Below are 66,451 nucleotides of genomic sequence, written 5' to 3'. Positions count from 1 at the left end.
TCAGCCAAAGTTGCTATTTCTAATTTGAAGATTTGATTCAAAGAAGCCCTACAAGGATGGTGGAAGGTATCTTTCCTGTCCCTTCTCCCCTTAAAACCATTTTAGAAATCTATCTTGAAGGGTAGGATGGGTTGTGGTGAAAGAGGAAGGGGAATTTGCCAAAAACAGGGTAGAGGAACTAAGGATTGAGTGACCCTGCTTCCATTCTCTCCGTCTTCTGCAGCTCGATCAGGAGACAATTGAAGGAGGGGAATTCTGATAGGGTTGGTCTCTCAGCAGAGCCAACTTAATGGCCCAGCTTCTCGGCTCCCATTTTGCTTTAGATGCATAGAGGACATATCCCACTCTCCTCCTACTCACTTTGGTCCTTAAAGAAACTGAACAAATATTCTACAACTGGGCTTGCAAATTTTGTTGTCATTCATGCAAGCTGAATATTTATATTCTGATTCTATTAACCTTTACATTTTATAGCTTTTGCACAAGCTAGGAAAAATAAATGACTGTGAGATATATAGATATATCTCTCATACACAGAGACATTAATATGTAGTGTTAAATACTGGTCATAATATACATTCTGGAAGGTAATGTAAAAGAAGCAACCCCTGGTATTGTACCCATTGCAAGGACAGAACTGAAATACAAACTGAACTGGAATGGATCATTGTGGTACAGCATTAAGAGCAAGGGTGTGCCTCAAGATGTTGTTGGACAACAACTCCCATCAGCCCCAGCCAGTGTGGTCAGTCGTCAGGGATGATGGGAGTTGTAGTCCAGCAACATCTAGAGGGACAGAGATTCCCCATTCCTGGATTAGAGCGTTGAGCTTAGTTTGAAGTCCTGGTGTGGCCACAAAGGCCAGTCATTTTCTCTCAATTTCATGTACTACACTGGAATGTTGCACAGATAAAAGGAGGAACCCCCCTTCAACATGAACTGACCTCATTGGAGAAAGGATGGAATTAAAATGTGAAATAAATTAAGAATAAAAACAGATTTCTCCAAAAGGCCCTTGCTCTCTTGTTTTCCTTGGCACCTGTTCTGTTAAATTGTCACTTTCATGGACTACTAACCCTGTTTATATCAAGTGATATTATACACCACCCTTCTGAGATTTTCCATTCTGTTGCTAGCACAGACAATCCATGCTTAGGAAAAACCCATGGGACTACAAGAGTCACGTGGATTTTGCACAGAAGAACATCAGAGGGAATAGAATTGGTCTTAGCCCTCTTCAGATATTGGACCTCAAGACAAGCTGATAATTAAAGCATCATCAATCCCTCATGTAGGACCCACACTATGAAGCAGAAACTCCATCTCTGCCTCTTGCTTCTATCATTCCCACGTTTCCTTTTGCTCTAGCATTGGCATAAACCACTAACCTCCAGTGAGCTGGTCAGAATTAGATGCTGTGTGTAGGTGTGGTTTTTCTTTCATGCTTGCAAGCTGCCTTGCAGGTTTCCACAGTGGGGAAAGCAGGATACAGTGGTACCTCGAGTTACAAACGCCTCAGGTTACAAACGCTTCAGGTTACAAACTCTGCTAACCTGGAAGAGTTACCTCAAGTTGAGAACTTTGCCCCAGGATGAGAACGGAAACCGTGTGCCGGCGGCGCAGCGGCAGCAAGAGGCCCCATTAGCGAAAGCACGTCTCTAGTTAAGAGGTACCACTGTATACCTTTAAAAGTAAAACATGCCTCAGAGATCACAGTGGTGCTTCCCCATGACATCAGTGTTCTGAGTCCCAGCTGCTTTTCATTTCTAACAGTGGTGGCAGAGTTGGGGAGTGTCTTGGATTGCAGAGAACAGGGTTCGGTTCATAGCTGGTTTAGCTATGCATGGTATTCAAAGACAGGGTTAATGAGTGTTTCTTTAATGTATATCCAGTGCATTATTTCATTGTCCAGCTACAAGTAACTTAGGGAGTTATTGATTTTGGGTTTTTTGCGCAGATGGCAAGTAAACGCATTTTGGGAAAACCTAGAATGGCAAACATAGCTTGCAGGGCAGAGAATTTCCATCAGGAGCACAGCAGGGGTTAAACTCAGCCATGGTCCACATCTGAATCATACCTCTCTCACTGCTTATATTTAAAACAAGATGTGGGGGGGGGGAGTCTTGGATTGACTTGGATCCTCACAAAAGCAGTTGCATCTGGCTCTCCTGTCATAGATGCTTGGTCATCAATGTAGTGAATAATATGTGTACAGAAAACTAGGATCCTGCCTGGACTCAAAAGGCAGATAGATACACCAGGATATGATGCCAAGGGCTGCATGTGAAGCTTTTATTCCATAAAGAAATTCTAAAGATGGCATTGAGAACCTAACGCAGCCACCCAAAGCTTTCTGCTTGATGACTTTTTTCTGGGGTGCATCTCTGTACATAGTGGCTGTCAGCTTGCTGGGCTTTGCTACTCGCTCTCAGGAATCAGAACATGTCTCTGTCTGCTTGGGTAGAATCAGAAAGGAACTCCATGGAAACAAGCAGCAACAGAAGAAAGATTTCACTCTTGAACCTGATTGACAAATCATGGATCACCTCGAGACTGTCAGAACTTTGCAGGAGGGATTCCAGATCATACTGGAAATGGCATCCAGTGCAATTAAAGCATATTAAAGGGTCTGCCTCAACAAATAATCCACTTTATTTTAAAAAAAGAAACCTTTTGCAGCTAGGAAAGTGACATGAAAATGCACTAAAAACTGTAGGAAAGTAGTTGGTGAAGAGCAGGAGAGGTTGGACCACTGGTTGCAAATGTGGAACTGCCCCACCAAACCTCAGTCCGCCGCCAGCTTGCTTGCTTTACATAGTGCCTGTCAGTTTCCTCCTCCTTAGTTTCCCACCACCCCCAGCCAGTCTGGCCAATAATTGAGGCTGATGGGAATTGGAGTCCAACAGCATCTGGAGGGCAAAGTTTCCCCATTGCTGGTGCAGACCACCCTGAGCTAGACAGACTAATGGCCGGAGTCAGTATAAGGCAGCTCCCTATGTTCCTATGGATCGCCACTGATAATGGCAAGACTGACCCTCTGAAGGAAATGTTGCGGAATTAATCTTCACCCCAACTTTCCTTTCCAACTACATTGTTACCCCGGGTTAAGCACTTAATTTGTTCTGGAGGTCCGTTCTTAACCTGAAACTGTTCTTAACCTGAGGCACCACTTTAGCTAATGGGGCCTCCTGCTGCCACTGCACAATTTCTGTTCTCATCCTGAAGCAAAGTTCTTAACCCGAGGTACTATTTCTGAGTTAGCGGAGTCTGTAACCTGAAGCGTCTGTAACCTGAGGTACCACTGTACTCTGTCTGCAATTAGCATTAAGAATTCCAAGAGACCATTTGTTCTGGTTGGAGCCATTATAATTGCTGGTATATATACTATCAGAAGCAATACCTGAATCCAGACTAATGAGCTGCAGCTTGTCTTCTTTCTTCTATCCTTGTGCGAAGAAGGTGTTTCAATAAAAGAGTGGGAAGGAGGAATCAAAACATTACCCCCAGGCTGCAATCTCTCCGGTTTCTGTACACAGCCGCTTGCTTGCTCTCCCCGCTCCCCCAATCCCAGCCTCGGGATCTCTGTATGATCCTAGGAGAACCCTCCCTGTGGGATGCGTGTCGTCATGGTGACGAGGCATCACCACCTGCATGTCCCTGCAATGGAGGCGGCAAGCTGGAATAAAATGCCTTTGTTTTGCTGTTCCTCGGAGCATGCTTTTTGATCCTGATACATTTTGCATCCAGCATGTGACCTGAAGGGGGAAGAAATATTAAATGGAGAGAATTGGAAAAGGATAAGCAATGGGGGTGGGGAGGAAGAAGAAGAAGAAGGGGGAGGAATTTCAGGCAGGCAAATCTGAACAAGCCAATAAATGGAACAGCAGAGTACATTTGCATGAATTCCTTTTGTGGCATGTTCATTTAAAAGCATTTTAAAAGCAGGCGGGGATGCAGACAAGTGGATGCCACAGACAGGCTTCTTTCACTGTGACAAGAACTGGTGGAGATTTAAAGGAAACATGCTGCTTTCCAGGGTAGAACAGAAGGTATGAGAAATAACCATGAAAACTGCTGCACTCTTCTTGAAAATTCAGCAGAAAAGAGAGAACAGAAAACCCTAGGGGTATTTCAGCATTGCACAACCCCTTTGATGATGCTTCTTTTTAGCTTCCATTACATAGGTATCTGTTATTTGTATGTCAGTTCCTTCCAGGTTGGATTACCTGTTTGTAGAATGCTGGTTGGCCTGCACAAAGCTTATGTGATGATTAGACTTCTTCCTATTTTTACTGAGCATTTGTTGTCATTTGTTTGCAGGATGGGTTATATGGCAGTGAGTATTCATCCTGATTTTCTTGACACATCTTCCTGCTAATCATTCGCCATCGCCCCCCCCCCTTTCTATGCATTTCCCCTTCCTGTTCCAAACAGCAAAAAGACTGCTGGATGCATTATGTTCTTGTATTGAGTGGCTTTGTTGCACTAGGGTATCAGAGCGCTTTAATCCATTTTAAATCTGCAAGGCTAAACTTTCAGCATGCCCTTGAATCCCTCCCACAAATACCTCCAGCCTGGAAGCATGCTGAATCTGTGTAAAGTTTGTCCTCAGCAATAACACATGGTGCCTTGTGGGTGTGGTTTGGTTTCTATGACCCTTGTAGGTCATCTGCACAGTGAAGGGAGAACACAGCAGCCCTGAAATTGTTTCATCCTCTTATAAAGCCATCCAAGGTGGTGGCCATCCCTGCCTCTTGTAGGAATTAATTCCACAGTTTAACTCTGTACTGTGTGGGGGAACAGTTCTTCCTTTTTTCCCTGCCCTGATTCTTCCCTCCTTTCCCAGTTCAGAGGCTGCTCAAGCTTCCCTCCCACTGCTATTAACATAACAGCAACAAAAATGTGAGCTGCTGATTAATTGCATCCCCACAATTAACCTCACAGCTAGTTGGGCCCTCAGTAGCTGATCTAAATAACGAAATGTGGGACCGCCTGTATCTCCAAGTGGGCACCCCAGTTTCCGGCAGTCCCACAACTGCATTCGTAAGTCGCTGGTGATAACTGTATGTACAACTAAATCCTGCCACCTTGTGGGTATCTGCTGATATAAAAGAATCTAACCAAGCTGCACGCTGCTATAATACAAGGCTTCACCCACCTTTCCTGAACAGTCTTTTGTTGTTTTACACTGCTTCTGCAACATCAGCTTTATACAACGCCTAGTAAACCCATCCAAAGTGGACATGTGTGGTGCACTTTGCTAAGTAAACTGGATGGATTGACAAGTTCTTTCTGTTGGTGAGAGGGAGGGATTTCATCAGCACCATCTACTCCCATAACTGATGTACACTGTCCAAAGCGATCCTATCAATATTTGGAGGGCGTTAACTGATGAAAACTTACTAAGCCATGAGGCAGAAATATTACTCCAGATACTTAGTGTGGCAGAAGACTCTGCATGAACAGCTAACCATAGGGTCTTTGTAGGATCAACTCCAAAGATTCTCACCCAACCATACTTCTAAATGGGACCAGCCCAGAAGACAGGAGACAAAGATATCAAGGAGACAGAGTGGGTTACTTTAGAATTAGAGGCTGAATGGGACCCTGGTTCTCTAGGTGTGACCTTATTTCTATAATCATTATCGCAATGGAGCCTTCAAGGACTAGCGTAGTCAGCAGAGCATGAGACTCTTAATCTCAGGGCTCTGGGTTCAAGCAAAAGAATCCTATATTGCAGGCAGTTGAGTTAAATGAAATCATGATCCCTTACAACTCTACATTTCTATGGTTCTATGAACACTAAACGCTGGTGTTGGGGTGGAGATTGAAACTGGGGAGGGGGGATGCAGAATACTAATTCCCCTGCCTTAAAGTTTCAAACCCTTTACTTGTATATATGCTAACCCTCCTTCTGAATTTAGGCATGGGTTTAGGCATGGGTTAGAATGGCATTAGGGATGCGGGTGGCGCTGTTGGTTAAACCAGAGAGCCTAGGACTTGCCGATCAGAAGGTCAGCCGTTCGAATCCCCACGACAGGGTGAGCTCCTGTTGCTCGGTCCCTGCTCCTGCCATCCTAGCAGTTTGAAAGCACCTCAAAGTGCAAGTAGATAAATAGGTACCGCTCCGGCTCCGGCGGGAAGGTAAACGGTGTTTCCATGTGCTGCTCTGGTTCGCCAGAAACAGCTTAGTCATGCCGGCCACATGACCCAGAAGCTGTACGCCAGCTCCCTCAGCCAATAAAGCGAGATGAGCGCCGCAACCCCAGAGTCGGCCACGACTGGACCTAATGGTCAGGGGTCCCTTTACCTTTACCTAGAATGGCATTGCCCCCTGAAATCCCTGCCATCTACCGTCACTTCCTTGCCACTTTTGGGCTTATCTTGACTACCAAGATGGAGCTGGCAAAGCTTCTGGAACAATTCATATTTGGCTCAGCACAAGCACACGTACAAATTCTGGACAGGCAAGAGTGGCCAAAATACAACTGATCTCTCCTGCAGAGCATCAAGTATTGCGTTCCTGAAATGGCTGCTGTGCCGGTGGGCTATCTTAAAGCCCTCTTTACTTTCCCAAGCATATGCTATCTTCTGCACCATCATAAAATATATTGTATTGTAAAATATATTGTATTGATTGGAAAGGGTGAGGAAGGCATTCAAGCACATGCCCAAACTCCAACTTTGCACATTTAAAATGGATTAAATTGCTCTCTCACCCTAGCTCAACAGATTCACTTAAAAAAGAAAATATGTCCATGGTTTGGAAAGCGATGGAGATGGGCACAGGAAGAAATGTGAACAGCCCACAAGCCAATCGTGATGAATGCTCATGGTCATATAGGTAAAAAGGTAATGGAGCCCTGGACAGTTAAGTCCAGTCCAAGGCGACTCTGGGGTTGCGGTGCTCATCTTGCTTTTCAGGCCAAGGGAGCCGGCGTTTGTCTGCAGACAGCTATCTGGGTCATGTGGCCAGCATGACTAAACCGCTTCTGGCACATGGAGGACTGTGGCGAGTGCCAGAGCACACAGAAACACCTTTTACCTTCCTGCCACAGCGGTGTCTGTTTATCTACTTGCGCTGGTGTGCTTTTGAACTGCTAGGTTAGCAGTTCATGGTCATATAACCATTCCACAAACAAATAAGAACAAATGCTCGATAAAGACCAGATATGGTCAACCCACCGCGTAAGGTATGCGCAAGTGAATCAGGATGAATGCTGAATAAGCAGCTTGTCTGAAAGAACCCTAAGTGAGTGCTAACATGAGAGCCGCCAAATCATGCTCTTAGGAAGAGCTTAGGAGAACTTCATGGGATGGAATCAATTATACAGTGGTGCCTCGCAAGACGAAAAGAATCCGTTCTGTGATTCTCTTCGTCTAGCGGTTTTTTCGTCTTGCGAAGCAAGCCCATTGACGGATTAGCGGAATAGCGCTATTAGTGGCTTTTAGCGGCTTATCTGCTGATCGGATCAGCTGATAAGTGGCTTAGAGGCTTAGAAAAAGGGTGGGAAGGGAAAAAAACCAGCAGGAACTCGCAAGACATTGTCGTCTTGCAAAGCAAGCCCATAGGGAATTCGTTTTGCGAAGCACCTCCAAAACAGAAAACTCTTTCGTCTAGCGAGTTTTCCGTCTTGCGAGGCATTCATCTTGCGGGGCACCACTGTATTGGAATATAAATATTGGAAAGAGCAATGTCTTGGCTGTTTGCCTGCCTGAGTTTCTCACAAGCACCTTTCTAATCAGACTGTGTAACTTTCCTGCCTATTTATGGCTGGAATTTTTTGGTAGCTCTTTCTGCTGTTTCCATGCCGCTAGGAGGAAAAGATGCAGCAGAAAGAATGTGGAACTGTCTGGAGTGACTCACAAAAAGATAGAGCCACAATTTCCCCAAGATACAGTTGCTATGACAAACAGGTAGATGCATCTATGTCTGTGCCAAAGCAGTCTTACACCATCTACTTTGGATTTCATTTTGCAAGTTTTATTCTGCCGTTGCTCAGTAGTCACAGCTATTTCAGTGAAGAATTGGCGGAGTTTCTCATTCAGCCTGATACTAGTCACTTCAGTTGCAGCTGTGTAAGTGGAGAAACCTGCAACCAAAGTGGTAAAAGGGGTTACCTATTCATTCCTAACCTTCTCTCCCCTTCTCTTCTGGTCCTATGTTGGCAATAAATTATATAGACATCATCAGATTGGGACAAGCCGCATCGATGGGCAGCTGAATTACATAAGGACACTTTCACCAAACTCCCATCAACCCTAGTCAGTGCTAGCTGGTGCTGATTTCAGTTGTAGTCCAAAATATCTGGAAGACACCAGCTTGGTGAAGGCTGACATAAAGGCCACTGGAGGCACAGCCCAACAGGTGAACCATTCTAAAAATGACACAAAGTTGAAATCAAAGTATTCCCAGAGTGTGCTTTTCCCCATGAAATAAATCCTTTCAAGAGCTTTTGCAAGAAAAGAATAAAATAAAACCATTTTGTTAGTTTCCACGAGAAGCACAGAGTTAAGAATATGGTTTCTTTGCTTTAAAATCCCATCTGTGCATGCATAATTTTCCTAACGTTTGCAGCAACAAATGTCAGATTTTGCTTATTTGTTTAAAAGACTTCTGAACTGCTTTTCAGGCTGCCTCTCAAAGTGATTTACAATCAGATAAACAGTATAATGGTAATACATTTTAAACGCTTAAAATATCTCATAAATATGAAACCAGCACAAGACGGTAAATAGACAATTTAACAACTGATTAGTTGGTTTGGCTGCATTTTACCTCTCTCTAGATACTGGAACAGGGACATGGGTGTATTGGGACTGTGGTGTAAACCACTGAGCCTTGGGCTTGCCGATTGGAAGGTTGCCGGTTTGAATCCCCATGACGGGGTGAGCTCCTGTTGCTCAGTCCCAGCTTCTGTCAACCTAGCAGTTCGAAAGCACATCAAAGTGCAAGTAGATAAATAGGTACCACTTCGGCGGGAAGGTAAATGGCATTTCACCAGAAGCGGCTTAGTCATGCTGGCCACATGACCCAGAAAAACTGCGGATAAACGCTGGCTCCCTTGGCCTGTAAAGCGAGATGAGTGCCACAACCCCAGAGTTGTTCGTGACTGGACTTAACTGTCAGGGTCCTTTACCTTTCTTTCTTTTTTTTTTTTAGACACTTGAATGGTTAGCAAACTAACTAGTTGGGTGAATGGTCATGATGCTGGGGGGTGGGGGGAAGCACAACCCAATTAATAGACTTACATTCTACAGATAGCAGTGGATAGCACCTTAAATTATACTGCCTGAAAGGTCTGACGTTTTAATCCTGAGACTCCCACACTCAGATATCACAAAGCAGTTACAACCACTCGCTAGCTAGTTAACATAAATCCAAGAACATATGCAGCAAAAGAAATGTGGACAGTTTGCTTACACAACCCATAAAAAACCCGACGACAGGTGACCTGCTGGTGTGCAGCAAAGGTCTGCAAAGTCCCCTCCCCACTTGTTAAACATGAGAAAAATCTTCCTAATTCGTTTATTGCAAACCATCAGTTGTACAGTATGAAACACACACTATGTATAAACAAGATGACCTAGTTTTCAACATCTGCAAGTCTTTGCTCAAAGCTTGTTTGTTACTTGAAAAGGCAATTAAAATTTAAACAAGTGCTAGAGAATAATCCATTTGATATGCTTTGGATTTTGGGGGTGGGGGGAGAGATGGTTAGGCATTTAGTTATCTTAAACTCAGAGCCTAAAGTCCTCTGTTATCAGAATGCGCCAAACAGTGTGCATGGACCACACAAGTCCATATCAGGCCAGAGACTGAGAGGGGGTCATGAGGCAAATATATAACAGAGGCAGGTTTAGAACATGTGCTAGCCTCAAATTATAATAGCTATAAGCCATTAAAGGCTAAAGGACACACCCTTGTTAAGAAGTAAAATGGGATTTGCATTGAGGAATGTGGTAGCATGAACACTGCTGTACTGCATTCCTCCAAAATCCTGGATGGTTATCTGAGGCATAGAATCATTCCGAAAAAATTACGGAATTAAATTAACTACAGTTATTATACAAGATTGCATAGAACTGATCAGCTGTGGTGTAAATATTGTATTTTTATTTCGTTTACCAATCACTTCCTATGAAAATACGCACACACCATCATCCACAATACAAACATATACAGTGGTACCTCGGGTTACATACGCTTCAGGTTACATACACTTCAGGTTACAGACTCTGCTAACCCAGAAATAGTACCTCCGGTTAAGAACTTTGCTTCAGGATGAGAACAGAAATCGTGCGGGGGCCACCAGGTGGCGCGTTGGAAGATGGCCGACAATAACATCTCTCTGACCCATACGAGGTACTAAGGGGCTGCTATGGGAAGTATGCAGCCTTCCTAAACTCCCCCAGGATGTGGGGGAGTACTGTCCTGCCAGCGGTGTTCACAATGCACCCCCTGAAACGAGTGATGGGGGTGCTGAACACTTGGCACAGGCCCTCGGTGAAGTCAGATCTTCCTGACGCCGATTCCAATCAGCGTGTGCTGGTTGCTGCAGCTTGGAATTATAATTGGAAACATACGTTTGGAAATGAAGCTGAAAGCACATACATCAAGTAAAGCTCGACGATAAGACTGCTGATTAATGGGTCTCTGCGACCAGGAGTGATGGACGGATAAATAAATCTTCTGATGGGACTTCCGGTCGGTGCCAGCGCTTAATGGCGGTCCTAGCTCCGAGCTCCGGAGAAGGACTGCTTCGCAAGTTCGGGTCTTACCCGCTACGGCAAGCGGGGGACCCCTAAAATCCCAGGCGCTGAAGCCTGAGAACAAGGAGACTCGGTGGGCACCTTCGCGCCCCCCGGTACCGTGAAAGAGCCTTTTTAAAGGCTACGGATCGACATCGGGAGTGAGCGCGGTGCTGAGAGTCGCTACCCAGCCTGCGAAGTGAAGCCGCGTCGCCATAAGCGGAGAGCGCCGATTCCTTCCTGAAAAGAAATTCGGACTGATTCCCCGTGAGTAAGAACTGAAAAATAACCGGGACTCTTTCATTTTTAAAAATTGGGCTAAAAACGGGGGAGATTTAAACAAAGGAAGTCTGCCTCCCCCCGACTGCATGAAAGCGAAAGCAACGGAACTTTAAACCTGCATCCGTTTAAATCTGTCCTTTGATCAGCTAAACCGGACATTTAAACCTTTGATCTCCCCTCTAGCAAGCAGGGCAGAGGGGAGGCGAATCTGACCATTAACTGCATGACTTATTTGGAGGAAAAAAACATCTGCTGTCTCATCTGTTTGAATGTACGAAACGGTCTGCCTTCTTAGTACACTGAACTGACTTTTCCCTGTGAAGTGATACTTTGATACAAAGTTTCTACACTGCCTGACTATTGTATATCACAAGAAGAAACAGTATAAATTGGGCAACTGTGGCAATCTGAAGTTATAAGTATTTAGTAACATTGGCTTGGACTGTGTTAATTTCCCTTTTTCTCACTTTTTGGACTGTCTCCTTTGTTTTGGTACTTGGAAATTTTGCTCTATAGCCATTTTGATTTGCTCCCTCTAGAGGATAAAGTAAAGTTCGGCACGGCTTAAGACAGTGGAATTTTCCAAGGGAGAACAAATCCCGTGGGAATTGACCTTGACATGAGTGGCCCACAAGAAGAGATAGTCACAAGAGCCAAGATCAAGCAACAACAGCAACAACAACAGCTGCAGCTGCAACAGGCAAAGAAAAGAGGTTCAATCTCAGGCGCAACAGCCGGATCAGCAGGAACAACAGGTCAAGACAAAGGAGCAGCCGTCTCTATGGAAGCTGTGACAGAGGCCTTGCTCAAGATAAACCAAACCCTGGAGTCGTTGACAAAACAGACTTCAGAGAACACACAAAAATTAACAGAAATATCAGCAAGATTAAATCAGAATACAGAATCTATAAATAGATTGGTAGAGGAGAACGCCACCACGCGCCAAATTGCCGAGGAGGCCAAAGCCACTGCCGGAGAGACACAGGAGAAGCTAGAGCCCCTTGCCAAGAAGGTCTATGAGCATGATGCAACATTGGCCTTGTGGGAGTTACAGAGGAAAGAGAGAAATTTAAAATTAAGACTGATTCCGGAGAACGAAAGAGACAGCCTTGTGGAATACTTGACACGGGAGTTTGTGGATTGTTGGGACCTTGAGGAAGACGAATTTAAAATCACGACTGCCTTCAGATTGGGTAAAAAGCAAGATAGAAAGACACCGAGAGACTGTTTGATTACACTCAGATCCAAGGAGGAAAGAGACAAAATATTAGGATTACACTTCGAAAAGGCCCTGCAAATTGGAAATTCAGCTGTACAGATCTTTAAAGACATCCCAAAATACATTTTGGACTTAAGAAACTTTTACAAGGACTTGGTTCTCTTGCTAAAGAAGAACACTATTCGCTTTAGGTGGGAGTTCCCACAAGGACTGTCATTTGACTACAAGGCAAAGAAAGTGAAAATAAAGACAATTCAAGACAAAGACAAATTTTTGGCAAGATACCAGGAGGATTTACAGAAGGGGACTGTGGACGTACTTGCAGAACAGAGGAGAGCATTGGACATCTTGAATCTCTTGCCTGGACAAAAATCATTACCATCAGAAGAAGAGCAACAACTTGGAGCTGTTGGAGGAGTCTTAAGAAAATAACAAGATGGCTCTGCAATTCCTTAGTTGGAATTGTAATGGGCTCAATGGGCCTTTGAAGAGAAGACAAGTATTTCATATATTGAATAAAGAACAATTGGACTTGATATGCTTACAAGAAACTCATATAACCAGAGCCCATAGGAGATTACTTTCAAATAAAAGGCTAGGACAAGAATTTATTTCATCAGATAAAGTTAAGAAGAGAGGAGTTGTAATATATGTGAAGGAGAAATGGGCTCCAAAAATGATATTCAAAGATGAACAAGGGAGATATCTGGCTGTGGAGATACAAGTACATGGAGAAAAATTCTTAGTTGTTGGAATTTATGCACCAAATGAAGGCAAATCTGACTTCTTTAAGAGACTTCATGAAACCTTGACGGACTATTTGGATTATAATATGATAATCATGGGAGACATGAATGGCGTGGTCTCCACTAATATGGACAAGGCACAAAGACTAACAGTCACTAAAGAAGGGAGACTCCCTAAGACTTTTTTCGAAATGACAGAAAATATGGACTTGATAGACATTTGGAGAACAAGGAACCCTCTGGAGAGAGAGGGAACCTTTTTCTCCCAAGCAATGATGACCTGGACCAGAATTGACCAAATCTGGGTTACTAGTGGACTGGCTCCAAAGATTAAGAAAGTGGAAATCTGCCCAAAAACTTGCTCCGACCATAACGCCGTGAAGATGGAGATGAAACCCACAATAACTGGTCAATTTAGATGGAGAATGAATGACACCCTCTTTCGAGATAAGGAGATTCTCACGAAGGCCCAAAAGACCCTAAAAGACTATTTTGAAATAAATTTGAGGACCGACGTGGAGAAAAGAGTGATCTGGGATGCAAGTAAAGCGGTTATGAGAGGATTTTTGATTCAACAAAATTCAATAAAGAGGAAAAAACAAAATGAGAAAAAAGAGAAGATCTTGGAAATGATAAAGGAAGGAGAGAGGAAATTAAGAACAAAACCAAAGTCTCAGGACATTTTAAGAGAGATCAAGTTATATCAAACCCAATATATGGAATTGATGAACCAAGAGATTGAATGGAAGATAAAGCAAATGAAGCAAAAAACTTTTGAATCAGCAAATAAATGTGGTAAACTTTTGGCATGGCAATTGAAGAAAAGGCAGAAACTAAATACAGTTACAAGTCTAGAGGTGGATGGAAAGAACATATCTAAACCCAATGAAATTAGAAATTGCTTTTTAAGTTATTTCAAAAAACTCTATATTCAAGGCCCGCAAAATGAAGAAGATATAGACAAATTCCTTGGAAGATATGGATTACAAAACATCTCTCAGCAAAGTAAGATGGACTTGAACCAGAGAATCTCAGAACAAGAGATAGAGGCTGCCATTCAGAATATGCAACTGGGCAAATCTCCGGGACCAGATGGATTGACTTCTAGATACTACAAATCGCTGAAGGAATGGTTGATTCAACCATTAAGAGAAGTTTGTAATGAGATCCTTGAAGGAAAAAGGGCACCTGAATCGTGGAAAGAGGCATACATTTCACTCATACCAAAGTCAGAGACTGAAAAGACCCAACTCAAGAACTACCGCCCAATATCATTGCTCAACGTGGATTACAAAATTTTTGCAGACATTTTGGCAAAAAGACTCAAAAGAGTTTTGATGGAGATGATTCATAAGGACCAAGCAGGCTTTCTCCCTAAAAGACACCTGGCGGACAATGTAAGGAATGTTATAGACATTCTGGAAAAGCTAGAGGTGAATATAAACACTAAAGCAGTATTGATATTTGTGGACGCGGAGAAAGCCTTTGACAATATTTCTTGGAGTTTTATGAAGAAGAATCTGCATAGGATGGGGGTAGGCCGGGGCTTTGAGAATGGTATGGCTGCAATATACTCTGAACAAAAGGCCAAACTGATTGTAAATAATGTGGTGACTGAGGAGCTTAAGATAGAAAAAGGAACACGACAGGGGTGCCCGATTTCCCCATTACTCTTTATTACAGTTCTGGAGGTCTTGCTGAATATGATAAGAAATGACCAGCAGGTTAAAGGTGTGCAGGTCGGAGCTAAACATTACAAGTTAAGAGCGTTCGCAGATGACTTAGTATTGACTTTGCAAGAGCCAAACACTAGTACGAAAAAGGTATTAGAAATAATACAACAGTTTGGCCAGGTAGCTGGATTTAAGTTGAACAAGCTAAAAACCAAAGTTTTAGGGAAAAACCTAACAGATATGGAAAAGGAGAAATTTCAAGAGGAAACAGGTTTGACTGTGGTCAAAAAGGTCAAATATCTAGGGGTTTATCTAACATCCAAGAATCAGAATTTGTATAAGGACAACTATGAGAAATGTTGGTCAGAAATTAAAAAAGACTTAGAAATATGGTCAAATTTGAAACTGTCAATGTTAGGCCGAATTGCAGTAATTAAAATGAATGTATTGCCTAGAATGCTATTTTTGTTTCAGACCTTGCAGATTATTGACAAGATGGAATGTTTTAAGAGGTGGCACAAAGATATTTCGAAATTTGTCTGGCAGGGCAAAAAGCCCCGAATTAAATTTAAAATACTGACAGATGCTAAAGAAAGAGGGGGTTTTGCCCTGCCGGACCTAAAATTGTATTATGAGGCAGCAGCTTTTTGCTGGCTCAAAGAATGGATGCTCCTCGAGAATACAGACATCTTGGATCTGGAAGGTTTCAATAACGCTTTTGGTTGGCATGCATATCTTTGGTATGATAAAGTTAACAGTGCCTTCAAAAATCACATTGTCAGAAAAGCATTGTTTAATGTTTGGATAAGATATAAAGATCTATTGGAAAATAAAACCCCTAGATGGGTGTCACCAGTGGAGGCTAATGCTGTGAAAAAACTCAATATGGAGGTCGGATGGCCGAAGTATTGGGAAATCTTAGAACAGGATGGAGATAAGTTCAAATTACAAAGCCAGGAGAAATTGAAACATAAAGTGGAAAATTGGTTTCAATACCGTCAAATAATGGAATTTTTTAAACAGGACAGGAAAGTCGGCTAACCATTTTGTTAGTTTCCACGAGAAGCACAGAGTTAAGAATATGGTTTCTTTGCTTTAAAATCCCATCTGTGCATGCATAATTTTCCTAACGTTTGCAGCAACAAATGTCAGATTTTGCTTATTTGTTTAAAAGACTTCTGAACTGCTTTTCAGGCTGCCTCTCAAAGTGATTTACAATCAGATAAACAGTATAATGGTAATACATTTTAAACGCTTAAAATATCTCATAAATATGAAACCAGCACAAGACGGTAAATAGACAATTTAACAACTGATTAGTTGGTTTGGCTGCATTTTACCTCTCTCTAGATACTGGAACAGGGACATGGGTGTATTGGGACTGTGGTGTAAACCACTGAGCCTTGGGCTTGCCGATTGGAAGGTTGCCGGTTTGAATCCCCATGACGGGGTGAGCTCCTGTTGCTCAGTCCCAGCTTCTGTCAACCTAGCAGTTCGAAAGCACATCAAAGTGCAAGTAGATAAATAGGTACCACTTCGGCGGGAAGGTAAATGGCATTTCACCAGAAGCGGCTTAGTCATGCTGGCCACATGACCCAGAAAAACTGCGGATAAACGCTGGCTCCCTTGGCCTGTAAAGCGAGATGAGTGCCACAACCCCAGAGTTGTTCGTGACTGGACTTAACTGTCAGGGTCCTTTACCTTTCTTTCTTTTTTTTTAGACACTTGAATGGTTAGCAAACTAACTAGTTGGGTGAATGGTCATGATGCTGGGGGGTGGGGGGAAGCACAACCCAATTAATAGACTTACATTCTACAGATAGCAGTGGATAGCACCTTAAATTATACTGCCTGAAAGGTCTGACGTTTTAATCCTGAGACTCCCACACTCAGATATCACAAAGCAGTTACAACCACTCGCTAGCTAGTTAACATAAATCCAAGAACATATGCAGCAAAAGAAATGTGGACAGTTTGCTTACACAACCCATAAAAAACCCGACGACAGGTGACCTGCTGGTGTGCAGCAAAGGTCTGCAAAGTCCCCTCCCCACTTGTTAAACATGAGAAAAATCTTCCTAATTCGTTTATTGCAAACCATCAGTTGTACAGTATGAAACACACACTATGTATAAACAAGATGACCTAGTTTTCAACATCTGCAAGTCTTTGCTCAAAGCTTGTTTGTTACTTGAAAAGGCAATTAAAATTTAAACAAGTGCTAGAGAATAATCCATTTGATATGCTTTGGATTTTGGGGGTGGGGGGAGAGATGGTTAGGCATTTAGTTATCTTAAACTCAGAGCCTAAAGTCCTCTGTTATCAGAATGCGCCAAACAGTGTGCATGGACCACACAAGTCCATATCAGGCCAGAGACTGAGAGGGGGTCATGAGGCAAATATATAACAGAGGCAGGTTTAGAACATGTGCTAGCCTCAAATTATAATAGCTATAAGCCATTAAAGGCTAAAGGACACACCCTTGTTAAGAAGTAAAATGGGATTTGCATTGAGGAATGTGGTAGCATGAACACTGCTGTACTGCATTCCTCCAAAATCCTGGATGGTTATCTGAGGCATAGAATCATTCCGAAAAAATTACGGAATTAAATTAACTACAGTTATTATACAAGATTGCATAGAACTGATCAGCTGTGGTGTAAATATTGTATTTTTATTTCGTTTACCAATCACTTCCTATGAAAATACGCACACACCATCATCCACAATACAAACATATACAGTGGTACCTCGGGTTACATACGCTTCAGGTTACATACACTTCAGGTTACAGACTCTGCTAACCCAGAAATAGTACCTCCGGTTAAGAACTTTGCTTCAGGATGAGAACAGAAATCGTGCGGGGGCCACCAGGTGGCGCGTTGGAAGATGGCCGACAATAACATCTCTCTGACCCATACGAGGTACTAAGGGGCTGCTATGGGAAGTATGCAGCCTTCCTAAACTCCCCCAGGATGTGGGGGAGTACTGTCCTGCCAGCGGTGTTCACAATGCACCCCCTGAAACGAGTGATGGGGGTGCTGAACACTTGGCACAGGCCCTCGGTGAAGTCAGATCTTCCTGACGCCGATTCCAATCAGCGTGTGCTGGTTGCTGCAGCTTGGAATTATAATTGGAAACATACGTTTGGAAATGAAGCTGAAAGCACATACATCAAGTAAAGCTCGACGATAAGACTGCTGATTAATGGGTCTCTGCGACCAGGAGTGATGGACGGATAAATAAATCTTCTGATGAATTACCATAAGGAGACTGTATGTTTGGAACGAAGGGGGGGTGGAGGAAAAAACTCTTTTTTTCTCTGGTTGATGTGACATTAATAACCCTTCACCCCAGATAGAAACAAGATTGTCGCGTTTCTATGAATCACAGGCAGGACTTTAAGAACTATGTGGGATGGAGTATAACAGGAAAGAAGACTGGAGAACGGTGAGAAAAGAGGAAATTTTTTATGACGCAATTAAAAAATGGCGTCTCGCCATGACAGGTTTGCCAGAGGAAGAAGGACTGGGGGAGGAGAATCAGGATTGTTTGAATGAGAAGGAATGCTGGAATGTAAGTTTGACCTGTCAGAACCCCCAGACTCATTTGATTTATTTGGTAAGCCTGAGAAAAATAAAGGACAGACCGGAGATTAATTTTGTTTATGGAAGTGTTGTACAGAGGCTGTCCCAGACCGATATGATTTTTGGAAGAGTACAAAATCCACATAGAATGCCAGCTTTTAACCTGCTTGTGAAAATCATCAGAGATCGCAAAGAAAGGAATTTATGATAACAACAAGAAGAGAAAGGAAGTAATAAAGGACTATCCAGATCAAACTGGACAGAACTGTCTAATTAATGCAGTAAGATAAGTGATGCTGTTTTGGACTCGAGCTGAGCTTGATGTATGGGTACCCCCAACAAAATTTAAAATTTGGCTGTATAATTGGAATCAATGTGATATGGATAATGTGATGTGATTGGCCTGTTAATAAAAATTATTTTTTTTAAAAAAGAGAACAGAAATCGTGCGGCGGAGGCATGGCAGCAGCAGGAGGCCCCATTAGCTAAAGTGGTGCTTCAGGTTAAGAACAGTTTCAGGTTAAGAATGGACCTCCGGAACGAATTAAGTACTTAACCTGAGGTACCACTGTATATCTTTTTTTTAAAAAAAAAAATCAGATCCAAAACAGGTACATAGGATAAAAATCTCTACATCATAAGGCTTATGGAAAGAGGAAGTTTTTTGAAATGCACCCGGGGAGAAACAACAGATGTGGAAGACTTGGCTGAGAGCCAGTGTTGTGTAGCTGTTAGAGTGTTGTACTAAGACCTGGGAGACCAGGGTTCAAATCCCCACTCAGCCATGAAGCTCATTGGATGCTCTTGGGTCAGTTACTACCTCCAAGCCTAACGCAGGATTCTTGTGAGATCCTTGGAAGCTCCACCCTGAGCTCCTTGGAAGAAAAGTGAGATACGAACATATTAGTAATAACAAAAGACGTAGCAATGCATGCAAACAATACTTTGGAAACAGGGCAGAATTCACCGCTTCCCAGCCGACCTACCACACACTCATATGCTTGACTACATGCGGTTTGTGCAAAGTTTGTCTTTGGTGACAAAAGGGCCAGGAAGAGCCCTGTTCCCCAAGCAACATGTAGGTCTGTTCACAAAATATGCCTGTGCCACAGGAAGAAAGTGAGGGAGGGATGCAAGCATCCGCACAGCAAGGATGGCGGCTTCCAGCAATGGGCCTCGGTCCAATCATCTCCCCGCTCTGCGCTGAGACCCTTATGCCTCTCCTCAGAGCTTTCCATCTCCGTGCTTCACAGCTTCTCACTTTTTTAAAAAAAATAAAAATGGAAACCTGCAAGCAATCAATAAACGGTTGATTTCTTTAAGGCAGGCAAGCAGCCAATGATAAAATCCCACAGCTCTTAAAAAAAAATCTTAGGCTAACTGGTCTCTGCATCTCCCGAAGGAGCATTTCATAAACTTGGCAGCTGTGTAGGGCTTGGCAAAGGAGCCCTGGCATGCCTGTTCGACAACTCTGACATTTCAAGAGGATGGCATTAGTTAAAATAAATGGCTATGCTGCACGGAAGCCTGGCAGAGTAATTAAAAGGCTACTTTCACCTGTTGCCTAGCCATGTGCACATAACACGTGGCTAGCTGCTCGATCCATCATGCCGTTTTTAAATCCTGCTGTTCTTTAATAGAGTATTACAAAAGTGCATGGAACTCCCTGTGCTTCCGATAAAACTGTGCCTTTGAAGGATAAGGACAATGCTTGGCATGAGGGGCAAATGCCATTGTTCCTGCCCAGTCCTTTCTCTAAATGGTCAGACTTTAGAGGGTGCCTGATGATAGACAACTTGCAGCCAGCCAGCAAGCACCTATCCATCAGCAGATGGCTTCCCTGAGGTTGCTCCCCCTTGGGAAGATGAATCAAGCAAGCTGGTCTTCTCCAGGCTGTCTTCCTCTGGGTGGGAACTGGTGACTTGCCCCTGCAGGCGACCAAGTGCCTGACATGTCCTTTTGACTTCGACTCTTTCCACAACTGGATTGAGCTGACGGCTTGCTAGAACAGACGTCCTGTTGTGACAGCTTCGCACGTCTCTGTTCAGAGCTGTAGCTTTCCAGTGGTGAAAGCCAGCCTTTTCTCTCCCAAAGGTGTTCTTTATAGCAGGGCTGGCTCTACCGTTAGGCAGGATGAGGAAACTGCCTCAGGCAGCGGATGCCATGCCAGGGAATGGGGAGTGGCAGTGAGGAACTGGAAGGCAGAGATGTCTATGATCCGTATGCCCACCTTGCCCATCCTGCAAGCTGTCCTGCTGTCCTCAGGTGGAGCGAAGATCACTGCCCCATTTCCAGCACTGAAGTCACACACTCCATACATTGAAAGCACTCTTATTCCACTTCAACATGGAGAATCCTGGGAACTGTAACTCTCTGAGGTCAGCACTCTTAACAAGCCAGAGTTCCTAAGATTCTTTTGGGGGGATGATCCATGACTGTTGAGGCTCATCCCCCCTTTCGCTTGACCTGTATTTTGACTGTATTGCATACCAGTTAATTCCCACATGTCCAAGAGCTTCTCATCTTGTTCTGCAGATCTGCCTTGTGAAAATCCCATCTTACCTGTTGAATCAGATCTTAACAGATGTGTGGGAAATGGCAGAATGCATGAAGATTGGAAGAAATTTAAAATTTATCTTAAGAAACATTGTAAAACGAATGAAAGTTAAAATGTTGAGGTTTTCAGGGGGGGAAAGGGGTTTGCAGCTGTAAAAGATTAAGTAAAAGGAAAGAATAAGGGATAAATCTGATAAAATTAAGTGTTAGGATTTGCTGAAATAATTTTGGGAATTGGGATGTAGAAAGGGGAGGTTTGGGGGAGTCGACGAAGTAAGGTTTATGGAAAAAAGTATATGAAATTATACATGTTTGTTTGTTCCTTTTATTTGTTTGTGTTGTCTATAAAAAATTTTTGTAAAACCAATAAAAAATTTTATATATAAAAAAAGAAATGGCAGAATGCAGTGTTGCCGCCAGTTACCAAGAAGGAGAGGGGGGCACAGGGTGGTGTGGGTGTGGAGGTGGAGCATGTTTTTAATGTTCCTTCCACTGTGCCCCCAGTGCCTCACACCTTTCCCTCTCCCTCTTGGTAACTGGCAGCAATGCTCTGCATTGGGAAGCCATGTGAGCCATGCCACAATCTGTCTGCATCACCCCTTTGATTGCTACCTTTGAGGATCAGTGGTGGACTTTGGGCTCTCTGATTTCAGTGCTGCCCTGTGTGACGCTAACATTTGGCACCCCGACCTCCTGTACTCTGCTCTACAGCATTGTTGTGGAGCCCCTTGCAGCATGGCAGTGTAGCAGTCACACTACTCTAAAACCATCTCTGTGAGGATATGTCTCAGATGGATAGAAAACTGGACTGGTGGAGTGCTCTCGACTGTATGAGCTTTTTGGGTGCAGCCAATGAAGCTTGTGTGGTGCAACCAGCTGTCAGGGGCTATGCAGAGGAGGTGGAATGGTGGAGACCACCTCCTCATCCTGACCCAGGGAGGAGGGAGAGGAAGACAGTATAGATTTACAACAGGGGTTTGCGGGAGGTCACGTCTCAGAGGCAGATGAGGGGGAAAGTTGAGAAATAATGGAAGAGGAGAAGCAGGCAGAGCCGGAACAGCAGCTGGCTGACACGTTGACGCTAGAAAGCAGTCCAGACCCTCCATCTCCCAGAACCTGGCAAGCCTTAAAAGTAGGAGAGCAAAGAGCTCGAAGACAGCAGGCACGTTGCAGCACCCGTAGAGAAGATGATGCTGATGACGAATGAGGAAGTGGGAGAGACAGGGCGGGTGGAGATTCACTCGGGACAACGACATTATCCAAGAGGCTGGGTTCTACAGCCTCTCTCTGTAAAGTTTGAAATAAAAAAGGACTGTAAGAGACTTTTCCTTGTCTTTATACTTTCCTGGGCAACCAGCCGGTGGCCGCTGACAGCATCCTGACACCAGCGTTCCTTTGGGCAACAGGCAAGGACTGAGACATAGAGAAGGCTAATAGGCAGGATATATCATTTCTAAAATCCAACAGTCATCTCAAAGTCTCTGTGCTGGTGGCAACTTGCACACCTAGAAAGGGTAGAAGCCGCATATCTAGGGGAATGCTCAAAAGCAACACATACAGATCTGTGTCTGGATTCACTCACATTTTATTTATTTTTCTGGAAACTGGGCTTGAGCCTCAAGAGACATATGGCAATTGGACTGCTTTGCTTATATTAATATATGCTTAATGAAGTTGCAGTTTGTTGACTACCCACCCTCTTTGTGAGTTTGCCTCTTCTCCATCTGCTTGGTTTCCTCTTATATTATGATAGCAGGAGAAAATTTTAAGGGTTATAACAATAGAGTTAATAAAGGGATTTTTTTAAAGCAAAGTTGATAGCTAGCATAATGATCTGGAAGACAATAATAATTATAAGGTGTACAGTGATCACACACATTCCCTAACACATGGTCTTGATTAGTAACAAGAGCCCATACATGTCTGCATCCATCCATATAATTGATACACATTCGAGGAACAAGCTGCGCACATTTTGCAAAATGTGCTGCTGTTGTTAGATTTTCCACCCACCATTCACCACGAGATCCCAGGAAAGGTTACAACAGCATGAATGAGGTTCCCCACCCCAAGCAAACGATGTTGTTTGCTTTGGGGCAGTTTCTGTAATATGTGAGCACACTCAAACTGATGTATTCACATACTTGTACTGTATGCGATTGTAGCCTTGAGTACCCCTAGGATGGTGTTGGGGAGATCTGAAGGATGACCTCCACTCACATGAACCTGCCTGTTCAGATCTTCATCAGAGGCCCTCCCCCAGGTACCTTCAGAAGTGAAGCAGTGGGCCATTAGAGATGGTATCTTCTCAGTGGTGGCACCCCAGTGGGAGTAAGCCCCAGCTGATATTAGTTGGTTTGCTTCCAAGTAGAAATGGTTTGGATTGTGCCATATTAATGCTGCTTTCACTGCTGTTTGGGTCATTCTATATTTTTATTCTTGTTTAATGTTATCAACGGTATTTGGGGTTGTCAGTTATCTGCCTTGGATATATTTATATTGAAGGGTATTAATCTATGAAATGAAGAGATGACATTTAAAATGTAATTGAACATGGTTTTAATCTGGCCAGAGCAATGAAATATTGCCTGGCTGGCAGTGTTAGGGTGATTCCAGATGGTCTATTTATTGGGCATTTGTTCTCATTAGTTTTCAGGGAGGTTAGATGTCAAAGCAAGTGTGGTCCCACACTTCCCCATCACAAAAGTCTGAGCTTTTGGGGAAGCAGGTTTGTTGCTCGATACGACCTAGTCAACTTCTGCAACTTGAATCTGCCAGTATGTGATTGAAAATAGTGACAGTCTGGAAGTGCCCTTAGTGCAGATTCTAGTTCAGGCCACTTACAATTCACCACTTACCGTATTTTTCGTCCCATAGGATGCTCCGTCCCATAGGACGCACCTAGTTTTTTGGGGGGGAAATAAAGGAAAAAATTTTTCCCTTTATTTCCCCCCCCCCAAAGCAGGTCAGGGAAACTGAACCAGGTCGAGGAACAGCGGGATGGCGGCACTGCGCCTCCCTGCTGTCCCCCGAGCTTGTGGGGCTGGCCGATGTCTGCCCGGCGCGAGGGGCGCTCTGCATCAGGGCGCCCCGCCCGCCGGGCGGCAGGCTGCTATCCGCAGCGTGGGGAGCCCTGCGGGGAACTCCTGCAAGGCTCCCCATGCTGCGGATGTCTGCCCTGCACGAGGGGCACTCTGCTTCAGGGCGCCCCTTGCACCAGGTGGCAGGCTGCTATCCGCAGTGTGGGGAGCCCTGCGGGGAACTCCTGCAGGGCTCCAACACACTGCGGATGTCTGCCTGGCGCGGGGGGCGCTCTGCTTCAGGGTGCCCCTCGCGCTGGGCAGCAGGCTGCTATCCGCAGCCTAGACATCCCTGCGGGACCTCCCGCAAGGTTGCCTAGGCTGCGGATGTGTTCCCGAAGCGCCGGGCACTCTGCTTTCAGGGCGCCCGACGCTCCGGGAAGCAGGCTGCTATCCGCAGCCTAGACATCCCTGCGGGACCTCCCGCAGGGTTGCCTAGGCTGCGGATGTGTTCCCGAAGCGCCGGGCACTCTGCTTTCAGGGCGCCCGACGCTCCGGGAAGCAGGCTGCTATCCGCAGCCTAGACAGCCCTGCGGGACCTCCTGCAGGGTTGCCTAGGCTGTGGATGTGTTCCCGAAGCGCCGGGCACTCTGCTTTCAGGGCGCCCGACGCTCCGGGAAGCAGGCTGCTATCTGCAGCCTAGACAGCCCTGCGGGACCTCCCACAGGGCTGCCTAGGCTGCGGATGTGTTCCTGAAGCCTGGAGAGAGAGAGGGGTTGGTGCGCACTGACCCCTCTCACTCTCCAAGCTTCAGCAAAAGCCTGCATTCGCCCCATAGGACGCACCCAGATTTCCCCTTCATTTTTGGAGGGGAAAAAGTGCGTCCTATAGGGCAAAAAATACGGTGAGCAGGTGTGGTTGGACTCTGTCCCATGGGATGCTGGGAGTTGTAGTTTACCTACATTTGGAGAGCAACATGTTATATCCACTTACTGTGGACTAAGCCCCACTGAACTCAGGGCCTTACTTCTGAGTAGTCACATGCAGAATTGCACTGTTCAATGAATGCAGAATTTAGCATTACATTTCTCTGTCTTGCTAACATCCTGACACATTTATGATGAGACTTAATTGCCATTTTCACTGCGGAATGATTTTTTATTTTTAATTCAGAGACTGAAAGCTCAGTGCTAAATCAGCTTGAGGCTGCAGCTTGTCACAAAACACAAGTGTTCCACTTGAAAGCAGTTTTTCTACAGCTTAATTTTTTTTAAAAAAGGTTGCATTTGAAAGATCTTTTTTTTTAAAAAAACACCTGTTTTTCATGAGGACTTTTGCCACCATCATCAACAACAACAAGGAGAAATACTGAATCTGGCAGACATCAGATGCCTTTTGATATTCTGTCTCTAAAAAGAGAGAGTTCTGCAAGTGAATTCAATGCATGGTCCAAACAGATACAATATTTTCTCAGAATGAACGAGTGTATGTCTGGTAGGATAGTTGGAAGTGATTGTGAAATGTGCTCACTGATGCAGATGCTGAAACCATTATCCAGAGCCAGTGGCTGCACCACTGGCAGCCGATTACAAGGGCAGAAAATTTCTAGCCACTGTTGCAGAAAACTGATGTATTATACATACTTACCACTAGGCAGAAAAGGCCCAATTTAATAAGTACGCTGTAATGAACATAATAATAAAAGGAGAACGTACAGATTTATCCTATTTAAGCTTTCAGTGGCTTTGACTGGAGAAGAGGCTCTCTTGCATACCTTTGTGGTAAAGCGTCATTCCTTGATGTTTATGGCGCATTCCTATTAAATGTTTTTTAAATAGGTTATCATTAGCTGCGTCTGCCAATCTTCCAAGGTGGGTAGGTCTTGTGTCTTCCAATGCTTTGCGATGAGAATTCTTGCTGCTGCTGTAGCATACATGAAAATAGTTCTATCCTTTTTTAACACCGATTGGCCAACTATGCCCAGGAGGAAGGCCTCTGGTTTCCCACCTTTGTGGTGGGAGCAGCTCATCTATCTCTTTCTTTATTTTCGACAGAACTGGGTCTCCCATTCACAAGCAGGACTTTCCGAACACGTTTGAGCTTTTCTTTCCTTCTTTGAAATTTCACAAAGCTGTTTGAAGGATCGGAACATTCTATCTGTGAGGCAGAAATCGCCTAAGAGCCTTCCCCGTTGGCTAAATACCACTTTATATTACCGCAGACATCAGAAGTGGCTGATTCAGGGTAGTTAGCCCGAAATCACAAACCCTTATTAACACCAGCAGGAAATTCCATGGCATTAAGCATGTTCCTCTTGCACTATCTGGGAACACAGTCAAATAACTGTGCAGCGATATCTGAAATCAGCATACCTGTGATAATTATGATAGGCATTACAAAAAACAACAACACCTTGTTGCTTAACCTATAGCTAGCAGCCTTGCCACTGAGGCAGGAAAGTCATCTTCACAGACTGTGAAGCCTGGATTATGTAGCAAAGATGGAAGTCTCCCCTGGCCCCTGAGTGCTGTACCTGACCAGTTAAAGAGCCAGTGCCTTTCCAACCTGTTGGCTTCTTCTAGATAGCAGGGTTTCATACAATACTTGGGAATCTATCCAACATATTCCTAGTTCTCTAACAAGCCTGTGTTGAATGATGGGAGTACTGTGGCAGCGCTTATCTCCTTGGAGTTCATGATACAAGATTTGGGCTGTGGCTCCCCATAGGATGGACTCCTTCTTCTCAGAGCTCCTGTTCCAGGAGGACCAGGGAGTGAACCCAACTCCTGCTACTCAGAGCTACCTTTCTAGGAGGACTCTGCATCTGAGGCTCTCTGGTTCAGGGCCATGACTGTATGAGTGAGAGCAACGAGGAGAAGGGTGTGTGTCTCTGTGTGTCTGAAACGGAGATGGGGGAAGGTTCTTTGTCGGTGAGAGATACAGGGGGAAGCTTAGCCAGCATGTCAACCCTTAACCCATTAACCAGCATACCCACCACACAGAGCCCTTGGGGGCAAAAAGACGGTCTTTAGAGAATTGTGACCCAGCCCCCAAGGACCACCTCTCCCCATATAAACCGTCTTGGCTTCTGCATCCTTCTTCATATGCTGCCTCCATGTGAGGTCTGGAGGGGGGACAACACAAGAACAGGGCCTTCTCAGTAGTGGCTCCCTGATGGTGGAATGCTCTCCCCAGGTCAGTTCGCCTGGTGCCGTCATTATATATTTTTAGGTGCCAGGGACATTCATCTTCAGCCAGGCCTTCAGCTGATTAATATTCTACAGCCTTTTAAATGTGTCTTAATTATTTCCTTGTGTCTTTATCTTGTCTCTTGTATTTTGTTCTGTGAACTGCCCTGGAATCTTATGGGTTGTATGTAGACTTTAATAATCATTATCATCATCCAAGCTTAGCCATCAAGTCACTGGGGGCATATCTACACCATATGTTTTAAGCACATTTAATATACAATTAAAGCACAGGGTTTCTTGCACATAATCCTGGGAATTATAGTTTGCTGAGGGTGCTGGGGATCATAGTTTTAAAGTTCCCAGGATTCTATGGGGAAAACCCTGTGCTTTAAATGTGTGCTAAATGTGTGGTGTGGAAGTGACCCTGAGGGGGGTCTTGGAGAGTTAGCATCTCCTCTTCCAGTCCCTTCAGCTACATAACCGTAATGCAGGAATGACACCTTCATAGAGCTCTTAAAGAGAATAATTGTGCCAAGGGAATTCTGAAGCTCTGCATGAAATGAAATGGCGGTATTGTTATAGATCCTGCTATGGCCTTGTCAGTGCATAAAGAACTCAGATCAATGGATAGCTTGGTGCACAGGAGAACACAGCTAACTGATGAAAAGATTTCAGGGCTGGTGTGCTTAGGAGGGCTTTGCCTTCTCATAAACAATTCCGAGAAACAAATCTTTCGAAACAGACTTCAGAAGAAAAGATTAAAGGAGATGTGTCAGGCTGCATGCGCATTTGAAACTCTCTTCAATAGGCGCAGCAAATGCTTTGCCATTATAAAAGTAGGGCTGGTTAGTATTTTGCACTGTTCTCACCCCAAATATGCTGATTTATTGGAAATCCTTTGGGGCAGGGAAACATACTTTGCCAAAAAGCACAGAGTTCTTTGAAAATAATGTACCTGTTATTGGAGTGTACTACCTTTCTGGACGAAGGATACAGGTGGCACTGTGGTCTAAACCACTGAGCCTAGGGCTTGCCGATCAGAAGGCCAGCGGTTTGAATCCCCGTGATGGGGTGAGCTCCCATTGCTTGGTCCCTGCTCCTGCCAACCTAGCAGTTTGAAAGCACATCAAAGTGCAAGTAGGTACCGCTCTGGTGGGAAGGTAAATGGCGTTTCCATGCGCTGCTCTGGTTTCACCAGAAGCAGCTTAGTCATGCTGGCCACATGACCTGGAAAAACTGTCTGCAGCCAGTAAAGTGAGATGAGTGCCGCAACCGCAGAGTCATTCACAACTGGACTTAACTGTCAGGGGTCCTTTACCTTTACTTTTTTACCTTCCTGGACAATTTAGAAATGTTTGTAGTTGTTTTATTAATAGGGATCTTTAAAATATCTTCATGCCTTGCCTTCATTTGTTTGAGGTTTTGAGCCTTGGTGAAACTCACAGAGTCCTGTGAGCCAAAATTTATTTCCAAAGCTCAATTTAAGGTCCAAAGTCTTAGAATGGAAAAGCTACCCTTGACTTCTGGGCACCGTAGTTTGCTAAAGGTTTTTGGGAACTGTAATGCTGTGAAGGGTGAACTACAGTGCCCAAAATTCTTTGAGGGGAAAGAATATAATGAGATTTGAATGCCCTTGAAAGGTGTCATGTGGACATGACACACAGTGCCACATAAGACCATAAGAGGCAGGGCTTGTGAAAAGCCAATCAGGGAATGAAAGTTTATTTTGAGTTTTTCCATTTCCATCCTAATGAGGTTAGTTCAGATTCAACGTATTCCAAATGTTGGGCAGTTTAGTGAGTCCAGGAAGCAAAGACTTCCTAATTTATGCCAGTCGTTGGTGGAACAGACATGATGTTCTCTAAATATGGATTACAATTCCTGTCAGTTCCTGTCAGGACAGCCAATGATCAGGGGTGATGTTAGCTGGAGTCTACTGGCCCAACACATTTTGCTGCCAGGGTGGCAGCCCCAAGATGGCCACTGCCACCCTCAAGCATCTGCCGCCTGAGGCACTTTCTCACTCTGCCTAGTAGTAGAGCTGGGCCCTGAAATCCAGAATATCTGGAGGGTACCACAATGGCTTCCATTTGGTAGAGGGAGTGAACTGTTTCAAATCAGGATAGTTTTGTTTGATGAAAGGTCACTGGGAAACAACCATTTCGTATAGACATGACTAGAAAGGAGGTCGTGTTGATGGGAAAATACTGCATTTTGCTTTCTAAATAAGAGAAGAATAAGCATATCAAGTAGGGCTGACAAGGTTAGCAATCTTCACGCTTCCCTGCCTCTCAAAATGGAATGTGGTGCATTTAAAATGCCAACAAATCACGTCCATCAGGCTAGTTATTAGTAACCCTAGGTTATATATGCTCAGATTCTTCCCAGAAGTGTGTCCTTCATGCATAACAATTTGCCATGATGTTACCACTAAGATCTAGCCAGGTTCTTAATAGTATAGACTCCTACATGACAGTGTAAGTGACATCAGGCACAGAAACCACATTTGTTCTCTTCTTAATTATGTCAACACCTGGCCTTATGAAGAACATCTGGAAAAACCTGTGGTTATTAAGAACATCCGGAAAAATCTGTGTGTTGAGAGTCTGTGGCAGAGCATAGAATATTACTTCAGCTGCAAAATCTGGGAAATGGTGCCGGACCCTAGAAATCCACATATAATTTCCCTTTTTCTATTTAAAAATTAGCTTCTGGTCCTCCTAGTTTGTAGCATAAGATATGGAACTGGGTGGGCAATTTGTGCTAGCCATGCATATCCAGATTTATTTTTAACAGACCATGAATTATATCATAGAATCATAGCTGGAAGGGACCCTGAGGGTCATCTAGTCAAACCCCTTGCGTTGCAGGAATCAGAGTCAGTTTCGGACTCTGACTGGGTGCGTTCACAGAACCTCAGGAAGTCCTCTCCCCAATCTTAGTTATCTAGGATTTAGTAGCATCTCTAGATTCAAGTGTTGTTATCCCAGACCATCACTGCTTAGTGGGAGGGATTCGGGTGCATAATGGATCTCTCTCTGAATCTCATTCTCTCTCTCTCTTTTTAGGGTAGCTTTAAAAAAAAGACAAGTGTAAAAACAAACAAACCACAAATGCTTAAAGGGCAAGGTGCAAAACAGAATCCAATTCAATGTTTCCTAATATATCATAGAAATATTGTCCACAAAAAAGTCCTTTTTTCTTACAAATCAGGATGAATGAGGAATAAACTGTTCGTCTGGATGAGCCCATAGGTAGTTTTCTGCATATGTCACTTTGGTTTTATTACGTCAGCAGCTCTATGAGGAAGATACAGGACCATAACACAGGTCCATGCTCCACACCCTTAATCTTTAATGCTGCTTCAGGATTCAGCTTCTTTTCTCTACAATATTCTTTTTGCATCTTCTTCCTCCTCACCTCCCACGTAGCTGTACTTCCACCTCCTTGAGTTCTCAAGCTTCTGTGTCTTTTTAAAGTTCTATGCTTTGGTGTCAACATTAAAACTATTCTGCTTTCTGTCTCCCAACATGCTATGTTATCCTCCGCTCAAAATCATTAATAATTAGTCACACGGTTATATTATTCATTTTCCTGCACTCTGCAAGAAAGACACCAGTGCCTATAGCAATGGCATCCACTATGTGGAACAGTATTTTTCTCTCTCTCTTTCCCAGATGCCTTATCTTGTGCATAGATTTTTCTTATTACCCACAGAGGAATTTGTGTCAACAACCAGACTTAGCCTAGTCCTCGGCACTACAAACAAAATTAGTTAATGTCTGGAACAATTCATTATGATTCCATTGATGCTGGGAGGTGGTTTATAAATAGTGTTACCAATTTGGTTCACAGAATTCTTGCAGATGAGAATAACTTCTGGGTTAGCAAATGCCCACGGCAATGAAGGTTCTGCCTATTAAACTGCCTTGCTCTGAGCGCTCTGGTAGTATTTGACAGTGATGGCTGGTACCCTGCAAAGCCGTCTATGCTCAGCGCCTGCCCCAAGTGATAAAGGAGTGACCACAGCTGGGGCATGTGGCAGACCCTCCAAGTGTCCCTATTTAACCATGGGCAATCCCAGATTTACAGAAGCCGTCCCGGTTTTTGATCTGATCCTGGAATATCCCACTTTTCCTTAGGACACCCCTATGTTCATTGGAGAAATGTTGGAGGGTATGGAGTCATGTGGGTTTTTGTTTTTTTTAACTACATACAGGAATCAAAAATGTGTTTTAATGTAACTATCAAAAAATTATTCCCAGGCAATCATTATTGCTGGGGAAGGTGATTCTTAATTTTTTCGCGGTAACAATTCAATTTGTCCCTATCCTGGGCATTCCTCCAAGTCCAAAGATAGCACTGAAAATTATAGCCTCTTCCTACATAGCATGTCTTTTTTAGCAACTACATCCAGGCCCCGCATTAACAAGTTCTAAGTTTGCTCAGATTGTTTCCCACGCAAGGCTTTCTCCAAATGGTTCTGGAGGACTGAAATGAAATTGAAACTGCTATTAAAAATCAATTACATAATGCTTCATTGAAGCTCACTTTTGTTTTCCAAATAAGAAAGGATTGCTTTGTATGAGTACACAATGATTCCAAAAGGTGAACACCAGGGCATCTGACTGGTTTATCCCCCAAACTGATTTGTTGGGTTGGCCATTTGATATGTAAAAAACAAAGGCTTAACTCTTCCAACTTTGGCTGGAACTTAGGGTAGAAGTCAAATGAAAGGGGAATTTCATGGGAGCAAAGCTCCGGAAGAGCAGACACAATATCATCTGCCAGACCTTTTCCTCTGGCAAGCGAATGACGTGATAACAAAGTTTTCACATTTCTGACGGATTAGCAATTTAAGCAGAGGCTGGGTACAGCTTTCCTTTGCTTTGCTGTGGTCCCTGCTTCACACTAGCAGCTTAAATGTGAACACTTCTTTACAAGTCGGTTTCCCTTTCTCATTAAAAGCACAAGGTTCCATTTTAGCTAGCTGCGGATCATTTGTTAAAGCTCAACGGGTGGTATTCAAGTAAGATTTACTCAAGAGTAGACCCATTAAAATTCATAGACCTCACTTAGTCATGTTTATTAATTTCACAGGATCTACTCTGAGTAAAACTTAGCTGAGTACTACCCAGCGTGTTTTGCAAGTGAGATGTACCAGGGAACAATTCACAGGAGCACCACCATGAGACTAATAAAGTGTATATTATCCTATGTGCTGCAACCATCTCCCTCTCTCCTTCCCTCTCTGTGAAATAACAGATCAATACACTGACCTGGTAATTAAAGCAAGGTGAATATTAGTTCTATGTGCAACAAATGTAGGAGGGGCAGTATGTGTATCCATTCTGTAGTACAGGAGACCAAGAAACATTTACTCCTGCCCTTGTTACTAGATGAGGACATGGTGCAGTAAGAAAACCAAGCCAGTATCTGCACATTTCTGAATTCATGGTATATTTGGCAATATTTTACAACTGTCAAATACTTGACAACCCTTTGCTCAGCATCACAGCGTCACCTATATGCAAGGCAGGTAAGTAGCGGTATTGTCCATTTTACAGATGAAACAGACTGTACAGAAGCCTAGACCTTTTGTTGACTCATCCAGCTGACTCGCTCAACAGGCTGACCGGTCAGAAAGCACGGATCCGTTCTTTCTTTGGCACTTAGGCTGCCATCCACAATACCCTCTCCTGGGAGTAAGGACTTCCTTCTCAGTTAAGATGACAGGAGTAAAACGGTTGGCAGCTTGCAGCGTTCTCCATTTCTTAAAACCAAAACTACAGGAGATGCTTGCTAATTGTTGAAGGTTCAGCTGTGAGCCTGTGACTGATGTATTATCCATGTGAGCAAAGCTGCAATTAGTGGAGATTTAGAGGTTGATGGCTCCTTGAGGGGCCTCCCCCACTTCAACCTAGTTATCGCCTGTCACAGGGTTTAGAAGGCTAGAAATTCATACGATCTCAAGGAGTCAGGGCTGGCCAGAAAGTGGATCAGGATCTGTTGATAGATCTCACAGTGAGCTGCAAGGGTTTCTGGCTCCTAAATTAGGCTACTGGAACGAAGAAAACTCACTAGGAGTGGGCTCTTTTCTGCGAAAGGAATTTGAACCCAGTTCCGTTCCAATGCTGAAAAATAGTTTCTTGGCTCAGAATTGTTCACAGAAAACCTTTGATTCTAACAATATTCCTTTTCCACCTGGCTCAGGTTGGTTGACCTGGGTTCAAGCAACAACCCCCCCCCCCCAATAAAATAGGTCCCATAAGTCAGTCTGCCCATTCCTGATCTAGAAGAAACTGGATAGCTATGAGAAATAAGTTGTTTAAACTGGTGTGGTTTTTTTTTTGGGGGGGTGTTATTTTATGACACTGGATCCCACTTATTTTAGACTTCTGAGGGCTCTCTGCGCAGACTCCTCTACCTGCTTCCTTCCCTGCTGAGATGCAGCTCCCTGCAGATTCAGGATTTAAAAAGAGTCACTGTATATAGCCTCTCTCTTGACTATACACTTTTCCTTCCTGGAGCAGATGTGCCATTTCAATTTGTGATGTGTGCTTTTGACATAGAAACTGTGCCTAATTCAAAATGAGGACCCATGGCTGACAACAGGAAGCCCCAGGGAGTTCAGGACAATGTGTGCCCACACACCACTCCTGTAATATCCCCCCCTGCCTTTTCGGGAGGTATATTTGGCCTGTCCTCAGCACACCCCAACCAGCGGAATTATACAGAGTTGACCAGGATGTGGAACTGTGGGTCAAAATCAGTATAGGATGCTTTCCTGCATCTTAGAACATGGTGGAATGAGCTGGGCTATAATCGAACACGCCAACAGATAAAGACATGTTCTAAACGTGGCTGCCTAAATGTTGCCGGGCACTGCTTTTTAATTTCCTGTGCGTGGCAGGGGCTGGGGAGGAAAAGAGTTAAGGGCATGGCAACTCAGGACAAAGCTGGACAATATGTTAACTCACAAGAGCAGGATGTTTTAAGCACACACACAACATTTGCCAGCATGGGTGTGTGAGAGAGATTTGGATTAGGATCCTAGCATGGGGTGCAGGCAGGGCTACATTCCTCCCCACGCACACACACAATGGCCCCAATTCATATCACATACACCACCTGCACCCCCATGCCAACAATTTGCCTAAGGAAAAATTCACTTCAATGGGATTCCCCACCCCAGTTTTATCCAGATTACCCGTGCAGGCTCCGATCCAGTTTATGGCCTTAGCATCGTGTTACTGATGAACAGGCTAACACACAACTATGTAGGGAAATGAAAGCAACAACAATAACAAGCTAAAGGGTAGAGTGCAATAATAATTTGAGACAATATTTAACTCTATAATTACCAATTACTGCAGTCAAATTAGGCATAGTCCAGTAGAACCTCGGTTTTCGAACTTAATCCGTTCAGGAAGATCATTTGGCTTCTGAAAAGTTCGAAAACCGAGGATCAATGGGCTGGCTGCAAAGTCAATGGGGGGGGAATGAAAAACACAGCTCAGAAGCCATTGGGCTTCCAAAAATCATTCAAAAACTGGAGCAGTTACTTCCGGGTTTTCAGTGTTCAGGAGCCAAAATGTTCCAAAACGGAGACATTTGGGAACTGAGGTTTGACTGTCCTGCCAATAGTCACCATGATAATACAATGGTGTGCTTCAAATAGCCGCAGACTAGCTCACTTCCTTTGGAGCCCAAATAATTAATCGCTTCCTGCCAATATCCTATCCTCTGTCATCCTAGATAACTGAAACCACACAAAAGTACAATTAAATTATGTGTACACTTGGGGGAAATTGAAACACAACTAGTAATTCCTGCCGCTTGGTTTTATTTGCCTCCATTTGAATATAAGCTGCCTACTTTACAGCCTGAGTGCAATGCGAGCCCAACAGCTGTTCAATAACCATTAATAGAGTATACTCTGTGCTGTCTGCCGACATAAAATGATTAAACTAATCAAAGCTATCCCCCAGACAATGCTGGGAGTCCTTTCATCGTTCTGATAGAATAGCAAAAAAGTTAGAAATGAAGCTTTTGAACAGCAAGTCATCTAAAGCTGTCAAACAGGATTGGGAAATCTCATAATTAGAGAAAGTGCCTTCTGCAGTTATGAAGAGTGCCTTTTGCAGACAAGTGTTACAATTTCAGTAAATAAATAACCAATAACCAATAAATGTTTTGTCTTCTTTTTAAGTTACACATCTCAGAATTGGGAGAGTAATAGAGCCTTAAAATAATTGATACAGTAAATTGTGGGGAAAGGGGGACAACTAACAGCTGCTGATATTGGGAGCTTAGGATGATGGGTTTATTGTTGGGAATGAGATGCTGAATAAGAAAGCAAATGTTGCCCTCTAGTGACTCAGGGAGTGGAAAAGGAAGGCAAATGTCTGGGACAGGAGAGCTATAACTATTGTTAATTTCGCAGTTAACAAAGTTCAGCCGGGTTAACGTAATGGATTGCAAACAAAGCGCAGTTGGATGTTGGCTGGATTTGAGTTATTGGAAGCATGTGTGTCTTATTGTACTAGAACAGATTCCTTTAAACACAACTAGGAGTGAATGCGTCAGTTTCGGTTTCTAATTTTCCAATCATTTCATTATTATTTCTTTGTCAGTTAGCTTTTTAAAAAAACAACTCATGAAAATTTGTCAATGTTTTAGTGCAGATTTCTTCACATTTTTGCATGCAATTTCCCCTGAAATAGATACATTATTGTACACGTTATTTGGTTGGAGAAGTGCACCACAAAATTCAGAAAAGTGCAAATCTTGAAGGATAACTGTGTTTTGCTTGACACATTGGTTCAAGAGTAGCAAATTACCTTGTTTCTCCTTAAAAAGCAAACAAAATCCAATTTATATTTTCCCCCTCCCATCCCTAAACAAAACTGCTTAAAGGCTGCATTGTGTGTAAGATCCCCAGTCAGTTCTGGCAGTTTCCGCCACACCTTCACCATCTCCCCTCACCCTTTTTAAAACCAGCTTGTAGTATTCTAGAGCAGCTTCTGTGGCTGTCCTTCAAAAATGCCTTTAAGCCTATGGGATGGGCCGTCATTCTGCTTAGAGTTCCTCATTTCTTCCTACCTTTAAATTAAGAGCTGGAGCAGAAGATGGTGCACCTGTCATTTCCCCCAGCCTTATCACCTACTTCTGCTTGCTACGTAACAGTCTGAAGTCCCATGTTGCAGTAGAGCGGAAAGAGAGAAGGGAAGGAACAAACAGGAGAACCCTCCGCTCTAGATTCAGCAGCATTTAAAGGTGTCTCCAGGTTGCAACCTATTTTCCACTCTCCACGTGCCAGCCAGGTCTTCCACAATGTTGTATATGAGATACTGTAGCCTATTTGGTTTTAAACCCTCACAAAATAAAGTCCTTGGCTTCAACTCCTTGTTGTGGTCCTTGCTTGGAGAAGGCAGGTGGACAGGTAGGCCTTTTTTGTATTCCACCATAGGTGGAGCAGAGCAATAGTTGATGGTGGCAAGAGATACAGGGCCTTCTTGGTGGCTGCACCAACATTATGGTAGAGTATGCCCCAGGTAGCTCACATGGCCCTTTCTCTGGCTATCATTCAACATTTCTTTCTTTTGTACTCCAGCGGGTTTGTGCCTGCTAAGTACCTGGTGCTTTATTTAGAGATTGTGTCCATCTGTGGTCTCTGCTTCTGTTGTATTTTTTAGTGTTTTCGTTGAATGTATAATGATATTGTGATTTTTGATTGGATTGAAAATCGTAACACCATAAAATTGCAGAGTTGGAAGGGAGCCCCAGAGTCATCTGGTCCAATCCCCTGCAATGCAGGAATATCAACACACAGTCACCCATCCAATTTTAAACCATGCCGGACCCTACTTAGTTTTGAAAATATGCTAGCAGTTTTATTACTCCATCAGGTTGCAATTGTTGCAAGCTGCTCTGTCAGTAGTGGTGTTTGTGTGTGGTGGGTTGGACAGAAATAAATCACACATGGTGTCAGGGAAGTCAACTCTTTATTGGAAGATGCAGGGTCTGCTCAGGGGTGCCAGCCACAGCAACTCTTCATGGTATGGCTTACCCTTGGGAGACAGTTGTGGAGACTGAAGGGCCTTCCCACAGCTACCTAAGACTCCTCCTCTCCCAAGTCCTTCCTAAGCAATCTGAGACTATACCGACGTGCCTGCCTCTGCTCCTCTCATTTCATACCTCTCCAGTTCCTGGGAGACTGGGTGAGGAGGGGAGCTTGCTGCAGCTTATTCGCAAGCCTGACTAATCTCTGCCTCTTGGCCTCCCTCCTGCTTCTGGACTTCTGTCTGCCATAGACTCTCCCTGCTCACTAAACCCGGTTACCTCTAACTGACACCTCCTCCTCCCAGTCTGCTCCATCTTCTCCCTCTGACCACTCATCGTTGTCCCACCACCAATTTCCGGGCTGTGAGCTTTCTTCCCTTGGAGGTTCCCTAGCTGATGCCTTGCACCGCTCCTCAGCATCCGGCCAGTCCATGACATTGAGAGCGGGGAGGAGGAGCAGGGCTAAGAGGCTCCAGGGGTTAGCAGTGGTCTCCCTGCATGGACATGGGACTGTGCAGACGCCCAGGGGTGCTGACCCATGGCCCTGGCCCTGAGCATAGGATGTTATTCAGCTAAGTTTTACCTAGAGTAGACCCATTAACATTAATGAAGATTGCTTAGCTCCATTAATTTCAGTGGTTCTACATTAAATAAAACTGAGTTAACCACCACCCATAACTGTAGGGGTATATAATTGGAAATAATTTTTACCTCAGCCTGCACCCAGGGCATTTAAGTTTAGGGTTTGACATCTGAAAGGCTATCCTAGAACAAGCCACAAATTAGAACAAGCCCTCTGGAGGAGGGAAACTGAGAAGAGGGGGGTGCCAATGAATAATAGGGTTGTTTGTATAACATCGCTCTGAAGATCTGAAAGTCTGACTTGATGCGAGTGGGATGAAAGGGATGTAAGGGAGAAGAGAAGACACAAGCCGCATCGGCATGCAAGTAAGTCATGAGAAAAGGAGCCATGTGATTCTGCAATGAGGGGTGAAAGACAAAAAGACCTCCTTTCCTCTCTGACCTGCTTTAAAAAAAATAAAAAAATGAATGAACGGGCACAGTATAATTAGCATTTTCACATAGCGCATGTCATCATCACATGGCAGTTTGGAAATCCCTGCTTCCTTAATAGGTCTAAACTTGACTCAGAGATATCCAAACATAACTGAAGTTGCTTGGGATGAGGTTGCCAGTGGCTCTGTGCAAAGGAAAGCAAACTCCCTCCCCAACGGCAGATTGGTGACCCTTTCAGATAACACTGAATCATTTGGAGTGTCTGGGATTCCCAACCCTGTCGTGCAGCTTAACTCTGGAGTTATTACTCGAAACAAATAGAAGTGGATTGCTTGCGGACTGTGGTGCAAGAGACAGGCCGGGAAATGGTTTCCAGGAGACTGGGAGGCACAAACCGCAATGTGACTTGGGTGTTCTTTCGCCTGTGACAACACTCCAGGACAACTTGGCCAGATAATTTTGTCTTTAGAACACACAGTCTAGCTGCTCCCAAGTACAAGTGGATCAAAACGTTCTCTCTTCCCCTTAAATGAGGGTTCTGCTCATTTAAATAAGCTGTGTCCTGTACAAATTGGATTTGTTACGTGAATTACATCTCTGAATTTCTGAAGCTTTCTCGTGCTTCAGCCACAACAAACCACCTTCCCCCTCCACCCCACCCCCCAAATCTGGAAGCTCAAAATAACAACAGATAAAAGCATTATACATGCAGGCAAAACATTATAAAATAGAAAGGATATAATCAGAAAAGCACAATATTTAGGATGGCTATGTGGGTTGCAGGACTGTGTTTCTCTCCCAGCCTTAGAAATGGAGACAACGTGGGGTGGGGGAGAATACATAACAAGAAATAAAAATATCGATATTGTGGGCAGCTGGCAGAAATGACTAATGCAGCAAGTGGTAGCTTAGAAACAAAACGGAGGGATCTTTCGGAGCCTGTGGCATTTCACAGAGGGTGACTGTCTGATGCAAAGGTTGCCACAGTTTTCTACCTGAAGAAGTGGAATTTTCCAATGCTGGGTTTGTGACCCAGAGGCCCTTGCAGCTTTGGAGGCCGTTTTTCAGATTTTTAAATTTTATTTTAAATACCTAATGCTTAAAAAAGGTTGTTTCAGAAGTTTGTGTTCTTTCTCACACACCTTACAGGCAAACGATACCAGGTCCAACCCCCCAAATCTCCAGCCCTGAGAATCTCAAGTAGTGTTTGATTAGACAGGCCTCTACCTGAGACCTTGGACAGCCACTGGCCAGTCAGAGTAGACAATACTGGCCTAGACAGACAAAACCCGAGCTTATATAAGGAAGCATTCTGTGATCATAGTCAACATGTGGGAGAATTCAAGAGAGAACTGAGTCACAAAGTGGGGTTTTAAATTAATTTGTGTTTTGACAAGGGTCCATCTTGTCAAATTCTCCTAGTTACGGTTTGCATGACTACACCCACTGAGAGCACATAGAAGGCAGCCTGGGATAGGGACTCAATGGTCTATTCACTGGGCCCCATCCTATCAAGCCCTGGCAAATGTTATCTGTCCCGTACCGGGAACCAAAACCTAAGAAGGTGCCATTGTCTGGGTGGACATGAAATCCCAGAGAATTTACCTGAAGCCCCTGATGTTGTCAGGCTTTTCAGAACATTGTGGATTAAATTTGTAAGTCTTCTCATGTGCATTTCCCATTTTTTCTATTTACACACAATTTACCATCATACAAAGATTTTGTGGATACTTCCCAACCTTTACCTTCCATGGCATTCTTAACAAACCTAGCTTATGCTGCATATCAGTATAAAACCCCTCCCTAGTTTTCTCATTGTAATTCAGGGCTAGGCAACCTAAGGCCTGGGGGCCGGATGTGGCCCAATTGCCTTCTTAATCCAGCCCACGGAGGGTCCAGGAATCAGCATGTTTTTACATGAGTAGAATGTGTCCTTTTATTTAAAATGCATCTCTGGGTTATTTGTGGGGCTTGCTTGGTGTTTTTACATGAGTAGAATGTGTGCTTTTATTTAAAAGGAATCTCTGGGTTATTTGTGGGGCATAGGAATTTGTTCATTCCCCCCCCCAAGATATAGTCTGGCCCCCCATAAGGTCTGAGGGACGGTGGACCGGCCCCCTGTTGCTCACCCCTGTTGTAATTCTTAGTTGTTTAACTGTTGTTTATAGAATTACTCCACTTGCAGATTGGTTTTAGTATCATATTTTTAAAAGTATTCCCCAAAACTATCCCATTCACCCTCATAAGTCATTTTTATTGGGTGCAGACAGGGCTTTTTTTTCAGACGGAACTCTCTGGAACTCAGTTCCATTCCCTCTCAGGTGGGCACCATTGCCATTATAAGAGAACAGGGGAGGTGTTCATGGTGAGTTCTGGCACCTCTTTTCCTAGAAAAATAGCACTGGATGCAAAGATCCATGGTAAGAATTATATTGAGAAAATGGAACCATCCAAAGTAAAAAGTATACAAAAAGTTATATTCTGGCAGTACCCACCAGCTTTATCAAATTACCAGAAAGCATTCATTGTTGTTGGCATTATTATTGTTGTTGTTACTACACTTTTCAACTATTTAGTTTCTTCTTTTTCTTCATCTTTCTACTAAAAAGAGATCAGCATACAAAGAGATCAAAATAACTTTAAAGGGTTAGCCTTCTTTTAACCTGAAGAAAGGAGAACTGCTAGATTTCCTTTTCAGTCAATCAGTCAGTGATTTCATTTTGCTCTTTGGTATGAGCTTCATGTGAACAGCCCACCCATGCTTGTCTCGGTGCCCCCTCCCCACACACAAAGCATTGAATAACTGCAGTACTGTGGACCATTGCGAACCACACAGATCTCAGATTTGAAATTAAAATCTTTATGACAAGACGGAATGCTGTTCTTCAGTTGCAGCAACGAGATCCATCACACTTTGGGGGGGATGGTTCACGAAAGCCTTTGGGGTTTTAAAAAATTATTATTATTTTGCACTGCTTCAAAGCTGCCGATTTCATGTGAAGTGATCCCATTTTGACCTCTGCGGTCTACCATAAGCCAGCCATGTATAATAACAGTGGGAAATCTATGCAGTTGCAGTGAGGGAGGGAGGGGGAAGAGGCATAAGCTGCTGCCAAGTGGAAGATTTTCCTTAAGTTTCTGAGCCCATCAGCTGACTGGTCACACACAGTACAGAATACTTCTAAGCATGTAGCTTTGAATAGAACTGATCGGGGGTGTCTGATTATTAGGTTCCTGGGATATATGGACAGCCCATATTTAGAAAGGCAATTGGGGTATTCCCTATCTGGTCAAGAGCCTTTTTTCCTAGGCTTCAGAATTCAATGCAGCTGACCATTCAGAGAGTCCCCATAATCTCCTTTATTGAGTAGAGGGTACAGACTGAGGTGGGCTAGAAAAATGGCTGTCTGGCCTGTGCCCTCTCCCCAGCAGAGGAGATTTTTGTACAAATTTAGTAATAATTTGACCTTTTGAAATAGGCCACCTCCTCAATTCATCTATGTTTTTTTACAACTATTGGAAACAAGGGTTTGAAAAGTGCAGGGAGCTTCCACAAATACAAGCTGGAAAAGTGAGGGGGGTTGGGTCATTGTGGCTTTGCCATACTTAATGCCAACAACCCCCTCCCTCATGAGGTCTATGAATCTACGGCACAATTAAACAATTACAGACAGTAACAATGTATATTTTAGAAACAGTAAAGGTAAAGGGACCCTTGACCCTCTCGCTTTATTGGCCGAGGGAGCCGGATTACAGCTTCCGGGTCATGTGGCCAGCATGACTAAGCTGCTTCTGGCAAACCAGAGCAGCACACAGAAATGCTGTTTACCTTCCGGCCGGAGCGGTACATATTTATCTACTTGCACTTTGACGTGCTTTCGAACTGCTAGGTTGGCAGGAGCAGGGACTGAGCAACAGGAGCTCACCCAGTCGCAGGGATTCGAACTGCCGACCTTCTGATCGGCGAGTCCTAGGCTCTGTGGTTTAACCCACAGCACCACCTGCGTTTAGAGACAGTAGCATGAATATATTTTATACTTACAGTGGTGCCTCGCAAGACGAAATTAATTCGTTCCGCAAGTCTCTTCGTCTTGCGAGTTTTTCGTCTTGCGATGCACGGTTTCCCATAGGAATGCATTGAAAATCAATTAATGCGTTCCTAGGGAAACCGCCTTCAGACCAGGTCCGGGGACAGTCTGTCCCCGGACCTCTTCTGAAGGCTGGGGGGGGGACACAAGGGCTTTTCTTCCCACCCCCAGCATTTTAAAAAACCCCGGGACAGCGGAGGACTTCTCCGCTGTCCGGGTGATCTTAAAATGCTGGCGGGCGGCATTTTAAAATCGCCCCGGGACAGCGGAGGACTTCTCCGCTGTCCGGGGCAATTTAAAAGCCCCTGGGAAGGCAGGCAGGGGGGACAAAGACTTTCGCCCCCCGCCCGCCTTCAGAAGGTGTTCCCGCCCCCCGCCCCGCTTCGGAGCAGTGTTCCGAAGCGGGGCGGCTGGGGAAGGTGTTCCCGCCCCCCGCCCCGCTTCGGAGCAGCGTTCCGAAGCAGGGCGGCTGGGGCAGGTGTTCCCGCCCCCCCGCCCCGCTTCGGAGCAGCGTCGAAACAAGAGATCAAAACAAGAACAAACAAACACAATGAGAGTGAAGAGAGAAGAGATGATGAAATATATGGACAGACTCAGTGAACCAGAAACAGTTAAACTGTTTTTAAGGAATTGCCTCTAAACTCTGCTTTACCTTGTTTGCACACGCATTGAACAAAGGAAACAGACCTTTTGTAAGGATAATGTAAAGTGTATGGGTTGCTCGTGCGTAAGTTGCCGCCTCTCCAGGCTTTGTTGCCTTGCTAAACCTTTCAGTCTGGGCAGCCCTTCACTTCGTGGCTGCCTCAGTCGCTAGCAGAATCCGTCAGTGGGCGTTTCTTAAATCTTTTCCAACATAAAAGTTGTTTGACACCCAGTCTCCTCCTACTCTCTCTGTGCGGAAGTCTTCTGCGCAGGGTGGGCGTGGGTAGCGGAGGACCCGTGCTCTCCCCGCTGGTGTCAGGTGAAGAGTCCTGGAGCTCTCTTGACGATTCCCCCATCAGCCCCTCTATATCCCTGGTGTTGCGCTGATTTGCTTCCCCATCTGCGGAGCTGCCTCTCTCCCTGCTGGGCCCTTCTCCAGCATCATTTGAGAGCCTTCCCTCCGCCTCTAGCTCCGATGTCAGTTCCCTGACAGATAACAAAACACATTTGTTTGCTAAGCTCATGGGGGTTCTTTCCATGATTTTTCCTGCATTTGGTGACTCACTAAAAACGACAGGTAAGTATTGGGTGGGAAATCCGGTCACTTGTTAAAAGGTTCCTGAGGGTTACCTGGTATCTGATGAAAACTGCCATGCCAAAACCAAATGGTACTTTGGAAAGTATAAAACGGTCACATGCCTCATGTATAAAAGAGGCAGCCTCGACCTCAGAATTTCACTGCATTTTCTATTTCAGATAATAAACAGGATGGTGTTGTGAACTTTAATTTCACAAATCTGTTGATAACTGTCAGAAACCAGAGGCTGGGCTGGATATCATATGCCTGTCAAAATATCAGAGCAGCTCACTGGTGATATTGACTATTCGTGTGAAAAACAAGGTCAGTCAACATTCACCATGAAGTAAATCTCTGGTTGCTGCTACCGGTTCTTCATGCCTATATAGGTAGTTTAGGAGCATTCAAAAATAACCAGGACTTTGTGTGTATTCCTTTTTCCACACCTGGCTTTTCAATCCAGTTTTGTTTTGTTTTGAAATCTTATTTATTTAATCTCCCATAATAAGATAGGTATGTATACATATTTGTAACCAAAAAGAGAGAGATGAAACAATCACTTTAAAAAAAAAAATAACAGAAGAAGGAAAGAAAAAGAATCACCAACAATTACCCTATGGGGAGGGGAGTTGCTGTGGGAACAAGTTAAGGATTTTTCAGTTTTGTTCAGTTTATGCAGGTCCAGGGTCCAATGTTTCATCATCAGGCTTGGCAACTATCTATCAAGCATTCCCAATGATAGCATCTCCTACCAGCGAAAGACAGGACAGGTGGCCCATTTGTCTTTACTTCTCAGTTTTGGCCGAAGTTTTGTTCCAAACATTCCGTTCTGATCGTGTTTTCTTGCAAGGAAGACACGAGACTTTCTTCTTCGTGAAGTGCTTAAGTAAAATACGGGAAGCACTTCCTCAAATGCGGCCATAGCCACCAAGATGAAAAGGTAAAGGCTCTTAATTTGGAGAATTTCTTGGCGGGGATTAGGCTACGAATGGCCGCTAGCCATGATGGCTGTATATATATTTGTGGGCATAGCCAGCATTTATTGGGAGTGGGGCAGGCTTAATTTTTTTGGGGGGTGGGGACAGGACAGTTACCTGCGGTGCAATTGGTTAGTTTAAATATTTTTATTTATTTGCTTGATTTAGAGGGGCAGCTGCCACCCCTGCGCCCCCCCCCCCAATCCCAGCTACGCCCATGATGACCCTGGGAGTCCCTTTCCAAATCAATAATTCTGATGTAAAATGGGCGGACTGCCGAGCCCGACCAGAAAACTCCGCTGGCCTTCCGACACTCCCCATTCCCCCCCCCGCGCCCCCCTTTTCGGGCTCCCTTCCAAGGCGCTCCGGGGAGTGGAGATCACGCTGCTCTCTCCGCCCGCGGGAGGCCTGGCCATTCCCAGGCGCGCACGTGCTGCCGCGTCCCGATCCGGAGCCCGAGAGCCGGCGCGCTCTTCTCCCTCGGCGACCCCACTAGCCCCTGTCCCTCCGCCTCGCTCCGTTCATGAGAGCTGCAGGCGGGATCCGGACAGGGGCCTCCGAGGGAAGCCGGGCAGGGCGAGCGAGCCGCCATGGAAGAGCTGGCCCAGCGCCCCCCGTCGCCCGCCACCAGCCCTGCCCACCCGGTAAGCCGCGCGTCTTCTTGGGATCCTAGGAAGTTTTCTTAATTTCTCCTCGCCTTTCAATTGGTCCGTGGGGTAGGAAAGCAAACTCCTCCTTTCTCTTTAAAAAACACAACCTCGCTTATTTCATAGAATCATAAGAGCTGGAAGAATTTATTCAACCCCCGCAAGAATAGCATGGGAATCGAACCCGTGCTTTGGCATGATCAGCGCCGCACTCTAGCTAGCCATAACTTGTCCGCTCAATCCACCGGAGCCTGTCTTTGCATGCCAAAAAAGTCTGTAACTCCTCGAGGGTTTGAGACCATTGGCTACCTTCACCTGGTTTAGTCAAAGTTCTTTCCTGGGGTGTTAGGGGAGGGGTATGTCTGGGGTAGTTTGTCCACCTTTGGCCCCCACCCTGCACTCAGCTCTCACCTGTGGCTCCTAGAAGCTGTCAGCGTGTGACAGCGGCCACCCTCCAACCTATAACTAAGATAAAACACAATGTATATTTATATAATGTTACGCAGATATGGCCTGCATGGGGAGAAGGGTTTTTTTGTGTTAACAAAATGTTTCTGATAACTGGCAGTCAGGTGGTGGGTGACCAGCTCTCCTTAGATTTTAAAGGACGCCCTTTGCTGTTCAGATATACCACCTTGCGAAGCACATTGGACTTACAGCACAATCCTGTGCGAGTTTACTCAGAAGAAATTAGCTGAACTACCATCTGATGGGGCTAGTAAGTGTGTTTAGGATTGAATCGTTAAAGCAATTAAAGTGAAGGCTTAAAAGTACCTGCCTAGGATCTTAGGGTAAAGGGCAGGAAATAACTAACTTTCATTTGTGCCCAAATTTCAAAAACACTTAAAAACCAATATACTTTCAAAATCTAGTCCTTATTCTGATGCATACAAAATGTCAGCCTGGATAGCTCAGCTGGTTAGAGCTTGGTGCTGATAACATCAAGGTTGCAGGTTTGATCCCTGTATGGGACAGCTGCAAGGTAAAGTCCAGTCAAAGGCGGCTATGGGGTTGCAGCGCTCATCTCGCTTTCAGGCCGAGGGAGCTGGTGTTTGTCCACAGAAAGTGTTCCGGGTCATGTGGCCAGCATGACTAAACCGCTACTGGTGCATGGAGGACCATGACAAGTGCCAGAGCGCATGGAAACGCCATTTACCATCCCGCCGCAGCGGTACCTATTTATCTACTTCCACTGGCATGCTTTCAAACTGCTAGGTTGGCAGGAGCTGGGACAGAGCAACGGGAGCCCACCCCGCCGTGGGGATTTGAACCGCCGACCTTCCGATCAGCAAGCCCAAGAGGCTCAGTGGTTTAGACCACAGCGCCACCCGCAATGTATATTGCTGCATTGCAGATGGTTGGATGAGATTATCCTCAAGGTCCCTTCCAACTCTATGATTCTATGACTGCCAAGATTTTCCATGTCACTTGGTATGTGTTTGTTTTAGGGAGGAAGGGAAGCCCTTCCAAAACCAAATCCTTGTATTTTTAGTTATGTTAAATGATTAAAAAAAATGTGGTGGTTTGTTTTTTTTAAGTGAATATATTTTAGACTGACATCAGTGCTACTTTATTGAAATAGGAGGAACTGGATGAAACAACAACCCTGGTTTGTAAACCGAGAAACAAAGGAGGAACTAGCAACCTCTCATCAGCTGCTTTTAATGTCATCAACTCTATCATAGGATCTGGTATGATAGGTAAATGCATCAGTTTATTATTCATTCCAGTTAATTACTATAAATTTCACTCCAGTTTATTATTTTGTTGGACTTACTATCAATCATATTTTTGGGGGTTGTAATTTTATTACAGTAGTGCAGATTAATGTCGATCAAGATCAGGGATTCCAATGGACTGTTTATATATTTAACATTTGACTTTGTCAGCGGCTTGCTTTACATGACACAGTAAGCCATACTACAGCTTCCTGGGACCTTGCAAATATGTGGATGTACAGATAGGAACTTCCCTCCAGATTCAGGAGCCGATGGCATGAGCTTCCTGTAGCTTGGGCTTCCCCAGACCTTAAGTAGCCCCTGGGAAGATGGGAGAGGAGCTGGAAGCATCAATAAGTGGCAAGAACTTGTGGGGGGACCTCCAATCTAATTTGTTTGTTTGCTTCGTTTCACAGGCCTGCCCTATTCTCTGAAGCAAGCTGGATTTCCATTGGGAATACTGTTGTTGTTGGCCGTTGCTTATATCACAGGTATTGCCTTAAAAGTGGCCGTTGTCATTCAGTAGAGAGAGAGGGCCAGGAATTAAAATGGGCAGAATGTGCAAAATGTCTTCATTGATACTAGAAGTCCTAAATTAGGCATTCTTCTCTCCACGCAAGCGACTCTGCTTGGAGAGAGAGCCCCTCTGTGGTGTCCCCAACATGCTCTGCCCCCCCCCCACCGTCCACACATTGGGGGAAGGTCTGAAGGGAAAATTTTGGGTGCATGTGGGCTAGCCCTATGGGCTCCATTTCTGCCGAATCCAGCTTTCAGCTCACAGGAACAGACTGTATGCATTAGGTAGCTTTCTGCCCTTCATATCTTCCCCAATGTGTTGGCAGCATATGGGTGGGGCAGTCAGGGAACACAACAGTAGGGCAGGGCTTGCCTATAGAGCCCCACTGTCTCTCCATGCAGTGTTACTCAAGTGTCACACTGGGACGCGGGTGGCACTGGTGGTCTAAACCACTGAGCCTCTTGGGCTTGCCGATCAGAAGGTCGGCAGTTCGAATCCCTGCAACAGAGTGAGCTCCTTTTGCTCTGTCCCAGCTCCTGCCAACCTAGCAGTTCGAACGCACGCTAGTGCAAGTAGATAAATAGGTACTGCTGTGGCAGGAAGGTAAATGGCGTTTCTGTGCCCTCTGGTTTCTTTCGCGGTGTTCCATTGTGCCAGAAGCGGTTTAGTCATGCTGGCCACATGACCCGGAAAGCTGTCTGTGGACAAACACCATCTCCCTCGGCCTGAAAGTGAGATGAGCGCCACAACTCCATAGTCGCCTTTGACTGCACTTAACCATCCAGGGGTCCTTTACCTTTACTCAAGTGTACAGGAAAAACGCTTAATCTTCTGAGGTGGTATTTAAAAGTAGAGCACTGTGCTGCATTGGATGTCCTTTCCTATGTGATATTAGGATACCACGAAAGAAGGCAGGGCTCAGAGAGGATCTTCCTAGTGAATGGAACAATGGCTTGCTGGAACAGGAACAAGAGATGATTGCAAGCATTTCCATCCACCTTTCACATAGCCTAGTACAGAGGACACTAAACCAGGGTTTGTAGAGAGCAGTTAAACCACGGAATCTCTGTTGTAGAGAATCAGTTAAGGACACAATGCAATTCATAGTGTGCAACTAATCTTGCATTTGTGAAAAAAAATCTCTATTTTACCCATTATAACAGAAAATGCCAATCTATTACATATCAGTTCCATGTGCTTTGCTGACTTACTATATTCCCTTATTAATCCTTGTGAACAAAGTTTAAAACTATATGTGACTATCTAGGTTCAGTGGCAAATCAGAGTCAGGGAGACCCATGTTCAAATCCCTATTCACTGAGCGATCAGGGGCCATTAAATGTCTCTCAGCCTCATCAACCTCACAGAGTTGTTGTGAGGATGAAATGGGCTGGGAGAAATTCGTTTAAAAAATAATTTGTACTAAAGCTTGTACCCTAGCCATGCTAGCAGACCTCAGGGCAGCCCATTTGCTCCTATATCCTGCTGCTTACATGGGCACGAACTGGGCTGCTAGTTAACAGCACTGGAAGGAGCATGTGACTCTGGAGATGGATATGGAATGCTAATTGACACCACCCAATGCAGCCTGCGAGGGCACATGTGGATTGAAAGAATGATCCACTGGCCTGGCAGTAACAGGGATCAAAGGCAGCTCTCCTTGCCTGACCTACAAAATAAATAGGTCAGCTCTCTGGAAATAATTGCAGAAGAGATCTCTAGCAATGCCTCCCTAATGGACACTGGAGATGTAGTTGTGTTACCAAGACATTTTTCTTGGGTTTCCCGCAGGTTTTGTGTAAGATCTCCTTTCCCCTGTTATTCTGTGTTCCCATGTATTTTCCATGGTGACTTCTTTCAGTCTGATTTAAAAATCAAAATAAAAAAATCAAGAGAATAATGCATGAGAAATTGATCCCAAAGAGATTGTTGTTAATAGAATGCTTCTTGTTCTCCTCAACAGATTATTCTATTATCCTGTTGATTAAAGGAGGGAACCTGTCTGGAACCAACAGCTACCAGGCTCTGGTCAATAAAGCATTTGGTTTTGTAGGGTACCTAATTCTCTCAGCTCTCCAGTTCTTATACCCTTTCATTGGTAAGGTCCCCTTGCAGATGCATTAAAGAACAATGCCTTTTTGCAGTCTATAAAAGAAGAAGACTGGAAGCCCCTGTGGTGTAGTGGTTAGGGTGTTGGACTAGGACCTGGGAAACCAGGGTTCAAATCCCCACTTGGCCATGAAGCTGAGTGACTCACTGAGTCTCACTGAGTGACTTTAGGTCAAGTCACTGTCTCTTAGCCTAACCTACCTCACAGGGTTGTTGTAGGGATTAAATGAGGAAGGAGAAAACCATGTACACCCCATGTACACCACCTTGAGTTCCTTGGAGGAAAAAGTGGGATGTAAATGAAATACAGAAATTGGTCCAGGCTTATCCTTTAATCTTCCCCTTTGTTTGGCTGGAACCCTGGATGGTGAAAGAGGGGCTCTTAACAGCGCCCCCATGGAATGATAATTCGCATGAGAGGGGTTGCGGGGTCACCAGACTTGGAGTCAAGAGGTGAGGCCTCCTTGTGTGACCCTAGAAGCCCCTCATACAGACACAGTGGGGGCAGGTGCGCTTTGGGTCTGATAGAGCAGGTGACAGTAGACGGTACCAGAGCCAATGGCAGGCAGGGCCAACACAATCTAGTGTTGCTTCCATCCTCCTTTGCTGAGCTGTACAAGGGCATCAGTGAGAAGGAGGAGGAGGAGTAAGGAAGAGGCTGGTTTTAAGGAAGAAGACAGGCAGGCTTCCTGTTTTGAAATGAGCCCCATCAAGTTTGGTGGTTAAATTCGCCTAAAAGTATTGAACATAGAATACATTACATGTTCGGAGAAGGCATAGTTTTTCACTGACACAGTTTTGTTCCGCATAGTGTATGCTTAGGTTTCGTTTTATCTTTTCAAAGCGTTATTAACGAAGTAGCTTCTTCTTTTAAAGCGATGATTAGTTACAACATTATAACAGGAGACACTTTGACTAAAGTCTTCCAAAGAATTCCTGGAGGTGAGTCGATCAGTTTTTGTTCTTCCTGATTAATAAATGTTTTTACTTAACTTGCTAGGAAAGTTGATCAAAATATTTGCCCACAAATTGAATATTGTAAAGGGCTGTGACACTCACCATAAGTTATGCATACTTTTTTATTTTCTTGGTATATTTTGGGGGTTCAGATTTTGGTACAGTGGTACCTTGGTTTATGAACTTAATTCATTCCGGAAGTCCATTCTTAAACCAAAACCTTTCTTAAACCAAGGCGCGCTTTCCCTAATGAGGCCTCCTGCCGCCAGTGCCCTTCCATCGTTCGGATTCCATTCTTAGACCGAGGTAAAGTTCGCACACTGCGATACTATTTCCGGTTTTGCGCAGTTCGTAAACCGAATCGTTCATAAACAGGACTGTTCTTAAACCGAGGTACCACTGTATCTGATATATAACCTGACCCATTCTGAGAATCTCAGGTTTCATTTTCAAAAGGCATGTTTCTAGTCCTTATGAATGCAGGGATATGTTGTCCCCAGAAGGATCCACTGTATTGGGGTGGAGCTTTGGAGTCCTGCATAACTAAGGCTGCAGTCCTACTTGGGAGCATTGAATTAAATAGGACTTCCCTCTGGGTAGATATGCCTAGCATTTATGGTGTTCTTCATAGTCTGCAATCACTTTCTCCAGGCATATATGACTGCAGTCTGTTGCTTGTCATCCACCACATATGGCGCCTGCAACCACACTGTTATTTGCACAAAATCTAAATTTTAACATTCAGTTAACAATAAAAGCACGACAGTAGAGATCATTTACACGAAACAAACATGCACACATTTATTTGCATTATTTAATATGGAGTACACCATTCATTATACTGGGTATAAATAATTGCTATAAGTTTATCGGCTTAATTTTTTGAAAAAAGACTAGTGCTTGTAAACTTTGTGCTTTATAATACCTCCCTTTTTATATTAATATTAATAATTGGGAAAATGCTGAAGCATTTTGTACATTATGTATTGGTGTAATCCTGTAATGTTTTCTTAAAAGTAATCCTCACTGAGTTCAATGAGGTATACTCCAATGACAGGGGATTGCAGTCTGAGTTTTTGTAATATAACTCCTTAGCATAAATGTTGTTGGCAAGTATTTTGAGGTGCGTTGTCCTAAATAATGTTGGTGCTATATAAATATTCCAAAAATCACACATTTTTTGTTCCCCTCCTACCTGTCCTCATTTCATGAACAGATTTTTAGACATTCAACACATTAAAAAATCATGTACATTTCACATTTAATGAGCAACCTAACATCCATTTCTTACAGAAATATGCATCTTAACATTTCTCTCTTTTTTTTAAGCAGTCGATCAAGACAATTTGCTCATTGGTCGCCATGTCATTATTCTCTGTGTCACCATCATCTTCACCCTTCCTCTTTCCCTCTTTCGAAATATATCAAAATTGGGGAAGGTAAATCATTACTGTATAGAAATTAACTTATCCATTTGGGTTAAGAATGAAAATAGCGTCAGATCAAACTTCCTCAGCCTAGTGCTCTCTGAGGTGTTTTGGGCCACATCAGCCCTGACCAGCATGGTCAGTTGCCAAGGACGATGGGAATTGTAGTCAAAAGCATCTGAGGGAGGAACCAAGTTGGGGAGGTTCACCTTGGTTGATAACTGGGGTAAGAGTTTTAACATATGGGAAGAGAAAAAGGTTGAACAGACACATTATGTCAGGCATAGGCAAACTCAGCCATCCAGATGTTTTGGGACTACAGCTCCTATCATCCCTGACCACTGGTCCTGTTAGCTAGGGATGATGGGAGTTGTAGTCCCAAAACATCTGGAGGGCCGAGTTTGCCTACGCCTGGAATTCAAATACTTTCTGTTCTGCCTTTCCCCCTCTTTTGTATATACATTTTGAATGGCAGGTCTTTTAATTATACTGGCCTGTCACCCATGGAAATGTCCATTCTCTCTTCTTTGACAAACGAGATTATGCTTTTGGAAATTCTAAAATGTTTGACCACTAATGGGCATAATCGGCTAATGCTTTTATTGTTATTCACAGGTATCATTGGTTTCTCTGATTTTAACCGTCCTCATCCTGGTGTTTGGGATTATAAGGGCAATCACATTTAGTGCACAGGTGTAAGTAATCTTGTCATTTCTCGTTCTCCATAATCTCTCTAGGAGAAATAAAGGTCACGGTTAGAGGCAGTTGGTGCTTTGTAAGAGAGCTGGATCCAGCTTGAGGGAGAGCTGAGTTTGCATGTTTTGTTTTAAGATACAAAAGAAGGCCTCTTGTGGCAGTAAACCCAAATTGCAGGAAAGTTGCAGCATGGCAACATCACTTTGAATTACGCTTGGTGATTTGGTGAATCACGGTAGTGATGGAAAGGGCCTTTTCTGATTTTTTCGGCCCACACAGCTGCCATCTTGATTGGTGTTCACAATAAAAATGGCTGGGGGGAAATCCAGACCCACTGAAACAATACAGAAAGAGAAGATGACAGGGAAAATAATGCTGCCTAGTCATAGGATATTTCTTTTTTTTTTCCATTCATAATTTTTATTGGTTTACAAAAATCAAAGTACAAAACAAACTGTATCCAAACTCGTATCTAATCACTAAAAGAAAAGAATGGGACTTCCTTCAGTCATTCCACAAATCGTCCAAAAAAAACAATAAGCATTAAATCCGCGTTTCCATATTTGTAATGCCATAAGTCTTTCTCATTCGTCCATTTTCTTTTGGCATTACCCTTTGCCTCTTACAGAGCACCTTGGAAACCTACTAGCGTTGTCTGTTCATCAACTAAGCTTTCCAGATATTTCGTAAAACTTTCCCAATTTTTAACAAACCTCTGGTCTTTTGTATATCTAATTTTTCCTGTCATCCTGTCCATCTCCACGTATTCTAATAGTTTGGATCTCCATTCCTCCGTTGTCGGTAAACTCTCTTGTTTCCAATTTTTAGCTATTAAGACCCTTGCTGCCGTTGTTCCATATTGGAACAATTTATAATCTTTCTTCTTTATCTCTGTTCCTACCAAACCTAGCAAGAACGCCTCGGGTCTCTTAACAAAGGTGTATCTTAGCATTTTCTTCATTTCGTTATATATACTCTCCCAGAACCCTGTGACCTTTTGGCATTCCCACCACATGTGGTAAAAGGTTCCCTCCCTTGCCTTGCACTTCCAGCATTTATTGCAGGATCCATACATTCTAGCTAGTTTAACCGGAGTCAGGTACCAGCGATAAAACATTTTCATTAAGTTCTCCTTAAGTGACACACAGGCCGTAAATTTAAGATGTTGTTTCCAGAGTTTTTCCCACTCTTCAAGATAAATATTACGACCGAGGTCTCTGGCCCAGTGTGTCATTACCACCTTGATCTCCTCGTCAGCTAAATTCCATAGTCATAGGATATTTCATTGGTGCTCTCCAGAAAATATTGCTTGACAATGAGACAAAGACCCTATTCAGATGTAATGCAGCTGCTCCATCAAGCAATGGTTTGTTGGTGGTAAATGAGCAGTGAGTTCAGGTGGTGCTGACACTATGACAAAGAAATGAGCTTGAGTGCCCCCACCTCCAGTTGTGCTACAGACTTAAGAGGGTGACTTCTTGGCTCCTTAATCAGTTCCCCATGATGCCTGAACTGAAACCAGTAGTGTAGACATAGGGAACTGCAGCTCAAGTACATTTTTCTTTTTCAGAGCTAGCACACCAGGATAAATGACAAACTGACCTTGCTTTGGCACTTTTATCTAGCTCCAAGGGCCTTCTGGTGGTTCCCTCACTGCGAGAAGTGAGGGTACAGGGAACCAGGCAGAGGGCCTTCTCAGTAGCGGCGCCCACCCTATGGAACACCCTCCCACCAGATGTCAAGGAAATAAACAACTACCTGACTTTTAGAAGACATCTGAGGGCAGCCCTGTTTAGGGAAGTTTTTATTGTTTAATGTGTTATTATGTTTTTATATATGCTGGAAGCTGCCCTGAGTGGCTGGGGCAAATAATACAATTATTATTGTTGTTATAAGGAAATAAGGAGGCTTCCAAGTTTGTTTGTGACTGATTAGTGACTAAGGGATGAGGGAAATAGCCATGCAGAGGCTGGGTATTACTCACCTTTTCTTTGAGTGCCTACTTTACACTAGCCGTTTAAATAGTAACCTGGTAAGATTGTTCTTATTCCTAACTAAAAGCTGAAAGTTGTGTTTCAGAGGGCTGAAGGTCAAAGCTCGGTATAGTTTGCAAGTTGAACCTTACAAACCTGCTGAGTTCACTGGAGCTTATTCCCAGGAAACTAGGACTGCAGTCATATTGAGCCTAATAAACTGGGCATTAGCAGATTCCAACTGTTGCTTGCATTTTTGGGCTCTAGTTGGGAATATGGCTATGGGAGCAGCCATGATGAACTTTTTCCACTTAGGAAGCTGTCTAATAGTAAATCAGCTCAGTATTGTCTACCTTGCCTGGCAGCGTCTCTCTATGATTCTGTGTCTCTATGGGTCTCTCCCAAGTCTACCTGAAGATACCAGGGATTTAACCTGGAGCTTTTTGCAGGCAAAGCAGATGATCTTCCACTGACTGATGGTCTTTCCAAAATTTAAAATTTCAAAATTGCCATTGCATCACGTAATGGAAAAGTTAAAATTGCATGTGTTATTTATGAAATGGGGTGGGGTAGGAGGAAATGCCTCCTTTTGTTTCTATTATATTTAAACTTTTTTTCAGTGTTCTGTAGTTTCCTGACAGAAGAATTTCTTTTCTCACACCAGCCATGACCAGCAAAGGGGGTGGGGGCAAATGTCTTATGTCTGGGTCCCTGTGGTTACTTGAAAGAATGGCATTTTTCACATACTTAAGGTGCTTTTCTTTCACATCAATTAGTCACAGAAGAGTTAAGACCTTTATTAGGGCATATTAAAATGGAGGGGTTGAACTTTCAAAATTTCCAGAACTCTTCTTACAACTGGATGCTTCACTGTAAAACATGGAAGGAGAGAAAGGATTCCAAACACCTTTGAAAAGCTGACCCTTTGTAATATTTTTATTAGGTCCTAATAACTTTTGAGTTATTTTTCTCATGGACATAACAGCTGCCTAGGAGAGTGTCTTTGTGTGATAGTTAATAAGGTAGTCAGCCTTAATTCCTGCTTCAGAAAAGCAGTTATACGGACGCTTAATTCTGGCGATATTTCAGCACTTTGCTTCTATTTCCTCTTGAAAGACAATGGAAATGTACATATGCCTTAGGAACATAGTCGGGAACAAAGCAGAATGCATCCTGTCTGCCTGGAAACGTATATGGGTGGGAATGTTGCAAATTACACACACACACTCCACAAATAAGCAAAGAAACACATTTCAATCCCTTGCCATTGTGTTGCTTTGAGGCAGTAAAGAGGGCCATAAATGGCAGTAGCATTTATTTCCAAAGCTGGAATAATCTGCAGTATAACTGCTAATTAATAAATGGTGGGTTATTTATAAAAGAAAAGGTGGTGGCTAAGGAGCTCTGCAGGTTCTGATTGATACTTGAGAAGAGTATTGGATGTCAAAAGAAACTCTTTCTGGAGTAGGGGGAGCTTCATAGAACTGGCAAGAGTAAAAAACCTGAAGTTGCATCTTCCAAGGTAAATGGTGCTTGGAAAAGCTAATTTGTCTGCGGCAGTGATAAAGCCTGACAGCTGGGCGCTGTCCTCTGGCCTGGCAGCTGTGTCCTGCTGCTGCTTTGCAGTTCACTGAAAGTGCAGCGGCTGAGACAGCAGGTGGCAGCAGCCTCCCCTGTCAAGAGAGATGAGGACTGAAGCCCCTGACTATTGAAGGTGGGCATTCTGCTCTCTGGCAATGTTTTTATCTCATTTTATTGCACTCCTGTTTGAAGGCAACTGTATACAGTCGTACCTCGGATGTCGAAGAGAATCCATTCCGGAAGTCCGTTCGACCTCCGAAACGTTCCATTTCCAAAGCATGGCTTCTGATTGGCTACAGGAAGCTCCTGCAGCCAATTGGAAACCCCGGAAACCCCGCTGGACATTCGAAAACCGGAACACTCAACTTCTGGTTTTCGATCGTTCGGGACCCAGAACATTCGACTCCCAAGGCGTTCAGGAACCGAGGTACGACTGTACTTGCAGAATTATATTTGAAGATGCTGTATATTTTGGGAAGTAGGGGAATAATGGAAAGGTGGCATTCTCTAACCCCCTGCCCCCCCCCCCCCGCTGGCATGGAGCAATATTACTTGAGGGGAGGAATCTTTTGGCCCAGTCAGATTTTGAAAAGTCAGTGCCAGCTCCCTCTTCTTGAGGTTCATCTGATCTTCCAAATTCAAAGTGGTTTAAGTTCAGAAATGCACAAATGGCATGCTGTGCAAAAATTTGTTTGCATTGCACAGCTTTAACTGTGATGCTGTTTGCTTTGGAACTTGAATTGCTTCTCCCATGCACAGGCTTCGGTCTGTAACGTCACATATGGGTATAGAGCTGGCATGGTAGTAGTGCCTAGAGTGTTGGACTAGGACCTGGGAGACCAGGGTTCAAATCCACACTCAGCCATGAAGCTCGCTGAGTGACCTTGGGCTGGTCAATCACTCTTAATTTAACCCTACCTCGCAGGGTTGTTGTGACGATAAAAATGGGAGGAGGAGAACCCTGGGCTTCTTGGAGGAGGAGGAGGAGAAGAAGAGGAGGAGGAGGAGGAGTTTGGATTTGATATCCCACTTTATCACTACCCGAAGGAGTCTCAAAGCAGCTCACAATCTCTTTTCCCTTCCTCCCCCGCAACAAACACTCTGTGAGGTGAGTGGGGCTGAGAGACTTCAGAGAAGTGTGACTAGCCCAAGGTCACCCAGCAGCTGCATGCGGAGGAGCGGGGAAGCGAACCCGGTTCACCAGATTACGAGTCTACCACTCTTAACCACTACACCACAAATGAAAGAAAGAAAGAAAGAAAGAAAGAAAGAAAGAAAGAAAGAAAGAAAGAAAGAAAGAAAGAAAGAAAGAAAAGTATATAATGATGCATGGAAGGCATCAATCCCAGGCAGCAATCGTACGCAGATTTACTCAGAAGGAAGCCAGTGGTCGGTTCAAATAAGTTTGTTTAGGATTTCAGCCTGAGAGAGCCAGGGACCACAGATCCAATTGAGCCTCTCCTATCTCACTGCACCCTTTGTCGCTGTCATTTTCTCTCTCAGTTAGAACATAGTTTGTCAGTGTTGATTTGCAACACTGAAGGTATGAGACCCTAGGCTATTGTGCCCCCGTTGCCCTCCTCAAGGGGCCCGAGGCAGGTTAAACCGAGCAGAGACAAGTCCAGAAAGCTGCAGGTAGACTGAGATGTGAAAGCTTTGCTGTCGCTAACTATAGTTCGGATTAACAAGAAAACAGCTGGATGGCTGCAAGGCGGCAGAAGGGGGGAGTCTTTTTACTTTCCGTTTCATAAAAAAATCTCTTCAGTGTTTGTGCTTCAATTGACATGAGATTCCTGTGTTGCAGGGTGGTGGACTAGTTGACCCTCAGGGTCCCTTCCCACTCTACAGTTCTGTGGTTCTGTGACTACCCTGGCAGTTTGTTTAGAGCAAGAGTGGCTAGCATGTTGCTGGGGGGGGGAGCCCCCGTGACCCCTGACCAAGCTGGCTGGGGCTGATGGGAGTTGGAGTCAGTCCAACAGTTGCTCAGCCACAGGTTCCCTACTCCTGACCTTCAGATTTTGCTTTTAAAAAAAAAAAAAAAAAAAAGAATTATTCCTGGTGGAAGTGGCAACCTCTCAAATGCTGCTTTCTTTTCCAGAACCCAAACAGAAAATCCGTGGGTGTTTGCAAAGCCCAATGCAGCCCAAGCCATCGGGGTGATGTCATTTGGTATGTGCCATGTTTGGCGGCATTTCTTTAATATCTGCAGCGCATGTAGCACCCTTAGGTTCCCTTTGCATTAGTGAGATTCTTACTCTTCCAGATTTGTTTTTATTTTTCTTGCAAACGTTTTATTTTAAGTATTGATGGATTTGTGGGAAATGTCGAGCATTAACTAGTGGCCTTCTAGATGTTGTTGGACTCCATTTCCCATCATCCTCAGCCAACACAGCTGGTGGCCAGGGATGATGGGAACCATATTCCAAAAGGAGTACTGCCCTTTTGCTATCCCTTGGAGCTACCCACCTGATCACCATCTTTGCTGGAATAATCCGGGTCTGGTTTTGTAACGTACAAAGATAACCTTCGACCAGATTTGTCCTTTGTGTTAGGGCAAAACGGGTCTGAATTATTACACCCTTTCTTCCACTGATCAGACCAACTTTGAAGGTTCTTCCCATTTTCTTCTTTCCCTTTGTGCTACTCTTCTAACGAGGTTCCCTAAAGCGCTTGTTAAATTTGTTTCTTCTAGCTGTCCAATAGGGCTGGGCGATAATCTTGTTTTCAGCTTTGTGATACATCACCAGTTAAACATTGCAATATACTGATAAATCACAATGCCTGAAATAAGGATGGAGCTATGTAGAAGCATTGGCTGGCTTCATGGTTTTTCCCACATTGTGATTTTGGTATAGCCTGTGCACAGACACATACATCATGATTCACAATATGTTGCCAGGTCAAAAATTATGAAACTGATACCACGATACAAATTTCAAACCAGTTTTGGATGATATATCAATAGATCACCCAGCCCTGCTGTGCAACATTTCTGGAGAGGGAGCATTGAGGGAAGATACCGTAAATGCCACGTCCTACAGACATTTCCATCTGTACAGATTTTGGGAGTTAGGGAATTCCTTAGAGAGTGTTCAGGAAGGCGTTCTTGCTCCCAGAGGTCGCCACAGCAGCACCTCTATTTTATTCCGCTGTAGAACAAGTGGAGCAGGGGGCACCAACGCCATCATTGGACCCAACCAAAGTCAAGCACTTTAAGGGTCAAAAGTAGGCATTATGGTAAACACATGGCTGCTCTTAGCTATTTGGTTCCCACTTCCAGTGACATCTCGTGGAACTTACCCATGTCCTGATGTCACAACGCAACGTGTTTTCCCTGCCTTCCGCCAACAGCAGCCAATCCTGTGGGGTAGAAGCTGCGACAAACAGAATGTTGTGACATCAGGACATGGGAAAGTTCTGCAAGGCAGGCTAAAGAAGTGTTCAGTAGCAGCCAAGCATTGTGCATATATCTGGTTTGCCCTTAATTCCCACCAATTTCAATGGGGGAGCAAGAAACATGTACACAATTCTTCCATTGTGCTTTACTTTGGCTCAAGCCCTTTGTTTTCAATAGCTTGCCTTTCCTCAGCTTTTCAGTACATTTGTCCCAAATCTAGTTGACTCAGAAATATATACATTGCACATGATTGCTTTATAAATAAAAATACTGTTGTGCTTCTTCCAGCATTCATTTGCCACCACAATAGTTTCTTAATTTACGGCTCCCTGAAAGAACCCACACTCAGCAACTGGGCACGTGTCACGCATGTGTCCGTCTCGTTTGCTGTGTTTGTCAGCTTGTTGTTCGCTACGTGCGGATATGTGACCTTTAAAGAATACACAGAAGGTAAGTTATTCCGTTCCGGGTTATAGTTATTGTTTACCTTGGCTTTCTGACAGTTCTCACCCACATTAAGCTTTTCTCCTAGATTCCCTCACCCAAGGCTGTGGGTATTCTGTGTAGGATTTACTACTGGTACACAATTCAGCATCTGCAAAACCTACTCCAAAAACAAAACCCCAAAAAGTATCTAGGGAACCTATTTTCAGAACAAAATCCCCACATGAGCAGGTTCCAGGGGCCATGTGGATGGGTGGGACCAGAGGCAAAATTGGGTGGAGAAACCCATGTAAGTTTTACCTCTGTACAGTAGCCCAGTTTTGGCACAGACTCGCACACTCCTCTCTCCCCATCCCAGCAGCCAAGAGTTCAAGGGCACATTCTAGCCAGGCAAATGCACTCAAGGAGGACCTGAAATAGGGCAGTTGAGGGATGTGAGTGAAAACCGGCTGTGGCAATATTTGACCCTTGGGCATGAGGTTCCCCACTCCAGCCTTATGGCTTCCTATATATCCACACCTCAGGCTTATATACTGAAGATTCTCCAAAGATAATCCTGAATTGGAAGTAGTGTATATTGCTCTAGGGATGCGGGTGGCACTGTGGGTTAAACCACAGAGCCTAGGACTTGCCAATCAGAAGGTCAGCTGTTCGAATCCCTGCGACGGGGTGAGCTCCTATTGCTCTGTCCCTGCTCCTGCCCACCTAGCAGTTCGAAAACACGTCAAGTGCAAGTAGATAAATAGGTACTGCTCCGGTGGGAAGATAAGCAGTGTTTCCGTGCGCTGATTTGGTTTGCCAGAAGTGGCTTAGTCATGCTGGCCACATGACCCGAAAGCTGAACGCTGGCTCCCTCGGCTAATAAAGCAAGATGAGCGCCGCAACTCCTGAGTTGGCCATGACTGGACCTAATGGTCAGGGGTCCCTTTACCTTTATATTACTCTAAAGAGCAAGTATAATGCTAATTATTATGACCTGGTGCCGAAGTTGGGAAGCCCAATGATACTCTTCTCCTTGAGAAACCTCTTGAACAAACAGAAACATGATATTGCCAGGCTGCAGGAGCATGAGGAATTCTGTAAAACAATGTTCTTTGGCACCATGCCAATGCAGAATCTTTTGCCCAACATAGGGCTTGAACCCATGACCCTGAACCTGAGAGGCTCGTACTCTACCAGCCGAGCCAATCCAGCTTGTACCAAATGAAGAGTAGAACAGAAATGAGGAACCTGTGGGCCTCCCATGATGTTGCTGGACTACAACTCCAGTCATCCCTGACCATTGGCTATCCTGGCTAGGGCTGATGGGAGTTGGACACACCTGGAAGGTTACAGGATGATGCCTGCTCCAGGAGTAGAAGATCACACAGAACCAGTCCTTCTCAATCTATTTGCTTCCATGTCTGCAGGGAACCTTGTATGGGGGAATCTGCCTCTTGGAAGACTTGCACATGAGTTGGGGGAGAGGTGGAGTTGGGCATAGAGCTAACATAATTCGTAAGAGCCCTCCTGGATCAGACCAAATGCCCACGAGCCCAGCATCCTTTTTTTCCACCATAGCCAGGCAGGTGCCTCTTGGGAAGCCTTCAAGCAGGACATGTGGACAATGGCTACAGTTCTTCACTTGTGCCACACCCCAGGCCCTTTGCTATAGCCGCCACATACAGTCTATTATAGTTCTGTGCACAGAGTGCGAAAACCCCTAAGGTAACATTCCAAAGTTCCCGTAAGCACTCCTATACATAGCAAACGCTTCAGAGGTTGTTGTATATTTGAAGCCTTCCAGCTTTGATCCTGCGGCATGGGAAGTGTGTGCGCCCAGATCCCTTGCCCAGCTCTTCCTTAAGTGATTGTTCTTGTCACAAGAATAACAGCTACAGAGGAAATCTGTCTGCTTCGACCATGCGTTTTTATTCATTTTGAAAGCACCTTGCACCCTGACCCTACTTCAGATGCCAGGAATACTCCTACAGTAAAAGCAACCTTGGTGTGCAAAGGATGCTGAGCACAAGCTCGGCGACAAGGTTTAGTTTTTGGAAATGATTCTCACACACCCAAAAAAACCACAATAGCAGAAAATACGCAATGCCCCTCGCATTCACAGCTAAGAACGAATTCTGTAGAGTGATCACAGCAGAAATGGTCCGTGCTGCTAGGGCCATACACCGAAGGCATATGTTTCAAAAATAGAAGTTCACTGTGTCTCGTGGCAAACCACTGTTGAACCAGAGGGGATTTCCAAACACATTGTGATTTGATAAGGAAAGAGAGAAAGAGAAAGAGAAAGAGAGAGAGAGAGAGAGAGAGAGAGAGAGAGAGAGAGAGAAAGAAAGAAAGAAAGAAAGAAAGAAAGAAAGAAAGAAAGAAAGAAAGAAAGAAAGAGCCTGCCTAGAGATGCTCTTTGGAATCCAGCCAGTATTTGTGGCTGTCTAGGTTTGTTCTTTGGAACTATCGGAATTTAGCTGAGAACAAATTTAAAAGTTCTCATGAATGCCTGGGTCTGTATTCACAATTTCTGTTTTCTCTTGCACATTACAAAGTTAATTTCATTGTCTGCCACTTCTTCAGGAGACATATTTGAGAACTATTGCCGAGATGATGACCTTGCCACGTTTGGGAGGTTTTGCTATGGAATCACTGTCATCTTAACGTTTCCAATAGAATGCTTTGTTACCAGAGAGGTGAGTGTTAATCGCACCTGTATCTTAGATTGCAGAGAGTCACCATTAATTTCTGCCCCCAATGCAGTGAACTGTGATAAGTGCCCAAGAATGAAGTTTTAGATCACAGTTCCATCAAATTAATGTTTTCTACACTGCTGCTATGGAAATTACAATTATGTTGTGTTGCCGTAATAAGAAATCAGATGCGATGAATCAGATGCGAGAGCCAGTGTGGTGTAGTGGTTAAGAGCAGTAGTCTCGTAATCTGGGGAACCGGGTTCGCGTCTCCACTCCTCCACATACAGCTGCTGGGGTGACCTTGGGCTAGTCACACTTCTCTGAAGTTTCTCAGCCCCACTCACCTCACAGAGTGTTTGTTGTCGGAGAGGAGGGGAAAGGAGAATGTTAGCCGCTTTGTGACTCCTTCAGGTAGTGATAAAGCGGGATATCAAATCCAAACTCTTCTCTTTTTCTTCTTCTCTTGCAGAAATCATTTCAGTCCACTTATTGACATCCTTGGCTGAAATAGACAATAGGACATATTAGACAGAAACCTAATCAGACTGAATATTCCTCAGTTTAAGCAATGGCTGCAATGCAAGCAGACTCAGTGTCACCACCCAATCTTCTTGGGCAACTGCTGGGGGCCACTTCTTTCGGTGACGCATTCATTCATTCTGGGTGACTGAAGGGTTAGCTGCCATCTTAGTTTTCCCAAAATGTAATGCCCTGGAATTTCCATTGCTTCATGGCATTGTGCGTAGAGGGTGGTTGCTCAAGAAAGATGGTAGCCATATTATTAAGTTAAATAGCATCACATATACTAGTGACTGAAAATGGGAAGCAACAAGTGCTGTCTGGCTCAGTGGAGAAGGTATAGCATATGTAACCAAGGATTCCTATTATGTACAAAATCACTTATTGTAGGATATGAAAGGATGGTATTAAATCCAACAAACTTTCTCTGAAATGTTTGCATCCATTTTATAGAATGTTGGAATAAGCATACACTCATGGAAATGTAAGATTTATTTGATTATTGATTTAGTAAATTTGTATACCACCCCGTACCAATAGATCTTGGAGCGGTTCAGAATGTAGATTAATTGACAGACAAAGATAATGTTTGTTTTCTTTTTGGAAGTACATGACCTCAGTTTTGTCCCGATGTATACTGGATCCTTAACCCTCTGCCTAGGTTTGTTTTTATTTTTTTAAAAAATGAAAATGAAACAAAAAACAGTCCATAATCTAATTATTGATCTATTTTTCCAGCTGTACAAAAAAAAAATCATACTTGGTCAATTTAAAAGCAGCTATGTGTTACTCTGGAAACGTTTTTAAAAATAAATAATTATGTGAACCTGGGTGCCTTGGGGGCAAGGGCCTTTCATTGAAGTCTGGTGTTCAGTTGTAATCCATTCCTTTGACTTGTGCCTAACCCTAGGATGAGAAAATTAAAATATGCCACATCATAACAGTACTTAGAACTGTGCTTCTGTTTCAGGTCCTTGCAAACGTGTTTTTCAAAGGAAACCTTACAACCATTTGCCACGTTGCTCTGACAGTCATTGTCATTGCTTTAGCGACAAGTGTATCGTTAGTGTATGATTGCCTGGGAATAGTTTTAGAGCTAAATGTAAGTGCACGGGGATTTTTCAACTACTAATTTTTTGTTTTGTTTTGGCTTAGTGAAGTAGACTGTTTCCTCAAATTGTTATTGTGTTACTAGGATATGCTTAAGGAAGAAATTTGGTGCTGTGCTTCTTTGTGGCAAGATGATGAACTTTTTGTCTGAAGCTACAGAAATAAGTTTTTTCCCCTGGGGAAAAATGAAGCGGCATTCTAAAGCCCCTGTTCAAGCAAAATTATTAAGTCACTGCCTCCATCCTGAGGAGTCTTGCAGATGCCTGTTTTTGTTTTGTTTGAGTAACTGACAACCACTAAGTCTTGCCCAGAGTAAGTCTTGCCCACTGAAATCAGTGAACAAGTTCCTCAAGTTCACTGGTTCCTCGTTGTGATTTCCACCCCATTCCTTCTAAACTCTCTGCATAGAATTTATTTCAGGAGCGTGCCTCTGCAATACACCACAAATGCATATTTAGTGTTTTACTTCCTGCTTGCAGGGGGTGCTCAGCGCTACTCCACTGGTCTTCATCCTGCCTGCCGCCTGCTACCTGAGGTTCTCCGAGGAGCGATGGACCCATTCAGACAACCTTCTCTCTGCCCTGATCCTTACCACTGGGGTGCTGGTGATGATAGTTGGCTTTGTTATGACTGTCCTGCATCCCCAGGATTGTAGCCATGGACAAGAAATGCCATACTGCTTCCTTGGAAATGCCTCACTCTACAACCAAACAGTCCTGTCTTCTCAAACTCACCAACCATAGGAGACAAGAGTGCCTTCCAGACAAGAGCAGTGCAAATATAAACTTTTTAAAAAAACGTTTTTGTGAAGTCCCATTGTGTGTTTCAGGTTTTTAAACGTACTCTTCCCCCCCCCCTCCAAGATATAATAAAAGTTAAACACTGAGCTGCAAACGTTATTGGTTTTTGCAGTTGTGAACTCTCCCTAAATTGCAAAAATGCAATATATTCTCCAGTATGTGCAGTATGTAAGCAGATACCCCATTTCTTTGGATCCAGCTGCTATATTATTGGACAGCCTAAACTCAGAGCTGGTTCCCACTAGAAGGAAAGAAACAGTTTTTGTTGTTTACTAGCACCTTCATATTTCCAATAGCATCACAATGGTGGTGTAAAATTCACCCCAGATTAACGGTTGATTGAGTAAAGTATGGGAAATTGAGGAGATCTCTTAGCAAATCAAAGGAATTTTCAATCCTTCATACTCAGGTGGCTTTGGGGAGTTCCCATCTTTAATTTAATTGATTCTACTAAAATTCTCCAAAAGCTATTGAGACCTTTCATTTTTATGTTATAAAACAAGTCATCATTGTATTATGCCCAGGAGGCTAACAAGTAAATACCAGTAACAGTGCAATACCATAAATACACTTACAGTATTTAGGACTCAATGGGAGTTCTAAGGAGAAGTAGATAGGATTGCACAGTAAAAGTATTTATCTGTAATTCACTTTTTATCCTTACAAATTTGGGACACTGAGCTCTGTTTTTATTGAAATCATTTCTCCTTGTATAGCCTTAGTTTGAAGCACAATCCCCCCTGAACCACCGTCCTGCCAAAACCCCCTCAATCACCCTAGATGGTAATGTGGAGCCTTTCAGACGTTGTGGACTGCAGTTCCCATCAGTCCCAGCAAGCATCGCCAGTGGCCAGGAATTATGGGAGTTTTAGTCCAGCAATGTCAGGAAGGCGCCAGGTTGGGTATCCCTACTGTATCATGTGAGAGTCAAAACTTGAAAACAAGCCTATTGCCTGTCTCCAGCATATGTTGACTTCAAAGTAAGCCCCATTTATTTCAAAGCAAGTGATATCAAAGCAAGTATGCAGAGGGTAGCAGTTCTTCTATGATTTGTTTTTCTCTACAGAATGCCAAAGAGGACGGGGGGGGGGGAGTAAATGTGGCAGGAGGGGATCTAAAATGCAGGATATAGCCTAAAGTAATATATTCAGGTTCATTTAATACAGAAGCAAAAGCTGGCAGTGAAACACAAAGAAAACCGAAACACAGGAAATTTTGTCTGAAACACTGTAAATGTTTCTAATCAGCCTCCAAACTCAAGCCAAATGTTAACTATTTATGGGAACAGCTTCCATATCAAAAATTGGAATCAGGCACTGACTCCGGCAGCGTTTAGCGAATGTCTAAAGCAAAGAGTTTCGGCGGAGTGGGGGCTTCTCCCTCCTCTTTTGCCTAGTGGAACTGTACTGCAATAATAATAATAATAATTAGATTAGTTTGTGGAGCACTTTCCCATTTATGACATGTGGTTACCTCCATCACG

General features: G+C 44.0%; 1 protein-coding gene across 5 annotated transcripts; it reads left to right on the top strand.

Moving 5' to 3' along the window:
* Positions 1–38,018: 38,018 nt before the first annotated feature.
* On the top strand, positions 38,019–65,062 carry SLC38A11 (solute carrier family 38 member 11). 5 transcript variants are annotated; one of them, XM_081180794.1, is made up of 12 exons: positions 38,019–38,039; positions 46,622–46,739; positions 47,174–47,248; positions 49,238–49,372; positions 50,260–50,325; positions 51,670–51,779; positions 52,383–52,462; positions 58,116–58,186; positions 59,703–59,864; positions 62,427–62,539; positions 64,029–64,160; positions 64,648–65,062. In XM_081180794.1, exons 1-12 carry the CDS (start codon positions 38,034–38,036, stop codon positions 64,909–64,911), a joined length of 1,332 nt encoding a protein of 443 aa, XP_081036920.1. In that variant the 5' UTR covers positions 38,019–38,033; the 3' UTR covers positions 64,912–65,062. The 5 variants fall into 5 exon arrangements, with proteins under 5 accessions (XP_081036920.1, XP_081036917.1, XP_081036916.1 ...); XM_081180791.1 differs by lacking the exon at positions 38,019–38,039 and adding an exon at positions 39,578–39,763 and having other exon boundaries at positions 51,673–51,779; XM_081180790.1 differs by lacking the exon at positions 38,019–38,039 and adding an exon at positions 39,578–39,763.
* The last annotated feature ends 1,389 nt before the right edge of the window (positions 65,063–66,451 follow it).

Source organism: Podarcis bocagei, assembly GCF_964188305.1.
Source record: "Podarcis bocagei genome assembly, chromosome: 1".
Lineage (NCBI taxonomy): Eukaryota > Metazoa > Chordata > Lepidosauria > Squamata > Lacertidae > Podarcis > Podarcis bocagei.
Note: the sequence above shows the minus strand (reverse complement) of the source record. Positions and strands in the feature narration are given on the sequence as shown.

Bases quoted from the DNA above. Each gene is read 5' to 3' on its own strand.
- SLC38A11 (XM_081180790.1), top strand. From the start codon at position 39,593: ATGGTCTATTCACTGGGCCCCATCCTATCAAGCCCTGGCAAATGTTAT. The intron at 39,764-46,621 runs GTAAGTCTTCTC...TTATTGAAATAG, and splicing joins GAACATTGTGGATTAAATTT to GAGGAACTGGATGAAACAAC. The intron at 50,326-51,669 runs GTGAGTCGATCA...CTTTTTTTTAAG, and splicing joins CTTCCAAAGAATTCCTGGAG to CAGTCGATCAAGACAATTTG.